At 40.3% G+C, this 72,089-nt stretch overlaps 1 protein-coding gene across 1 annotated transcript; it reads right to left on the reverse strand.

Moving 5' to 3' along the window:
* Nucleotides 1–13,371: 13,371 nt before the first annotated feature.
* On the reverse strand, nt 13,372–15,378 carry LOC107783924 (ethylene-responsive transcription factor CRF4). Its single transcript, XM_016604950.2, has one exon. It carries the CDS (start codon nt 14,787–14,789, stop codon nt 13,656–13,658), a length of 1,134 nt encoding a protein of 377 aa, XP_016460436.1. The 5' UTR covers nt 14,790–15,378; the 3' UTR covers nt 13,372–13,655.
* Between the last annotated feature and the right edge of the window lie 56,711 nt (nt 15,379–72,089).

A 72,089-nucleotide genomic window follows, 5' to 3' on the forward strand; every position in this document is an offset into this window, starting at 1 on the left:
CTACTTACCTCATCTCTCGCTTGGATCTATTGAAGTATATCTTCCAGAAGCCCATGCCCACGGGAAGGCTCGCAAAGTGGCAGATCTTGCTCACATAATTTGACATTATCTATGTGACTAGGACTGCAATGAAAGCACAAGCATTGGCCGACCATTTGGCTGAGAATCCTGTGGATGAAGAATACGAACCTTTGAAGACTTACTTCCCTGATGAAGAGGTAATGCACATTGATGAGTCGGAATAGATTGAAAGGCCAGGATGGAAGCTTTTCTTCGATGGTGTTGCTAACATAAAAGGCGTTGGAATAGGAGCGGTACTTGTTTCTGAAACAGGGCATCATTACCCTGTTATAGCACAGCTTTGGTTCTACTATACTAACAACATGGCGGAATAAGAGGCATGCATTTTGGGTTTGAGGATGGTTGTGGACATGGGTGTCCAAGAAGTCTTGGTCTTGGGTGACTCGAACCTTCTGGTACACCAGATTTAGGGAGAATGAGAAACACGGGATTTAAAACTCATACCGTACCGGCAATGTTTGCATGATCTTTGTCAACGCTTTCAATCAATAGAGTTCAGGCATATTCTGAGGATTCACAATGAGGTCGCCGATGCTTTGGCTACTCTGGTGTCAATGTTACATCATCCAAATAAGGCTTATGTAGACCCGTTGCATATTCAGGTCCGTGATCAACATGTTTATTGTAACATGGTGGAGGAAGAGCTCGATAGGGAGCCTTAGTTTCACGACATCAAGGAATACATCCGAAGGGGAGTATATCCGGTACAAGCCACAGGTGATAAAAAGAGAACAATTCGTCGCTTGGCAAGTGGATTTTTCTTCAGTGGAGGAGTTTTGTACAAAAGAACTCCAGATCTTGGGTTATTAAGATGTGTAGATGACAGACAGGCCGCAGCTATCATGACCGAAGTACATTCTGGAGTCTGTAAACCACACATGAGTGGGTATGTGCTGGCAAAGAAGATTCTTCGGGCAGGTTATTATTGGCTCACTATGGAGCGAGATTGTATCAGTTTCATGCGTAAATGTCATTAGTGCCAAGTGCATGGAGATTTGATTCATTCTCCACCATCTGAATTACATACAATGTCTGCACCATGGCCTTTTGTTGCTTGGGGAATGGATGTCATTGGACCAATCGAGCCAGCAGCGTCCAATGGGCACAGGTTTATTCTGGTGGCCATTGATTATTTCACCAAGTGGGTAGAGGCTAAAACATTCAAGTCTGTAACCAAGAAGGTGGTGGTTTATTTTGTGCATTCAAATATCATTTGCCAGTTTGGGATACCGAAGGTGATCATTACAAACAATGGAGCTAATCTCAATAGTCATTTGGTGAAAGAGGTATATCAGCAGTTCAAGATTACACATCGCAATTCTACCCCATACTGCCCGAAGGCAAATGGAGCAGTTGAGGCGGCCAACAAGAATATAAAGAAGATACTTCGAAAAATGGTGGAAGGTTCTAGGTAGTGGCATGAATAGTTGTCATTTGCACTGCTAGGTTATCGCACTACTATCCGTACTTCAGTAGGGGCGACTCCTTATTCGTTGGTGTATGGCACTGAAGCAGTGATACCCGCAGAAGTGGAAATTTCATCCCTTCGAATTGTCGCGGAGGCTGAGATCGATGATGAGGAGTGGGTCAAAACCCGCTTAGAACAATTGAGTTTGATCAATGAGAAGAGACTGGCAGCAGTGTTTCATGGCCAGTTGTATCAACAGAGAATGGCAAGAGCATACAACAAGAAGGTGCGTCCACGAAAGTTTGAAGTGGGGTAGTTAGTATTGAAACGCATTCTTCCTCATCAAGTTGAAGCAAAAGGAAAATTCTCCCCAAATTGGTAGGGGCCGTTCGTTGTGACTAGAGTGTTGTCCAATGGTGCATTGTATTTGACAGATGTAGGAGACAAATGTGTAGAAATGACTATCAATTCTGATGCAGTCAAGAGATATTATGTATGATTTTTTCTTTGATTGTACTTGTTTGTATTTGGCATATCTCGAATATTGAAATGACGAAGGCATTTTGTTCTGCTATCTAAACACTTTATCCCTCGTTACCCCTTCGAGCCTCATTTATTTTCTTTCATACCCCTCCTTCGAAATCGATAGCAAATATCGGGAACACAAGCGTAAAGATAAGTAAAGGAAGGAGAGAAAAGAGAAAGGAAAAAGAAAAAAGAAAGAAAGAATGAAAAGAGAAAGAAAAGAATGGAAAGAAAAAGAAAAGAATGAAAGGAAAAAGAAAAAGAGAAAAAAAAAGAAAACAACAAAAGAAGAACAAAAGAAGAAAAGAAGAGAAAGAAAAAGAGAAAGTCACAACAACAAAGTAATTCCTATGTCATGAACTATGTTCAACCTGATTCCTTTTAAGGATACGTAGGCAGCCTCACAGTTCGGTCCCATCAAAATAAAAATCCAAAAGTCCCCAAACAAGAAACTGGGGCAGAAGTTATGGTTGTTATCAGAAATCTGATTCCGAAGGTTGTAAATTTGAATCCAATCAAGCGATTTTGAGCTTTTTATACCCTTCCCTTCTAAACCCATCCAAAAGCCACATTACGGTCCAAGAAAAGACCTTCCGATCAGTCTACGGGAAATGCCAAGTCAAGCAGGTAGAGGTAATTCATGTCAGGGGCAACGCTTTGGTCCAAACAGGGAAAAGAACTCAAAATGAGAGAGTCTTACTGGTGAAAACCCTCACGGGCACCGTAAGGCGACGGGAGCTGAGAGAAGTCAAAATGAGAGAGTCTTATTGGTGAAAACCCTCACGGGCACCGTAAGGCAACGGGAGCCAAGAGAAATCAAAATGAGAGAGTCTTATGGGTGAAAACCCTCACGGGCACCGTAAGGCGAAAGTGAGTTGAGAGACGAAGGAATGAGAGAGGTCTGCTAGTGAAAACTTTTCAAGGCACCGTAGGATGAACAAGGTCGGGATGTGAGGTGAAGAAATCAGGTTATGGAAATTCTGGGGCAACAAAGTATGGCAACTGAAAGTTGATTGGTTGGATAGATTGGGCCGATTAATCCAAATTGCATGTCATGATCATTGGTGCCAGCTGTTCCGCTCAGATAAGTCTTTTTTCTTTTTCTTTTCAGATAGTTTTCCAGTTTTAGACTTCCTTATCCTTAACTCTGAAAGTCATTGCATTTCATTTCTTTGGGTTTATTTCTCTAAGATGTTCCCAATGTCAGTTCTGTTTAAGCAAATAAAAAGGAATTTCAAAGCTCACTACCAGCTTCAAGATTGCAAAGCACGGTGCGGCCAGAGCATACCAAAGATAGCATGATGTCAAAAGGGGATAAAATGCCAGCAAGAGTTCCATCAGCAAAATGATTTGGTAATTTCATGGGAGATGCAGAGGTTCAATTAAAGGGGTCAGATATGTGAAACAACGGTTCGGGGATAGAACACTCGGGTCATTCAAGTTATGAGTTTTTGAAAGTCAGTCGGAAAGTCAAGCGGTTCAGGGCCAGTTCGGGGAGGCCAGGCAAAACAAAACAATGCAGCAGAGAGACCTTCAGCAAGAATGCCATCAACTAACCACCACATTTTAAAACTGACAAAATTTTCTTTGATTAAAACAGGGGCAGGAAATTTCGATTGTTTCGGAGAAACCTTCCGTAAAGAAAGGTGGTCACCAAACAGGTTTGATTTTTGATTTCAGGACCCTCTTGGAAAATGGGGCCTAGTTTAAATGTTCAAAAATAGCATAATCTAGCATAAATGCATCCCAAAGGAATATAAGTTAGCTTAGAACTTTGCATGTTCGAGATAGGATTCAATTAGGAGTTTTCAGGACCCTCCTGGATAATGGGACTTAACTTTAAAATTTTGGTTAGATAGCAACATTTAGCGTAAATTCTGTTGTAGGGTAGTATAATTCAGCTATAAAAGTTGTCACTCTTAATATAAAATTTGACTTTTGATTTTCAGGACCCTCCTGGATAATGGGGAGTAGCTTAAGACCTTCTTAGATAACAAGATGTAGCTGAAGTCATGCCTTTAAAAGATATAGCGTAGATTTAAAATTGTCGTATAGTTAAGAGTTGTTAGGACCCCCCCCCCCCCGGATAAAGGGACCTAGCTTTCAAATTCTTAGTAATATTTAGTAATATGATTCAGTTTAACACTCACATATGTGCCCAGCTACCAAACTGGAGCAGAATGTTTTCTTTGTTTTGTCTATTTTGTTGAAATCAGGTACCCGCTTGGAGAACAGGGAGAAACATGTCAAGTTAGAAGTCAGGAGCCTACCTGAAAAGCAGGGAATACATTCAAGCGCAGCAATCAGGAGCCCGCCTGGAAAACAAGGGAGTACAATTTAAGTTTTAGCTTTCAAATTCATTGTTTTGTCTATTTTGAAGTCAGGAGCCCGCCTGGAGAGCAAGGAATACTTTCAAGTTGAAGTCAGGAGCCCGCCTGGAGATCAAGGAATACTTTCAAGTTGAAGTCAGGAGCTCGCCTGAAGAGCAGGGAATACTTTCAAGTTGAAGTCAGGAGCCCGCCTGGAAAGCAGGGAATACTTTCAAGTTGAAGTCAGGAGCTCACCTGGAGAGCAGGGAATACTTTCAAGTTAAAGTCAGGAGCCCGCCTGAAGAGTAGGGAATACTTTCAAGTTGAAGTCAGGAGCCCGCATGGAAAGCAGGGAATACTTTCAAGTTGAAATCAGGAACCCGCCTGGAGAGCAGGGAATACTTTCAAGTTGAAGTCAGGAGCCCGCCTGAAGAGCAGGGAATACTTTCAAGCTGAAGTTAGGAGCGCGCCTGGAAAGCAGGGAATACTTTCAAGTTTAGCAGTCAGGAGCCCGCCTGGAGAACAAGGGAGTACAATTCAAGTTTTGGTTTTCAAAATTCTTTGATATACGGCAATGTGATTCGTTTTACACTTACGCATGGGCCCACATACCCAAATCGGGGCAGAAAATTTTCTTTGTTTTTGTCTATTTTGCTGAAGTCAGGAGCTCGCCTGGATAGCATGGGAATACATTCACGTTTCGAAGTCAGGAGCCCGCCTAGATAGCATGGGAATACATTCACATTTTGAAGTCAGGAGCCCGCCTGGAGAGCATGGGAATACATATCAAGTTCAGCAGTCAGGCACCCACTTGAAGAAGGGAAAATCATCTCAGCTTACAATTCAAGGTGGCACAAATGGATGTCATCGAGAGAATAGAGGACAACAAGGCAACAAGAAACACAAAAGCAAGTTTGAAGATCTAGATAGGATTTTGTAAAGCATAGATCATAGTCTAGTCTAGCTTCTTTTATTTTTGACATGGTGTAATAAGGGGGTTCAGTAAGCAGTAGCACCAGCAGCAACAGCAGTGAAATCACAGCTTCATGGTAGTCCCAGATACCAAACATTCCTAAGCTACACTGACCTGATTCCTCTTTAGCCAAGGATATGTAGGCAACCTCGGAAGCAGGGTGCGGTCAAATCTTTCAAAAATACTTCCCACGGAGTATTCAAACGGGCAAAAATCGCTCGTATCTGCTCACTTTATCTTTGCACGAAAACTCTTAGTGTTTCCGGGCAAAGAGGGGCAGCTGTGAGCACGTGATTTTTGCCCTATATGAATTACTCCTAGAAATTCAAAACAAAATAATTTCTTTCGGTGTTTGCAATTTTGTGGATTTTCGTGGCATTTTATGTTAAAAGTTTGCATTTGTCTGTGCATATTTATTTTATTTAATTAACGAAAAATACAAAAATATGTTGCATTTGCATTTAGGATTTAATTCTACATTTTAGGATTAATTAGAAAATTAGTTTGTTTTATAAAAATGGAAAAATTACAAAATATATAGTTTATTTTGCACTTTTAATTTTTAATTTTGAATTTTGGTAGTTTTTCTTTGAATTTGGTTGTTAATTATTTGTCGTAAATGTTATTTAGAGTTAATTAATGTAATAGGATAATTAGATTAGTGATTAATTTAGGATTATTTTTAATTTTAATTTAAAAGGAAACTAAAAGAAAATTGAAAAAAAAGGAAAAAGAAAAAGAAAAGAAAAGAAAACAAATAAAGAGGCTGGCTTGGGCTGCAAACCCCAGGCGCAAACATTCTTGCCCTAAAAACCGCCCAATATTTTGGCCCAGACCCGCCCCAATCCGGTCCGCCCCCGTCTAGAGACCAAACGACACTGTTTCATTCATTTTGATCTGGACCGTTGATCTCAGTTGATCAAACGGTCCGGAACTGACTCAATTTTAATATTTAAGTGCCGGAAACCTACCCCCCCCCCCATCTCATTCGTCTCTCTCAACCCTTTACCTCTCAGAAACTAAACGAAACCCTAAATCGCCGCCTTAAAATCATCTCCCTTTCCGGTGGCGACGCCACCACCAAACCACCCCAAATCAACACCCCAAACTCCCCTTCCTCCCCTCATACCTAGTCCATCGTTGTTTCCCTTCGAATCTGCCCCGAGCTCCTCGAATCTTAAATCCAAGTTCAACCCCTAAAAGTTCAAAATCATTTTTCATCGAACCTGGTAGCATGCATGATCATGGGGGACTATTCTTTCGAGCTTTGAAGTTTCGATTCAACAAAACTTATGTCGTTCAGTTGTTCTTGACAAAGAACAAGGGATCGACATTAGTTTTATTAGGTCATTTGTCTCCAGTAGGTTTCGAGTCCTGATTTGGTAAGTTCCCTTCCCCTCTTTTGTCTGTTCTTTCTTCTCCTTCCCTTTTCTTTGGTTTAATTTTCTTCTACTAGTCTGGTTGAAACTTGACCAATCCGCCGGGTTTAAACTATCTTCTGTTCGTTGTTTTTTTTTTTGTTTTCCTTTGTGAAAGTTTGTTCTCTATTTCCTTAGTTGTGTTATCAGCCCGTTTAAAGTTCTGATTTCATATCTCGTTTAGTCACCTAGTTAATTTAATTAGGGTTATGTTAATAACTTGGTTACTTTCTTGCTTATTTGTGTGTAGTAATCAGTTGATTAGTGTAGGTTTTAATTCTCGAAATCATTCAAGTGTTTGCCCTTTGTTTGTTGACTGATTTGATTTAGTTTATCTTGTTGTTTGGGCTTTGAAGCCATTGTAGACCTCACCCCAAGGGGGTTGATTTAGGTCATCGGGTCAGAATTGAGCCCAAATTTTGGTTTAATTATCGGGTCAATTTGACCCACTTGGATTCCTAGAGTAAAAAATAGGGGTGTGAGGGGTAGTCTAGGAAATTGGCCTAGGGAATCTCATGGTAACTGAACTAGGAAGCTTCTAGGAAGCTGGGGTGGGGGGCTATCTTGAATTCTAAAAATTTAACTAAGGGCACCTAAGCTAAAACAAAAATTAGAAAAGGGGCAAAGTGCAAGCTGAGGTTGACCTACTTTCTTGCCTATAAAGGCATCATTTCTTGCCTTTCAAGGCAGAGAAAAAAGAGCTAAGAGGCGGAAGAAAGGAATTAAGAGATAACAAAATCCAAAAAAAACATCTGGAAATTTCAATGAAATCATTGTTTCATTGAACTTCTCCTGTGATTTTTGAAGTTTTCAATTTCTGAAACAAGTTCTGATTCATCTTGGGTGGAAATGGATTGAATCTGGGTTTGTAAAGGTTTGGTTTGATGTTTGATGGGTCACTGTTCGATTAAAATTATTTTTTTTGGACTGTTGCACATCATTTGTTGGTTTGAAATTGGTTTTGCTGGTTATTTCCTGCTGCTGGGTTCTGCTGTATTGTTGCTTGGCTTCTGACCCCACATTGCTTTATTTCTTTCATATTCCAGATATACTTTGGCCCTATGGACATCACTTAAGTGTAGTTTGAAGTGTAGATTTGTGAAGTTAATGAAATCTGATATTGTTGTTCAAGCTTCATCTCTTTTCCTTATGATTTCATTAACAACATGTAATATTTAGGTGGGGGATGTTCTGATTAGTATGCTTGTCAATAAGCATGATGTAGTCGAAATCTAGAATATGTTGGTTCATTAGGTGATGCTTCTTTACGTTTTGTCTTATCAAATTCTACATTCATTGTCAAATTTCGTTGCTCTGTGTGCTCATCTCTGTCTTTACCTTTGAACCTGGCTTGTACTGAGGGAATAATTTGTGAGTTTAGCTCTTTTAGTTTACACGAGTTTGAATCGAAATCATTTTTTTCATTCAAGTTGTAGTATTACGTATGTGCTAGTACAGTTGGAATCAGTGGATTGTTTGGTGTAGATTTCTGGTTGTTGTCCTGTCCAGTAAAGGCTGAGATATAACTTCTTGTTAGGAATATAGACTAGCAGATTTTTTTAATTATTTCTGTCACTTTGAGGATCTGTATGCTGACTAGTTAAAATGATGATGGATATGAATGTTGGATAACAGAAAGGATCGCTGTCCTATTGTACCTTCTGTATAGAAATCCATTGAGGTTAAATACGCCATAGTATTTGTGTAAAAGATGATCCATATTTGTTTTAAATTTCCATTCAACGATATGATTTGCAACTGTGGATGCGAGTGCCTCATGTTTTGTGACATGTGAAGGTTCGATCTCAGGACCCAAACCTGCCGGAGCTGGTTTGTCCTCCGATTTGGGTTTTCTTTCGGGCCCAGTGTAATGAAATTGGCAGTTTGGAGCAGCCTTGTGTCATGTAGGCTGTTGGGCTTCACGCTAAGCCCAAACAGTTGCTTTAAATAATCAACCTACCCTTATAACAGACATTTGTTTTTAGTTAGTCTGGACAGTAGCATAATCCCCGCTCCATTAATGATTAAGTAATTAATTTTTTTTTTTAAAAAAAAAGTTGAGGCAAGTTGTTAAATAGGACATGGTCGTGGCCCTCGAGAGTTTAACACGAATTCCCTTTAAAATTGGAGTCAAGAGGTGCCATGCCAAACAAAATGACAATTGCTCGGCCCTCACTTTAAGTAATCTTGTTTCGATCCTTAGAATTCGAGGCGTGCTGTTTAGCGAATTTTCCATGGCTCTCGCAAAGCTACAAATGCGATAGTTCCTTTAGGCGCGCATTTTAATAATAGTGTGCATTTTATGTGACCCAAATCAAATCTTAAAATGTTGAATAAAATATGTTTAGGATGACGGGTGCATTTCATGTGGCGCGATCCAAAGACGTGTTTTAAACGACGTTCAATCTTCTTTAAAAATTGAATAAAAACGGTTAAAGGTTAAAATCTATACATAGGTTCATAATTGTGTTAAATCAGATAATTAAGCCGAATGTAACAGTTGAGCGACCATGCTAGAACTACGGAACTCGGGAATGCCTAACACCTTCTCCCGGGTTAACAGAATTCCTTACCCGAATTTCTGGTTCGCGGACTGTTAAACAGAGTCAATCTTTTCCTCTATTCGGGATTTGAACCGGTGACTTGGGACACCATAAATCTCCCAAGTGGCGACTCTGAATATTTTAATAATAATCCCGTTTCGATTGTCCTTTAATTGGAAAAACTCCTTTATTACCTTCGGGTAGCTGAAAAAGGAGGTGTAACAATGTCGACCGTCCGGACCCGAATAAACCAGCTGGCCCACTCTCGATCAACGTCCTCTTCGTCATCAACTACAAAGGGCGCGGACGAACGACACCTCAGGGTCAGCAAGCCCTGGTGATGAAAGGGCCGGTATAGCCTGACGAGATGGTTAAGCATAAATTCAAGCCCAGCCTTCTCCGCAAAGAGCCTCATCATCAGCACCACTCGCCAAAACGACGGATGTATCTACGCCAAAGTAACCCGATACTTCAAGAAAAAATCAAGCACGACCCTATCAAGGGGACCAAATGCGAAAGGATATAGGTATACACTCAAGAATCCATTAGTAGAGTCCGTAACACTCTCGCCCGGTAAAGCACCTGCAGCGTTATCCCCTCGCTCCATCTACAGTACCTCCTCGCCATCTCCATATGTTCCCCTCTTATCAAAGACGCCGTCTTTAGAGCAAACTCCCGCAGTTCCTGAGCGCCGGGAGCAGCACTCCCTACTCCCTGCCGGACCGGCTCCGAAATGATTGCCATGATTATGGTAGAACTAACAGATTAGAGTAAGGGCATGTGCCAACACTTTTTGCGCCCGAAGAAATGAAGAACCCTATGTAAAGCGGAAGGGCAGCTATCTGAAAATAATGAGGTCTTGTGAAGATGCCAAAACCGCCCCACATATATGCAAGAAGCAGCGATGACGCGCCTACCTGGAGTGAGCCCCAGAAAGCCAACAGCCTCGATACAGATCGACGGAGTGATATCCGATTCAGAAAGCATCTTTCAAAGAGAAGCCAAGACTCGAGGAACCGTCCGTATTACCTCCAACCTCGAGACAGCATTCTACCTCAAGGATCCCCGCCCAAAAGAAGTCGGACTTCGGGAATCTTTCAACACCATCACTCGATGCAAGGCAAGTACCCGGTCTCGTGGTTCCCCCTTTCTAAAAAAGAGGAATAAGCACGGGAAGTTCCGATCACGAAAGCTCCATGAAGGTTCGAGGCAGTGCCTAAGTACAGGCAACTCCTCAGCAGAAGCCTATCCTATACGTTTTAAAAGGGCTATCTGCATCAAGATCAAAAGGGACCCCTTGGGGCCCAAAGCTGACCTTAATTCAGGATAACATCCTTGAAGGCCCCGAGATTCGGCTTATTATCTCCATACAACTCGGAGGGTCCCGACAACCCGGGCCTATCAAATCAATCTAGGATTGGTCCGAGGTACGACGATGGGTTTGAAAGAGAGCCATGTCGATCAATAGAGAATCGGAAGAACGCTCACGCCTAAGTCAGATTTCGGCGGTCGACAAATAAAAGAAGACATCCAAAATGCCTCGAAGGGCACGAAAACATGCAATTATAAAACAAGAATCAAAAGCAGAAGTCAATGGAATATATTCATTTTCATAAAGATCCATGTACAACAGCCCTCGAGGGGTCATTACATACAATTACAAAAGTCTATAGAAGTCTACACCTAAAGCGGAGGAACGGAGGGATGTGCATGTGATGAAACCTGGGATCCCGGTCCGCCCTCGAAGATCCATCTCCGGTATCAGCGTCCTCAAGCGTCGCCCCCTTGAGCACGCATCCTCGAGGGTGATTCCTTCGACCGCCACCTCCTCTAGGTTCCCAACTTAATCCCTCGAGGGATTCCCACTGGAAAAGATGAAGAAGAGGAAAAGGAGGGGACGCAGAGGTGGCAGAGAAAAGAGACATGATCTGCCGAAGCCAAAGGTTGAAGATTCGGCGGGCCTCAACCTCAACGGCCGGTGGTGCCACTTTATCCCTTGGGAAAGGAAAAAACCAAGGGATGAAGTGCCACACCAGGCCTGGGTAGGAGAGTGAGCAGCGGTGCATAGTCCGAATGACTATCTACATAAAGGGAAAACCGACTCCCCGTCCATCATCATCTCGGGCCAACAACAGCAACAAAGACAAGTATATCGACGACCACAGCAGTAACGGGATAGCGTGATTATGCTCGACAAGGGGAAGCGCCAGCAGAAGGCCGTAACACGATCTAAGAAAGCTCCGCCAAGTGGGCTTGAGGCCATGAGGCCTAAGCATGATGTTCAAGGATGAAGGAAGATGATAAGTAGGAATAGGCGAGCAGACCGACGAAGGCTGGGATGGGAATAACAATGCCGAAGCACACTCATTTATAGGGTTACGACACGTTCATCGAGGCTTTGAAAGATTGACCGACGGATGCAATTAACGCATCCTTGGAAAACCGAATCGGCGGCGGTACCATCACCTTGGAGAATGGGAATCGGGAGTGCATTAAATGAAGTCAAAAATACATAAGCCCATGGATGCCTCGGTTACCACAAAGCTCGCGCTAGGAGTCGCATCATCGGAATGACGTTGCCGTAAGGAGCTCGAGGAGTCAAGTGTCAAAATCGTTTACCATCACTTCGCTCTGGGAAAATGCGGAGACTATCTGTACCCGGCGAAATCAGAAGACTTGATTTCTCGCTCTCAAGTCATTTCGCAAGAAGTGCCTCGAGACCCAGAGGATAGGAGGCCGCAGCCAAGTTCCCGACCTCGGGGCTCGTCGAGGCCCGACTCAGAGAAAACGGAGGTCGAAGCCAGGATAGAGGGGGAAGCTTCCAAGGTACACGGCTAAGTCTGACAGGGTCGGCCTATCCAGAGCCTATGCTGAGGCATCGCGTCAAGCCATCCCATCTCCATACTTTGTAATTAATCTCCATGTACTTGTAGTCGAGTTCCCCTCCTATATAAAGGGGACTCACCCTACCTTGTAAATGACTGATGTTGCTCCATTTCTCCACAAGTGCAATAATATCTCTCTCTCTCCCTCTCCCTCTCTTTTCTTTCTAACTTGTTCGTTCTCACTGGCCCGAGGTCACCTTGATATCCATCGCTTTCTTACTTGTTCGTCATCATATAACTTAGTATCGGCCATAAAGAGCCTTGTTTAATTATATCTTCAACTATTATCCCATCCCCGATTATCCCCGATAGCTCGAATTCGACCCTGACGTTGACCCCGAGGTCCCCCATCGACCAGACCTATATTCGGGCAGCAGGCTCTTCGGTTCGATTACTCTCCCGTTTTAGCCTGCATTTCATCATTAAACTTCATATTATTAGTATCAACTGCTCTAACAACTAACTCGGAATAGTTCACGTATTTTTAGAATCTCATTTATAAATTCAATTGTTGTTACCATTTTCACGGTAAACAGTTTGCCCGTTGAGAAAATTGTTAAACAAAAGTAGTGGATGTATATTGAAAACTAAGGGGTTCATCTGAATCTGTCACTACAAATAATGTAAAAATAAAGATAGAAATAAATAGATTCAACAAATTAAAGCAAGCTTACTAATGCTAGCCATTCTTCATCAATTACTGGCTCGCCTACTGTTATCAACACTGGAATTATTGTCCTTTGATGTCCTCTGCTTTTTCATCACACTAGTGCATAACATCACGTTTCCTAAAATGACCCTAAACATATAAATATCCAACTACCACATAGCTCAAATCTTTTATTGGTATGGTATTTAAACTCAAGCTTGAAACCATTCACACCAGTAGAAACACACCGACTTTAACCCGGTCAAGTGAGCCACCGCAAATTGCGCCTGCTCGTGTTGGGCAAAGAGAATGCTACTATGGCAGTATTATTAGTAAATAAACAGTTTAAACATGATTTGCCTATTAATAAAACATTACATCACTAATATCATTAAGGACTGTAAATCTGTAATAGGATGGTTGGGTTCTTTTGACCTTAATCAAAAGTTTCAAGTTCGAACACCAACTAGTGAGCATTTTACCTCGTTCTTATGTGTATTTGGTAAGATTTAAATATTGATTGGTTCAACAAGAAAAAACACCAAATTCTGAAAATTGAATACACATGAGCGACTCAACATTCAGTAAACATTATTCATCTCATTTAGTCCAGGTACATCGCAGCTCTTGGAAGGGTTTCTCTACTTATTATCATAACATTTTTTATGAAATAAAACAAAGCTCCAATTGTTCACTCCGTTCACTTTCACGGAGATTCTAAAACAAGCAACTCTAATATACTCCTGAAAATAAACATCTAAAGTAATTTTTTTTTATTAAAAAAAAAGGCACTAGTCGATTTCTTATGCCGCCGGTAAACAAAATTTGCCCAATAGTTTCGGCAAGCCGGGGACAATGACAGTTTCATAAGGCCATTAAAGCATCAACACTGGAAAAATCTCCGATGTCTCTGAAATAGTTATCCACTTCTAATGCACCCAAATCTTGAAATGAATCCTCAAACTTGACAATCTCATGGTCTAATAATAAGTCATTCGCGAAATCCCAAGACGATACGTCATCGTACGATGTGCACAAATCATTGGCAAAACTTGTTGTATCGTCAAATAATGTCTGTTCTGCAGCTTCGAAGTTGAAGAAATCATCTAAGAAGGGAACATCTGTCGGCAAGTAGTCGTTTGAATAATCTGGTATTATAATGCTTGTCTCGCCTTGGCACTCAAGGTGTTCGACGGTTTGCTCGCTGTTGTCCATCGAATCAAGAACTGCTTCTTCTTCCACCAATGGACAACATACATCTCCTTTCGTTTCTTCGAGTATTGGTTCGGACCCACTTTGTTGTTCAGCTTCTTCACTGGATTGACTCGTTCTAAACCGCAAAACAGAGGTGGGAGAAGAAAGATTATGGGATTCATCGCCAGATTCATAGCCCGAATTTGAAGCCACATTGACCTCCTCTGGCTTCATTGGGGGAGTGATGAAATTGGTTAAAGCGTCTGGCCCACGGAGCTTAATGGCTGCATTGTCATAAACCATGGCAGCTTCTTCAGCTGTGTCATAAGTTCCCAACCAGAGCCTCACACGACGAGCTGGGTCTCTGATTTCAGCGGCCCATTTGCCCCACGGCCTTTGACGCACACCCCTGAACTTCCTAACAGTACCATCCGGCGGTGGCTGCACTACCTTCACCTTCAATGCCTTTTGCTTCGGTGTTGAAGCTTCAGCTGCTCGTTTCTTGATGGCCTTGCCACAATTCAGAGGTTTAACGTCATTGATTGGTGAGGTTTCAATACTGATTTCATTGATGTATCTTTTGACACGTTTTCGACCAAAAAGCTCGTCTTCGTCACTGGATGAGTCGGTTGCGTCCGGGTCAGTAACAGATATTCGAATAGTCCTTGGAATAGTGGGACTGTACTCGGAATATTTTCGTGTTTCAGTAATTTTCTTAGGCTTTATGAAGGATGGCTTAGTGACTTTTCTAATGGTTTTTTTGTGCTCGGTATATTTGATCGGACAGAGCATACTATGATCCATTTTGAGAGTGTTACGTACGTCGGGTTAGCTATTTTCGCTGTTTTAAAGTGATTACAGAGGAGGGAAAATAGAGAAATGCTCAATGAAGATAAAGGAAGAGTGCTTTGAGAGTGGCACGAGACTAGGATTAAAAAGAAGAGAAGAATGAAGGAATAGTCAAAGAGAAGCTTCAAGTTTAAGGAGAACCAAAGAAATCTGACAAAAAGAGGAGCAACGTCGTTAAAAGACGGAATAATCTTAAAGGGGGAAGAAAAAAGAAAGTAAACCACCACCCACACACAAACGGAGCACAAAGTTTTGAAGCTGATAACAAAGTGAGGTCCTTTAAACAAAGTGAACCTCAAAGGAAACAAGAAAGAAGGTAGAAAAAGATTTTGTGTAAGCGTGAGCCTTAAAAAGTTCAGTGGACAATAAAGGAAGAAGCCTTGTGGTTTTAAAAAAGAATAAGGAATCAAGTTTCTGTACAGTACTACTAGTAAGATAAGAACTCTCTTTGCGTGATGAATGGCGAAAGGTAAGATGATGAGAGAGAAAGTTTTGGCGGAGAGACAGAGTTGTGCTACTAAGTCCGTGAAACTAGAACACTTCCTTAGCTGCTTTATAGGATCCTACTGCAGCCGAAATTCTAAGCCCGTAATCATTTTTATTATTTTAATGTTCTTTTCTTTTATACTCCATTTATCTTCTGAAACAATTAAATGGTAATTGTTTCCTTTGTTTTAGCTTATGTGGATCTTTTTACTTTACAAGAGTCAATTCGACTAATCTTTGAATTTAAATTAAATTAGATTAATTTACTATTTTAAATTTTAAATTTAAATATTCAAAAATTATATGAAAAGTACTACAAATTACAATTTTTTTATGTCAATATGATGTAAAAATACATTTTAAAATATTGATCAAAATTTATATAGTTTTAATTTCAAAAACAAAAAATATTCACATAAACTGAAACGAATGGACTATAGATTATATATGTAAATACTTTATAAATATGTCAGTAGTATACTAGATTCTAAAAATATCTCCTCCGGTGCAAGAAAGAGAACAAAATGAATCCAATGATATAATACTCATCCATTTTGATTCATGTGGTTTAATTTAAGTGGACACCGAAATTTAGAAAGAAAGAAAACATTTTCAACTAGCATTTAAGGTATAAAAAAAATAAAAGTTAAATTATTTTTGAATATAAAATATGTTATTTTTTGCATGAGATTATAAAAAATAATGCCACATAAATGAGATAAGGAGTTTTCATGGTGAAGCAAAGTTTTCTATCGTGATAGTACATTTTAGTTGGCGACTTCCGGTCCGTCGGAGTAGTTGTTTGTTTAGCTATGAAAGTCCAAGGGGGGTAGTCACCTGCCGTCGGTGATATGGAGCCCAAAGATTCGGACTGAGAGAAACCCGACTCGCTGCATATATATATATATAAACCGCGAAATGATTTGACACGTACGTGTCGTTGGCCCTACAAATAACGTTGGTCCAATGAGTGAACTTCAAAGACAGCTGAGTCAGCAGGAATTTTTTAATCTCGAAGCCCGTGTGACTGGTCACGTGAGGCCCAGGATGCCCGGCTCAGTTAAATTATGTCGGTCAAATTCTTATGCAATTGGGCTACAACTCACTTTCTTTGACCAAGCTTTTTAAATGCTCCTTGCTGGTCGGTAATTAGGTCCTATTATTCTGGTAAATTTCCGGAATCGAAACTTTTCCATTTAACTGTTCCTGTAAATCAGCTCAATGAAACAAATATGATTTATCAAGAATATCACTAAGAAAGTTAATTAAATATTTCATCTATACGCACATTAAATTGTTTTGTAAACAATTGTTCAAACTTCGCGGACTGTATCTTCACTTCTACTTTCTCCGTTCACTTGTATTGCTCCATTATATTAAAAATATATTTTTATTTTTACTTGTTAATTTTAGCAAATTAAGATAAAGATAATTTTTTTGTTTTACCTTTATCAATAATTACTAATTCTCTAAATTATTTTTAAATTTTTTTGAAATACTATTATTGTTATTAGTAAAATTATAAAATATATTCTTTATTTATTGTAAGAAAAGTGAAAAGTAGACAATTAAAAATGAAAGGGGAGTAGAATTTATGGTATGGACAACTGAAATTTTGAATTTGTTATATATTATGATCAAAACTTATGATTCTTGGAGTTTCCTTTTGACAAGGAGTAAAACTGTTCAAAATTTGAAGTTTAATGAATTAAAATTTACTTTTACAGCTAGGAATAACGTGGTGGACAACCTTGAATTGGCCGCCATTAATAATTTGGTTTTGTACGGCTCTGGGTTTTACCTTCTTTTCTATTAACCTTTATCGAGGTGCCAACAGAATCCCACGCGATTATGGTCGAAGCAGACAGAACCATTGTTGTTTAATCCGAGCGTGTGCAGAAGACGCTCTATGATGCATCTGGTAGTTTACGACTACAACCTTTTCTTTTCTTTTTTTACCAGTAAAAACTGTGACCCAATTGTCGACACTTTTTTCAGTAAAAATGTTCCCAACAACAATCTTTCACCCCACGAAATGGCACATGACAACTGAAAGAAAGTTAAGTAGGATATAATGTGATGAGTAACACCTTGTGACTGTTTACGCTCCTCCAGCACGTTGCTGTATTTTCATCAGTTTATGTACTGTTTATGGAATTTTAACCCAATGATTAAATTCTTCATAGAAGGTCTTTCTCTTTTCCATTTAGTGTCATGTATGGCTTTGAAGTTCCGGCTAATTTAAATTTGCACTTGTAATATACTTATTAAAGAAAAAAAAGTGTATTTTACTAATATATAGGGTAAAATATGTTTATATTCAACGCTCGCATAATAAAGCGATACATGGAGCCGAATGCAGATAGAAAGCGAAGCAAATGACAATCAAGTCTGAGGGCAGCGATCTCGTTTGTTCCCGAAGGGAATGTTGTTTATAAAGATAAAATAAATGACTGTCATCCGGTAGTATTAAATGGAGAATATTCTATAGCATTAAGTGTGTAGTTCGTGACAGAGAATATAGCATTCACTGCCTATCGTTACTCATTCTTCAATGGCCCTCATAAATGTCATTTAAGAGGGGCTTGATCCTACGACATTGTTCCCTAGGTACAACTATAAATAGTGAGCTCAACAACCATTGTAAGGGAAGAATTTTCTCAAACTTATGCTATACACTATTCAAAGCTCAATAATATTTTATCTACTTGTTTATTAATATCGTTACTGCCACCTTCGGAAGCTCTGCTCCCGGGAACAGAATTTCTGCTGTATTATCTTAATTTCAACGTTAAATCTTACATTTTTGTTTAATTTATTTATCATTTTTGGGATCAAATCGATTCACTTGTCTATAAACGACGTCTAAATTCAATTATACCATTTTAATGATAAACAGTTTGGCACCCACCGTGGGGCTTAGACAGTTGTGTAATTGAGTTGATCCTTGCATCTATTACTAACACGTTCGATTCTTTGTTCTTTGCAAAAATCATAGAACATGTAACATATCAACATTACACACAACGTTGAGGCCCAAGGAAATCAACCTCAGCACGAAGATTCAATCAGTGATACTCGCAACGAGGGGGATGGGGCCACGCCAGTCCATAGTGGGCAATATCCACGACATCTTCGAGAGGCAAGCCCTGATGATGCTGAAGAAAAGCACGTCGCTGTAACAGTAAGGATCCTATGGGAGCAACAAAAAGCCATTATGGGCCACCTCTTAAGACAGGATCAGGTCATGACAGAGTTGAGGAATGCGTTGTCGGGTGCTTCCAACAACGCGAATGGAGGAGGTCCAATTCTTCCATGTGCTCGCGCCAACCAAACAACACAGAGGGTCGAAAACAACACCATCAAGGGGCAAAGTCGGCTTTAACAGGGCCAGGGGAAACAGTAGCGGATCTGGTAACAACAATAAGAATGATCCCTATAAAACTGAATTCATGTAGTTTATGAGGGAAATAAATGCTCAAATAGACTAAATTCTGGGTGCACCATCAGTGTTGAAAGGACCGGACTCAAAGAAATACACTCAGTTGTCGTTCAAAGCAAGTGCGACACTAGAATAGATCCCGAAGCGATTCAAAATTCTAGACGTGCCGAAGTATGATAGGACTTCAGATCTTTAGAAGCACATCACCACCTATACGATGGCGGTGAAGGAGAATGTTTTAGCTCAACAAGAGATTGAGTCAGTCCTATTGAAAAAATTCGAGGAGACCCTCACGAAGGTGGCCCTAACATGGTATTCGCTCTTGCTCGAGCACACGATAGACTCATTCAAAATGCTCACGGATTCTTTTATCAAGGCTCATGCCGGGCCCAGAAAGGTACATGCCCGAAAGACCGACATATTCATAATTGCACAAAGAGAGTATGAATTGTTGCGGGAGTTTGTGACCAAATTCCAAAAGTAAAGGATGCTGCTCTCGGCCATACCAGACGAATGGGCAGCTGAAGCATTTACTAAAGGGTTGAATTCAAGAAATTTTGACGCTTCCCGAATATTGAAAGAAACTCTGCTCAAGTTCCAGGAAACAATGTGGGAGGACGTTCACAACCGGTGCGATTCAAAGATAAGAATTGAGGATGATCAGCTCAATTTCCCGGCGTCACCCAAGGGTCGGAACCGGGAGAAGAATAAGAAGAAGTTAAACGATGATTTCAACACAGATCATTGGTTTTCTAGAGGTAGTTTTTTCCTTATAAAAGGGCCGAAGGACGCGGTAGAGGTTTTCGATCGACAAATAGATTCAGCATCGATAAGAGAGCTGATTACGTTGCAGGACAAGGAGATATCGGGTCTACGAGATTCTTCTTACCCCCAGGATTTCTAAATACAACTTCAATGTCAGCATAGTGAAGCTGGTATCAGCTATGAGGAACATTAAGCAAGCACACTTCCCGAAAACCAATGAGATTTGATCTCAGTCAAAGAGATCCTAATTTATGGTGCGAATACCATGGGACCAATAGTCAGCGGACTATGGAGTGGGGGCATTTGCGCGAGGAGGTGGCTACGTTGCTGAAAAATGTCCATCTCAGAGAACTCTTAACCGACCGGGCTAAATACAATTACGATCGCAATCGTGATAACACAAAACCTTTGAAAGTAGGAGAAGATCTTCCTCGTTTGACGATCAACGTGATTTTTGGGGGAACGAGATTAATGGAGTAACATTTTCGGTGGCAAAAAAGGCGAAGGTGTCAGTAACCCATTGTAAGAGACTCCGGGAAGTCACTGAGGATGACATAGATTTCATGGAGGAAGACACAGATGGACTATTGTTGCTGCACAACGATGCCTTAGTAATCTTTTTAAATGTCTTAGATTTTAAAATTGAATGCGTTTTGGTGGACCCATAAAGTTCGGCCAATATTATCCTGGGAGAGTGCTGAAGTAAGCCAAGCTCACCGAAAGCATCATTGCAGCCACAAATCTCCTTGCAGGGTTCAATTTGGCAAACGTGACAACCCGAGGGGAGATCCTGCTGCCCACAAATGGGGAGGAGTAATGAAGACGGCCCTTTTCGAGGTAGTAGACTACGATATAAACTAGGATATTATCATGGGGAGATCATGGTTGCATGAGATGAAGGTCATGCCATCAACATATCATCAATTACTGAAGTTCCTAAATCTTGAGGGACTTACAAAAAAGAAAAAGAGACCAACCGACGACAAGGGAGATGAACGCAATCTCAGTTTCCAGTAGAAAAGAGAAAGAGCATGCAATATAGCAATTACAGGAACTGGCGCCTGCTCCCGATCCGAGCAAAGTCAACTAGGGAGAGGATTCATCAGAATCCTATTAAGTATCAAGATATTTCCAGGTACCAGAAGAAACAGACACAACAAAGTCCACAGCAAAAGAACTTGAGCAAGTCGCGTTGTTTGAAAAATTCATGGAGAGGATGTTCCACTTGGGGATAGGACTAAACCCCGAGCTCAGGTCAGAATTCATAAAATTTCTTAAATTTAACGTTGACTATTTTGCGTGGTCGTATGCGGATATGACAAGTATCCCCTTGGAAGTGGTTGTGCACAAATTGAGCCTAGATCCTAACATCCCTTGTGATGCAGAAAAAATGCCGTATCACCGAGGTCAAAAACAAATTCATCAAAGAAGAGGTAACTCGTTTGCTTGATATCGGTTCAATCCGAGGGGTAAAGTATCTTGACCGATTGGCTAACGTAGTAGTAGTTCCAAAGAAGAAGAATAAATTTCACATGTGCGTAGACTATAAGGATCTAAATAAGGCGTGCCCCAAATACTCATTCATATTTCTAAACACTGATCAAATGATCAATGCGACAGACGGGCACTAGTTGATGAGTTTCCTCGATTCTTACTCTAGGTACAACCAAATCAAGATGAACACGGAAGACCAGGGAAAAACTTCGTTCATAATGAACGACGACACATATTGCTATAATGTGATTCCTTTTTGGCTAAACAATGTCGGAGCCACTTATCAGTGGCTCGTAAAAAAATGTTTGAAAAGCAAATAGGGAAAACAATGAAAGTTTATGTAGATGATATGCTGGTTAAGTCTTTGAATGCAGCTGATCATCTTAAACACTTGCAAGAAATATTTGGCATCCTAAGGAAGCATTACATTAAGCTTAACCCCGAGAAGTGTGCATTCAGAATCAGCTCCGGTAATTTCTTGGGATTCCTTCTGTTGCAAAGAGGGATCTCAAAGTTAATCCTGATAAAATTAAAGCTATCAAAGACATCCCTGACCAGCTATCAAGCATAAAAGAAGTTCAAAGGTTGACAGGAAGACTGGCCTTCTTAAGTAGGTTCATTTCCCGGTCTTCACAAAAATTTCATCACTTCTTTTCACTTCTCAAAAAGAAAAACAACTTCAAATGGAATCCGAACTACCAAAAGGATCTGAAGTATTTGAAAAGGTATTTATCGAGTCCTCCATTATTGTCAAAATCGGAGGAAGGCGAATGGTTGCTGATCTACTTAGCGGTCTCGGAGGTAGTGTTAAGTGTCGTTTTAGTTCGTGAGGACAAAGGTATGCAATCTCCTATCTATTATGTTAGTAAAACTTTAACGGGAGCAGAAACTCACTACCCACATCTGGAAAAATTGGCCTTAGCTTTCATAGTCTCCGCTCAAAAGCTTAGGCCTTACTTTCAATGTCATCTGATAGCCGTGATGACCACTTTTTCCTACGGAATATCCTTCATAAACCTGAACTTTCAAGTAGGCTGGCTAAGTGAACAGTCTAAATGAGTGCATTTGACACAAAGCATAAACCTAGGACTGCGATTAAGTCATAAGTTTTGGCTAATTTTGTGGTCGAATTCTATCCTAGATTGTTAACTTTGGCTACCAAAGAAGCATTGATGGTGTTAGAATCGATATAAAGAGTTTTTGACTTTATTCATGGAGGGAGCTTCCACTATGAAAGGGTTCAGGCCCAGCGTAATGCTAATGACGCCCTCGGGAGAAACCCTAAGGCAATCTATAAGAACTATTCCCCTGACTAATAATGAAGCAGAGTGTGAAGCTTTAATTGCAAGACTCGAGTTGTCCCGATGATTGGACTCCGAGGTCACAAAAATCAAATGTGACTCCCAATTAGTAGTAAATCAGATCTGCGAGATCTTCGAAGCATAAGAGGAACGTATGTAACAATATGTAGTGAAAATCCAGGCCTGCTCGCATGGTTTAGGGAATGGTCAATTACTCATATCCCAAGAGAAGAAAACGCGGAGGCGGACGTACTAGCTAATCTGGAATTGACCACGAAAATGAAGGGGTAAGATTCTGGTGCAAACGTGCAACTTATGCATTTGGTATTGGACAGGTACGACTATTACAAAGTAAACATGACCAATTTGGTCTGGTACTAGAGAAATAAGATCATAGACTATATCGAGCATAGAAAATTGCCCGAAAATCCCATGACATCTCGGGCCCTGCACACTAAAGCAGCTCGATACAGCTTCAGAGAAGGTCAATTGTATAGAAGATCTTTCCAAGGTCCGTTGGCCCGGGTTTTGGGGGCTTCCAAAGCTAATTATGTCATGAGAGAATTCCACGAATAGATATGGGGAAACAACTCAAGCACGGATTCCTAAGTGTTAAAGTTAATTAGGGCAAGATACTGTTGGCTCCAGATGGAATAAGACTCCAAGGCTTGTGTTCAAAAATTGATAAATGTCAGCGCCACATGCTATTGATACATTAACCGGTAGAGCTAGTACACTCGGTTTTGCTTCCCTGGTCATTCATGAAGTGGGGGATGGAAATAGTCGGTCTGCTACCCCTGACCTCCATAAGTTAAGATTTTATTTTAACTGACTATTATTCTAAGTAGGTTAAAATAGGTCGTTACCATAAAATCAGCGAGCGCGAAGTGGTAGATTTCTTGTGGGAGAATATAATTTGCAGATTCAGGATACCAAAAGAGATAGCCTGCGACATCGGGCCATAATTTATAGGCACAAAGGTCACAAAATTCCTTAAAGACTTGAAAATCAAAAGAATCACATCATTACCCTATCACCCAAGCGCAAACGGTCAAGCAGAATCAACAAACAACGTGATTATCCAAAATCTCAAAAGGATATTAGAAGCAGCCAAAGGCAAATATCCCAAAGAGCTACTAGGAGTGTTGTGGGTGTATCGAACAACAACTAACTTGAGCACAGGGGATACTCCTTTTTCTCTTGTATATGGAGCAGAAGCCTTGATCCCGGTGGAAGTAGGAGAACCTAACTTGAGATACTTTTAGGCAGATGAAGAAACAAACAACGAAGAATTAATGGTCAAATTGAAGCTGCTCGATGAACGCTGAGACTTGGAGCATATAAGGGTGGCAGCCCAAAAATAGAAAATGGAAATATATCAATATCAAAGTGTCAACCTCCATTATTTCAATGTAGGAGACTTGGTTTTAAGGAAAGTAACTTAGAACACCAGGGAACTCAATGAAGGAAAGCTAGGTCCGACATGGGAAGGCTCATACCGGGTTTCAACTATCACCGGGAAAGGGGTCATATGAATTGGAAAATCAAGACGGAGTAAAGTTTCTGAGCAACTAGAATGTGGCACACCTCAAAAGATACATTGCTGATGAGCATCGTCTATACTAAAAGTATGTGATGCACTTTTTTTTTCCTTCACCCAGTTTTTGTCCCAATTGGGTATATGTGGCAAGGTTTTTAATGAAGGCAGCAACGAAAATCATACTACGAAGGAAGCTTCGTCAGTAGAAATAAGACCTTTGAATGACAAGGCATACAAGCAACGGGTCACTATAGAGTTGTTACATAGTCTTTTGCTTGGTAGCAAAGTTCCTCCTGGGAAGTAAAGTTTGTTATCGGTCCAAAGGTCACTCGACCATTCATGAGTGCAAGCCACTAAGGGGTTATTAGATAATCTTTGGCTTAATAGAAAAGTTCCTAAGGAGAAGTGAAGCTTGCTAACGAACTAAAGATTATCCAACCATTCACTAGTGGAATCTTCAAAAGAGCAAGACTTCTAGTCTTCAAATTCGCATTCTTCGCATTTGAACACTGGGGGTGGGGGTGGGGGTGGGGGTGGGGTGGGGGATGATATGAGAATACGACAACAATGACCCACATCGATCGGGGATAACGAAATTCAGAAACAAAGTTGTATCATTGGGACGGGGGACTGCCCGGCCAATCCCATAGAAACAAATTATACAAGTTAGCCACAAGTAATGACAATTTCTTTTTGGCACAACAAACGCTTATGTACTTTTGAAAATGGAAGAGATAAAGTAAATATTTTAGTTTTATCTTGTTTCTTGTCCGAATGATAAATTAATTTTACCGTTTGAAATTAAACAAGTACTTCAAATGCTAGTGCCGTAATGAATAAGAGACGTCCTCTTCAAGATTACTATAACTATAAGAGGGTCCTCTCTTATGAAACCCTTACGGTAAAGGGTTGGTTTCGGAAGAGCTTATGCTCGGAATCCATATGTTATCGGGGAAAAATACACCTGAAGCATCGCCTAACTCGACACAAAAAGTAAAGCTTGCGCAATACTTAAACGAAAAGTATGCAAAGAAAAAACTTGCGCAATACTTAAACAAAAAATACTTCTATATACAAAAAATATGCCAAGCAACACGAATATAAAAGTATGGAAAAGAAAAGAAAAGTGAAAAGAAAGCAAAAGCTAAGCTACTGCATCCTCAGAATCCGGAGGAAGAGAAGCATCTGCACCCTGAGGAGAAGTAGGTGGATCCGCCGCCGGCTCAAGATCTTGGCCTTCACCATCTTGACCTTCACCATCATCCCCTTCAGTTTCTTCTTCAGTTCCCGACAACTCGGAATCGAAACCAAAAGAGTCAATAGCATCAGGTTGGACTAGGAGACCCCTTCGGGTAGTTAACTCCAGCTCATGGGCCTTGGCGATTTCAGCATCAATGTCAATGACGCTCGCTTTGGCCTCTTCCAAGGTTTTTCTCCTCATGATTTACATATAATATGTTTTTCCAACAATGAGGGAAGCTGCTTGGCACTGAAGTTCTACCTTAAGACGGTCAACCTTGGTCATAGACATTGGAGTTAAAAACTTTATTGTGATCCATGACCATCTTATGCCTCTCTTCATACCGCGCATACTTCTCCTCGGCAACAACAACTTCTACAACTTTGGAGTTAAAGGCCGCATCAAAATTATTCAATCTTTCAGTAGAGGCAACCTTGCTATCGGATGCAGCAAGAACGACACTCTGGACCTCGACCCACTTTGCCTTATCTTCTTCAAATTTTGCCCTTAACAGGGTGGCTTCTTGCCCGAGGGTGACTACCTCTTGCTCGCTTTGCTGCAACCGAGCCTCACCATCAGTGGCCTCAACAACTTGTGCTTCCAGTATCGGGAGGCAAGCAACAATTTGATCCCCCTCGGCCAACTATTGATCCCGTACGGAGGTGAGTTTCTCCTTATCAAGGATCTACCTCTGAAGGCCCTCGGAAGCAAGGAAGTTGGCCTGCAAAATAGAAGTACAAACAAAAAACCCTACCATAACAAAGATAAAAGAAACGACAAAGGAAACAAAGATTTTACCGACATTGTATTGTGTATGCCGGGCCAATAGATGACATCCGGTAGAAATTGAGAGGGAAACACTCCTCCTCCTCTGAGGATATTTGGAGGGGGCGGAATAAATATTTCCTAAATTCCCATAAACTGGGGACTGGGGAAGTGGGACATCCTCCTTTCAGAGGATTACGGTTGGTGGAGATGATGTAGCAGTTACTGGTGGTGAAGGCAAAGTTGGAAAAGAATGAGATGAAATTGATGGAGTTGTAGGTTGAGAAGCAGCTGCGACAAAAGCAGTACTAGTTGTTGGTTGCCCATCAACCGAAGGCGGGAAATACCAATACCCAGCCTCACGGTATCAAGAAAAGCGACTGGTGCTCGGAAGTGAGAGTTAGCATCTTCCACTACATCATATTCCCCCAGAGCGCCGTGACGTCATCCTCGGTTGGCATTACTAGCTCAACAGATTGAATGTTCTATTGAGTTGATGAAGGTCGTCGTCTTCTATGCAGAGAAGCCCCCTCATCACTGGCTCCTCCATCATCACCGATCACCATGGTATCTATGGTTGGCTTGGGCACTACGCTCATCACCAAAGTGTCCGCTAATGGCTTGGGCACGACGGTATTTGCCTTTATATTTTTGCCCTTGGTTGCCGAGGAACGTTGCCTTTTTGTTGCTTGTTCTTCTGCCGGGGACTCCGAAAAAAAACACTTGCACCTGAAGCAATCCCGATGACACCCGTTCAGTGGAAAGCCTCCTGTAACAACCTCATCGCATCAGTAGGATTAGCCAAAACATCCTATCCAGGGACGGTAATAGAGCCCTGCAGAAGACCTGAATTCAATAGGAATGAAAGGTTAACCAATTTTCCTATACGAAAGGTAAAAACAAGATGAGTTCAACCTACCATGATTTTTGGCCTTCCACCCGTATTTTAGGGCCAATTCTTTCCACTTGCGTTTCTCGGGCGTAGTGACTTCCAAGATCTTCTAGACCCATTAGTCCAAGCCTTAAACCCTTGGTGGTATCCACGAGTTGCTAAAATAGTGAAAGAAGAAGGATCAGTAATAGTATGGGACAATCTTTAACTAGATAGAAACTGACAATGAACTTACGAGTGGGGTTCCATGATTCAAGTTGTGGCTGGGATGATGTCCCTGGTGGCAACTGCAACAAACTGCTCCATCCTACCATGGTCGTTGTCATCATCCATGCTGGTTAGCAAAGCATGTTGACCACATTTATTTAAGTTTATCATTCCCCCATGAAAAATCTTAGGGGAAGAAAGGTTCATCAATAGAGCCAGGAATAACTCTCCTCCCGTCTCCTGGCACAGATGCCGAAGTCAAGAGACCGTCTTCCACATAGAAGGGCTCACCTGTGCCAAGCAAACTTGATAATGGATGCACAATTCCAAGATAGCAGAGTCGAAGCCCCAAATCAATGAGAACGGGCCCAAAGTAAAGGGGTACGTATAAACATACGTAAAACTCTTCTTGAAGAAGGTTACCCGCTCTGCCGGGTCAGGAGCAATGATGTTCAAATCTTGATAGCCACAGTCTTCCTTCACAACAGGAATGCTAGAAGGATGGATGGATGAAGGATACACGCCAACACCCCATGTGCGGGGGTTAGCAGAAGGGTACTTCTCTTCGAAGTCCTTCGTTGTAGTAATTTTTGTGGGAATTATGGTGTTCACCGTGGGAAGATCAACATCATCAGTACTTTCTTTATTCTTTGAAGCACTGGAATTTCTTGAAGAAGAGGCCATTTTTATCAAAAGGAAGTAAGGTTTTTTTCTTGGAAAAAGAAGACTAAAGGAAGTTGAAAATAAATGTAAGTTGAGTAAAGCGAGTTTGAGAGAATTTAGAAAATTATGAAGTGTAAAATGAGAAGGTTGATGCATATAAGTAAAAAAAATATGCGGTTAAAATTGTGGCCATAATTACCTCAATAACTGGCAAAAGTATTGTTAAATCATGGATGACGCGTGTTCGGGGCATTAAATACGGAGAGACGTGTGTCTAATCAACCGTTAGAAACTTTTCAGAGGTGGTCAAAGAAGTTTCCGCCAAGAAAGGTATTTCACCAACTTCCCGGTGACACAAGGATGTGCCACCGAAAAGCAGGGGGACTATGTATAGAGTAAACTATGTTCATATTAAATGCTCGCATAATAAAGCGACACTTGGAGTCGAAGGCAGATGGGAAGCGTGGCAAATGGAAATCAAGTCCAAGGGAAGCGATCTCGTTTGTTCCGGAAGGGAATGTTGTTCATAAAGACAAAATAAATGTCGGCCACCTGATAGCATTAAATAGAGAATATTTTATAACATTAAATGCGTAGTTCGTTACAGAAAATATGGCATTCACTGTCTACCGTTACACATTCTTCAATGGCCCCTTAATTTTTATTTAAGTGGGGTTTGATCCTAGGAACTTGTTTCCTACGTACAACTATAAATAGTGACCTCAACAACTATTATAAGAGGAGAATTTTCTGACAAACTTATGTTATACACTGTTCAAAGCTCAATAATATTTTATCTTCTTGCTTATTAATGTCGTTACTGTTGCCTATGGAAGCTTTGCTCCCGGAAATAGGATTTATGTTGTCTTATCTTGATTTCAACGTTAAATCTTATGTTCTTGTTTATATTTATTTATCAGTTTTGGGATCAAATCGATTCACTAGTCTATAAATCACGTCTAAATTCAATTATACCGTTTTACGGGTAAACAACTAAGACTTTTTCATTCTCATAGTTCGAATCCAAAACCTCTATTTAAAGGTATAGTACTTATATTCATCTCACCACAATCTCCAATGGTCTTAATGCAAAGGTCTACCTTTTCTCTAGGAAAGAGCTTTAAAACATAATAAATTATTTAATTTGTATAGGTTAACAATGATTATTGTATGTTATCATATTAGTAAAAAAATAGTAATACATTGCTATTCCTAACATAAGGTCGATAACTTGAAAATAATAGTAAGCGACGCAAAAGAGTCGATTAAATTTTTCTACAATATCGGTGTATAAGATTTAGATTCAAAGAAATAATGCGAGTAAAAGTGAAGAGGAAAACTTGACTAACAAATGTTAACATAACCATGAAATAAAATTAAAGAACATTAATATAAGACGTTATTAGAATGTTTCTTAAGAAAATTGCATTTTCTCCTTTTTTTCCTAGCCTTTAGTTTTTGAGTCATAATTTTTCCAATTAACTTCTTGGCAGAAAATGTACGATACAAACATTCGTACGCTGGTGCATAATATTGCTTCTTTTGCAGTTGTAAAATTTTTCCACCTGCAAAGAAGTGGAGACTGGAGTTCAGGAAAGGTGCAAGTGGGAGAGACGTACTTTGTGTCTGCAGCCTAACTTCTCTGTTTTCATTTATGGAATTGTGGCGCTACACTTAATGACCTTGAACAACCTTGTTCATTTCTTCTTCTTTTTTTAGTTTCCCTTTGGGTATAAACTAATTCGAATTTGCCTTGTGTAAAATTCATTAAAGGGGAAAATACTTAATCATAGAATGATATAATTCAATTCCACCACAATCCTTAATGGTAATCTAATTTATTTCTTTGGTATTTTTCTTTTCCTCTTTTCCAAACTATTCATAGTTAAGAGTAGAATGACAGAAAATGACAATACAAATTTGGGACTGGAAAATTACTTTCCTGAAGAGGTTTTGACGTTATACCGAAGGAGTATCCACACCGCCAAAGAATGTGGTGCAGTGGATGAGACTGCTCCACCCTTAACCAGAGGTCTCGGGTTCCAGCCCTGGGTATGGAAAAATCCTTGGTAGGGAGTGCTTCCCTTCGAATGGGGTCTTACACGGCGCGAATCCAGATATAGTCGGGCTCCAATACGGGTACCGGACACCGGGTGGGAAATTAAAAAAAAAAGGAGTATCCACAAATCTTTTGGGGCTAAAATAAAACCTAGCTATTTTTATACTGTCAATTTTTAGCCACTTTTCTGGTCTAGGCTATTTATATTATTTCATATATACATAGAGCATCCGTTTTACTCGAAATTTAGATTTAACTCAAGCTAATATTTTTGTTATATGAAGTGGTAAATGGTGAAAAATGCATATTTTTGGGTGTACTTTTATCTCATAACTGTGTGGTTGCGGGAGGTTACATGGGTTTTATATTGTATTAGTTAATTACGTGAATTCTTATGCGTATGAGCAAATTAGACGAAAGACGAGCAAAAAAAGTTGATTTGGGGCCAAGAAACAGAGAAAGAGCAAAGTTGTGTGCTCGTTCACATCCATGCTTCACGCGAAAGTGAGAGCTAATTGTGGGGAGCTTGAATAAAATAGTGGATTAAGGAAAAAAGGCAAGGAGGTGCACGAGAGAACTGGAAGGAAAAAGAGAGAAGAATTGCCCTCATTCACTCTCGTGTGCATATAAGAGAGTGAACGACCTAACTTGTAACAGCTTGTCCGACTTTGGCTTGCCAAAGGAGATCTCATGTGAACCCTACACTGAATAAATACATTCTCAAACAGTTTTTGAGGGTTAGACAATACCTGAGAAGACAGACACACTACTTGTAGATGAAGGAGACGCTAGGAGAGAATTCGACAACGAGTTTTTTCTTTCTTCTTCCTATTTTCCGCTGTTAGTTATAACTTCTAGTATTATATCTTTTCATACTATTATAAATAGTTAAGTTTCTTATCTAGGATTTGATAGAACTAATTGTTGGATAAATTCTTGACCATGCTTATCTATAATTGAGCCTTTTTTATTATCTATTTGTTCTACTACAATTTTCTTGTTGTTAATTCAATGGTCGTCGATTAACTGTGCCTATTTATTATGTGTTGTTTGAGAGAGAATACATATTTAGGTAGTTGTTGAATAATGTTACTCTCTAGGCATAGGGTTAAAAGCGGGATTAGAGATAATAAAGTTTTGGCATAGTCGTAGTGAGCTAATGAGAAATTGCCAGCTAGAGTAGTTCGAGAGAATATGTCTAGTAAATTATTGTTATTGCTCGAAAGATAATTACAATAAGTTCAGAGCTCACGATCAGTATCGGCGAGATTGTAGATAACATATGGAGAAGAATTGTGACAATTGGAAAAATCATAACTTTAAGCTCCCAATCTTGTCTCCATCCCTTAATCTCTTTTTGATAATTTTTAGTGCTTTTAATTGGTTGTTAGTTAATTAATTTAAAATAAAAACAATAATATTTATCACTCAAAAATTGACCAAACTTATTTTTTTAGTGATATTGAATAGTTACAACTAAGCCTTATTCTCTGTGGGATTCGACTCCGGATTCTAAAATCGGATTATATTTTCAATGACCGCTTATCCTTTTTAGGACATTGCCTGGGAACTAAAGGTGTAGTTGTAGCTATAAATATTGCTTGATTTCAAGTTTGAATTTCTTTTAACTTGAGAATCATGACATCTTGAAATTATGAGAGTTTAGGTGTTGATAATTCTACTTTTGATCCTTATATATACTGTAAAGATAACCACCCGTGGTAAAATTATCAAATATTTCCGGGAGCGAGTTATGCATACCAAAGCATTCTTATATCCGAAATATTTGTGATAATTATGGTGGTCAAGATGGTCACTTTTATGCTTGTGCTTATATCTCTTATCCTTCGTGAACCCCTTATTATGACAGTTCTACTTTTTCTTGTGACGCTAATTGGCACAAAGAATCTGGGGATGCTGACCTAAAGGAGATAAATGAAATGTTAAAATACCTTGTGGAACGAAATGATGAGAAAATATTGCAGATACTAAGGCAAGAGGCGACTATTCACAACCTGGAGGCTCAAGTGAGTCAATTGGTTAAGGCTTTAAATACTTAACAAGTTAATATTGTGGATAGTAGGCCAAAAGAGTGTGAATTAGAGGCAAAATTGATGTGTTAATGGAGGAGTTCCGAGTATAACACCAACCACCTAACCAACTAGAATTTGATGATGCCGATGTTGTAGAAGTGATACTAGAGTCAATAAAGGATAGAGAGGATACATATTTAGTTGACTCTATTATCATTGGTATTAAGGATGTTAAAAATTCTGAAGTTCATGTATTTGACCATATTGGTCCTCACTCCAAGTATTTTTCCATATTGTATTTGGATGATGATATAAAAATAGTGTCATCTGAGCCAATTGAGGATCGAGGAATGAGGAACAAGATGCCTCCATTTTGAAATTTTTCGGATCAGAAAGACAAGATTATATACCTCATCTAAAGGCCAAGAAGTGTAGAATACTTTATTGGTTGCTTGGCCCAGTTAGATTTATTTCATCTCCCTTATAGCATAGCCGAAAACTTGAAGCCAAACAAGGGATCCAATTCATAAGCTCTAGGTGGAGGCAAAAATGGTTCAAGTCATGCTGCGATTATAAAATCAGGTGCTTGTTGCGAGACAATCCAACTTTACTGATTTTCAATATTATTATTGTGTTATTTTTATGTTGTCATTTTTTATTTTATAAGAGCATGGGAAACAAAGACATTGGAAGGATGCAACAACAAGTCAAATAGTTAGAATTAAGTGTGAGTTACCCGCATAAAGGACTAAGCCCGGAAAAAGTCTGAGTATTTAATGAGCTGCTAATGCTTTGGCCTTTAGGCCACCAGAGAGTTTCTTTCACTCTCTTATTATTTATAGTTTGTATTGGAGATAATGCACAATTTTGAGTGCGGGGTGGGGAGATTGTCTAGATGATTTTGTGCTTATTTAATTTTCTAGTTTATTTGAAAATCAAAAATTAAAAATTGAAAAACAATTAGGTACAAATAATCCCCCTTGACATAGTTCTTTTCCAAGGGGATGACTCTATGAACCAGTAGTAGTTTTTTTTTTCAAATTCTTAAATGGCTTTTCATAATGATAGATCTCTTAGACAGATTTTTTAAATGATTAAAGTCTAGCAAAAATAAAAAGAGATTTTATTTCTTTTGTAGAACTGAGAGTGAAATGGGAGGATCTTGAGGATCTGTGCTTTTTTACATGTCTTATATCGGGTTTTAAATTTGAAGCATTTATGATGAGTAATTTCTTCTTGATTCTTGTGACAATATGTCTTGAGAGTGTATGTGACTTTCATTTGAAGTTTGGTCTCATCTTTTGACTCATGTTATTACTTCCTATGAGATTGAACTATATATAATGATGATTGTGCTTAGTTACTTTAACTTGAGAGTGGGTCATGAGCTATCCTGAGTGAGTCATGTGCATTGTGTGTTGTGAGATCTTAGTTGTATTATGTGTTATCCTTTGCTAGTTTAGAACTTGCCTCGTGTGTGATTTGAAGCAAAATAAGTAAGTCTTATGAGTCTGAGAATTAATATAGGTGTTTTCTATGATTGATCTTTGAGCTACTTGCTTATAAATGGTAAACTTATCCCTTGTTAGTCCATTTTGAGCTTGTAAACCTTTTCTTTGATACCTATATTATAAGTCGAATTCTCTTTGTTCTTAATACAATCTTGTTTAACCTTTACCTTCGAAAACACATAAGTCACTAGAAGAGTAATGGAAGAGATGGGGTAACCTTTAAGCGGAACTATAAAAGGCCAAAAGATGCACATATGCATTGAGAGAGCCACAAGTCGAAAATACCAACTTATGGAAGGTGTTCAAAATAACTTTTTTTAAAATAAAAAAAAAATAGAAAATACAAAAAAATTAATAATAAAGAAAAAAATATACCCCTCCAATTCATTTTGATCTAGGCTAGTAATTAAGTAGATGTGCTTAAAGACAATGGGCCAAGTTATGTATGGTTTCATAGAAAAAAATTTATCACGAATAGTATGTGCTTAGAAGCTAAAGCATAATGTATTAAAGAGCTTAGGAGGATGAGTTACTATTTTTCCAAATATATCCTTCAGGTCCCACAACCTCCATTACAACCCTTAAAGTTCTCATTGCGCGCATAATATTAGTAGAGATTTACACTATGGTTAAGCCTATGGTACGAACTTAGATGGCATATGAGTTTCTTTGTGAGAGTGAACGAATTCTTTCAATATGCATGTCCTTAAAGTATACTTAATTTCATTCTTTTGAGTGGGTGGACACGTCATTCTATGTGTTTTGATTGTGCGGACAGATGATTTGCAATGGAGTGGTAAAGCCTCCGATTCTTTGAGTTGGCATATGAAGTGAGTCATAGTAGGAAACGCACTGGAGTCAACTTTTGAGGCTAGGATGTTCGACGAAGTCACACAAATATTTTAAATAGTCTTGACATGAGTCTATTTTTGAGGAAAGATTTCAATAGTTCTTAAAAGTTGGTATAAACTATAATCATTAGTGTGATGCATGAGTATGTCTTAAATGTGTTACTTTCCCATTATGCTTAATTTTAAAAGTTGCTCGAGGACGAGCAAGATTTTTAGTGGGGGGCGTTGATAAACGGTAAAATATGCAGAATTTTTGGTGTACTTTTATCTCATAACTTTTTTGATTGATGGAGGTTACATGAGTTATGCTCATTACATGCATTCTTACATATAGGAGTGAGTTGAACAAAAGGTGAGCAAAAGAAGTTGATTTGGGACCAAGAAATAGAGAATGGGCAAAGTTATGTGCTCGCTCACATTCATGCTTCATACGAAATAGAACGAGCTAGCTAAGGGGTACTTGAACAAAATAATGGATAAAGGAAAAAAGGCGAGGAAGTTCACGAGAGAGCTGGAAGAAAAAAAAACTTCCCTCGTTCACTTTCGCATGCGTACAAGAGGGAAGGAGCTAACCTGTAATAACTTGTTCGACTTCGGCTTGCCAAAAGAGATATCATGCGAACCCTACACTGTATAAATACATTCTCAAATAGTTTTTGAGAATTAGGAAATACTTAAGTAGGAAGACACACTACTTGTGGAGGAAGGAGACGCTAGAAGAGAAGATGAAAGATTCGACAACAAGTTTTTTCTTTCTTCTTCCTATTTTTCATTTTTGGTTATGACTTCTAGTATCGTATCTTTTCATATATGAATAAATAAACTTATCATATAGGGTTTTGATAGAATTAATTGTTGGATGAATTCTTAACCGTGTTTATCTATAATTGACCCTTTTTTAAATATCTATTTGTTCAACTACAATTTACTTGTTGTTATAACTAAATGGTCAGCGATTAACTATGTCTATTCATTATGTGTTGCTTGAGAGAGATTATGTATTTAGGTAGTTGTTGAATAACGCCACTCCCTAGGTATATGAGAGATCAATACAGTGTGAGTTTAAAAGCGGGACTAGAGATAACAAAGCTTTAGTATGATTGTACTGAGCTATGAGAAATTTTCAAGTAGAGTAGTTCGAGAGAGTACGTCTAATAAATTAATGTGATTGCTCGACAGAGAATTATGGTAAGTTGAGTGTTCACCATCAGTAGAGAAAAAATCGACAAGATTATCGATAACATAGAGAAAAGGATTCCGAGCATTGGGAAATCATAACTCTAGGAATTCCTAATCTTTAGTTGATAATTTTTACTGCTTTTATTAATTGTTAGTTAAATAGTTTAAAATAGAAATCATAGTCTTTATAACTCGAAAATTATTCGAAATTATCTTCTTAGTGATATTGAATAGTACAGCTAAGCCTGATTTCCCTTTGATATTCGACTAAAGACTCTAATAACAAATTATATTTCCAACGACCGCTTATCCTTTTTAGGACTAGAGTTGGGCGTAATCATAAATTTAAAAGATTAACCTTCATTTATAGGTCATATACACATAGATACATTCTTTAATTATGAATTTTCTTGGAGATATTCTATATATAAAGTCTTCAATAGGCTTTTTGGCTGCCGATTTGTTACTCCATCCACTGATATTTCAAACTACTTGTGTACGGGTAAAATCAGATGTAACGTCTACCTCGATTTTGCTGTGAGAAAACTGAGGAAGGGCACGGACACACGAGATTGTAGTCGAGGCTAAATACCCTTCATATAGAGATCCTGGGAGAATGAACGATGTGTTTGACCTCGGGTTATAGTAAAGCGACGTGCCCCGAGCTCAGAATGAGTTCTAAGATTTCTGGAAACACAGTGAACGGTTATGTATAGAGGGCTGTAATATTCGCACCTAATCGGATATCACGGTACGGATATCACTCGATGTCGATTATGGATCAATAATTACTAGGAAGGGAAGATTTTTACCTTGTTTAGACTTATATTAGGGATGAAAGTCCCCTACTATATTAAGGCGAAGTTTTTCTTTTGTAAGACACATTGTAACACACTAATAAAAGCAATACAAGTTTATTTTCCGCCTTTTAGCTATTGTAAAAGTTTTGCTCATTTGTTTTCTTTTTCATTCACGGTCGGACTTTAACAAAGGGTCTGACCGAGGGCGAGTTCATTAATCATCCTAAGCTCAAGCTCGATCATAGCATTGCAACTGGTTTGAACAATTATTTCACTCCTAACTCATTTATTTGATATTCTTAATTTTTCATTTTAGATTAAATCACATGTCCATAAAACTTCATACAAATTTAATTATAACCCAATTTGGGGTAAACAATTTGATGCCCACTGTGGGAGTAAGGTTATTTTACGGTTGTTCTTTGAAGTCTTGATTTCAAGTCAACCCAAAAATGTCAAACTCTCAATCTACTCACTTAAACGTTGATGCTGAGTCAAGCTATCAAGGCAAAAATAATAATTTGGTGCCCACTAACAAAGTGCCCCTACTGATCCCAATGGTGGCCAAATTGTCGATCCGATCGATGCTAACTCGTGGGTGGACATCAACGTCAATTTGCTAACTAACCCTAAAAATAGTATTCGGGGAGAGAGGGGGCAATTAACAGCTCGAGAAACACCCAAAGGTGAAGGCAATGGGGTAAACCTGCGGCTAATCTTCGAAATATTGTTGGCTCAACAAGAGGCGATAGCATAGCTGCAGAACCAATGCCACGCCCGGGATACTGGATGAAGCTGAGCCCGGGATAAATCCCGAGGTGAGGAAGATGCTCAAAGAATTAACGAAATGAGTAGAGTCAAGTGAGAAAAAGATTGAGGCTAGTGACAAGAAGGTGGAAAAATACAACTCCAAGGTCGATCAGATGCCCGAGGCACCCCCGTTACTGAAAGGATCGGACTCCAAACAATTTATTCCGAAGCCTATTCCTCTAAGTGAGGCACCAAAGCCGATCCCAAAGAGGTTTTGCATGCTCGACATCCCCAAATACAATGGGACCACGAATCCAAATGAACATGTGACTTCCTACATGTTCACGAGCAAGGGGAATGATCTGGAGGATGATGAGATTGAGTCGGTGTTACTGAAGAAGTTCGGGGAAACTCTATCCAAGGGAGCAATGATATGGTATCATAACTTACCCCAAAATTCCATTGACTCATTTGCTATGCTTGCAGATGCTTTCGTGAAGGCCCACGCCGGGGCCATCAAGGTCGAGACCAGAAAGTTAGATCTCTTCAAGGTCAAATAAAGGGATAACGAGATGCTCAAGGAGCTTGTGTCGAGACTCCAGATGGAATGGATAGATCTACCACCGGTCGTAGATGATTGGTCCGTTTAGGAATTTACTCGGAGGCTTAACCCTCGAAGTTCCTTGGCTACTCAATAGTTAACACAAAATTTGGTGGAGTACCCGGTGGTAACTTTGACCGACATCCAAGAGCACAATCAACTCGAGGCTCGTTCTGGATCTGTTTACCCTATCAAATCCAATAATAGATATAAGAGAGCCATTGATCAAGAGCCAAGACCGGTCCGAGATTGGTATGAACCATACGGCGTGGACCAAAGTGAAAATGGATCCGGGCGTCCCTCCGCAATGAACGAAAAGAGGAACGAATGAGGACCTGATGACCGAGGGTTGATTAGCAAAAATGGGTTCGACAGGCCGCTCGGGAGCAAGAAAGCACTGAGGTTACCGAAGTATAACTTCAACGTGGACGGCGCCAACATCGTGTTAGCCATAGGGTGCATAAAAAGGACCAAGTGGCCCCATCACTGCAGTCTGACCCTTCCTAAAAGGATCCTAAATTGATGTGTAAATATCACAACACTCATGGTCATAGGACCGAGGATTGCCGACAGTTGAGAGAAGAAGTTTCTAGGCTATTCAACAGCGGGCACCTCCAAGAATTCCTGAGTGATCGAGCCAAAAACCACTTCTAAAAGAGGGATGCCAACAAACAGGTTGAACAAGAGGAGCCTTATCACGTGATCACCATGATCATCGGAGGAGTCGATGTCACCCAATGACCAATGATTAAACGCACTAAAGTATCTATCACAAGGGAAAACTTCACCCGGGATTATGTTTCTCAGGGAACCATTTCGTTCAGCGACGAAGATGCCAAGGGCATCACACAACCTCACAATGATGCGCTGGTAATATCCGTATTTATCAATAAATCTCGAGTTAAACATGCGTTGATTGATCCAAGTAGCTCGGCCGACATCATCAGATCAAGGGTTGTAGAGCAATTGGGGTTACAAGACCAAATCGTGCCAGCAGTCTGGGTTTCGAACGGATTTAACATGGCATGTGAGACCACTAAAGGGGAAATAACCTTGCCAGTAAACACCACCTGGATGATCCAAAAAACAAAGTTTTATGTGATCGACTAGGACATAAGGTACAATGCTTTATTGGGAAGGCCGTGAGTTCATAACATGAGGGTGGTATCCTCGACCTTGCACCAGGCATTGATATTCCCCATACCAGGGGGAGTCAAGACGGTCTACAGAGAATAGCTAGCCGCGAAAAAGATGTTTATTCTCGAAGAGGTAATCCCGGTGCCCGTGGTTTCGACACCAAGGAACGCTGAGCTGACCAGAATGGAAGAAATTAAATAGCAATCACTAATGCTGGCCTCGGCCAAATCGAAGGAACAAGGAGAAAACAAGGAGGACGATTATGGTGTCTTGATATCATTCATAGCTCCTATTGACACTGATGCCACCAAATCGATGGTTAAAGAACTGGAGCAAGTCATATTAGTCGAATACTTACCAGATCAAAATGTATACCTGGGCACGGGTTTAAACCCCAAGCTCAGGACAAAACTTGTTAATTTCCTTAAAGCTAACATAGATTGTTTTTCTTTGTCCCATCTTGACATGATAGGGATCCCACTACAGGTAATCACTCATAAGTTGAATTTGGATCCAAAGTTCCATCCGGTTAAGCAGAAGAGGAGGCCACAATCCAAGGTCAAACATGTTTTCATCAAGGATGAGGTATCCAAACTTCTTAAAATAGAATCCATCCGAAAAGTTAAATATCCGGACTGGTTAGCTAATGTAGTGGTAGTACCTAAAAAAGGGAATAAACTAAGAATGTGTGTAGATTACAAAGACCTAAATAAAGCATGCCCTAAGGATTCTTTCCCTTTGCCTAACATTGATCAAACGATCGACGCGAAGGCCGGACACGAGATACTCAGCTTCCTCGATGCCTACTTCGGGTAACATTCAAATTCGAATGGACCCGAACAATTAAAAAAAGACTTCTTTCGTCATTAAATTCGGTACCTACTATTATAACGTAATGCTATTTGGATTAAAGAATGTCGGTGCCACCTACAACTGCCTAGTAAATCGGATGTTCAAAGAACAAATAGGGAAATCAATGGAAGTTTATAGACAATATGTTGGTCAAGTCCCTACGAGGAGATGAGAATTTGAAGCATTTGCAGGAGACCTTCGACATACTAAAGAAATATAACATGAAGCTAAACCTGGAGAAGTGTGCATTCAGAGAAATGTACATTTGGAGAAGTGCGCATTTGGTGTATCCAATCGGGGAATCGAAATCAACCCCGACAAAATAAGGTCCATTGAGGACATCACCATGGCGGACAACATCAAGGCCGTTCAAAGACTGATTAGGCGTATAGCCACCTTGGGCCGGTTCATTTCGAGGTCCTCAGAAAAGAGCCATCGATTCTTCTCACTATTAAAGAAGAAGAATAACTTTTCCTGGACTCTGGAATGCCATCGAGCTTTGGAAGAACTCAAACGATACATGTCGAACCCACTTCTGTTACACACTCCGAAGACAGACGAACAGTTGGACCTCTACTTGGTGGTAAGTGGTGTCTTAGTCCCGGAGGAAGAAGGTACGTAGTTTACTATTTATTATGTCGGTAGAACTATAGGCAATGCTGAATCAAGGTATCCTCACCTGGAAAAGTTAGCACTCGCTTTGCTAAGCTCTTCTAGGAAGCTAAAGCTATACTTTTAATGCCACCCTATATGTGTTGTAATCTCTTACTCGCTGAGGAATATCATGCATAAGCTCGAGCTCTTAGGCCAGTTGGCAAAATGGGCTGTGGAGATTAGCGAGAACGATATGAGCATCGACCCTGAACCGCCATAAAATATCAGATTTTGGCAGACTTCGTGGCAGACTTTACGCCGGCCTTAATACTCGAAGTCGAAAGGGAACTACTACTCACCTTGGGGACTACTTCGGGAATCTTGGCCCTCTTCACGGATGCTGCCTCCAATGCGAAGGGGTCCGGGCTCGGCATCATATTGAAGCCACCTAAGGGGAGTATAATTAGGCAATCTATTAGAACTATGAAATTGACTAACAATGAGGCTAAATATGAGGCCATGATTGCAGGTCTAGAATTAGCTAAGAGCCTTGGGGCCGAAGTGATCAAAGCCGAGAGAGACTCCCTCCTCATGATGAATCAAGTCAACGAAACGTTCGAAGTAAAAGAAGAACGGATGCGGTGGTACTTGGACAAATTGTAGGTAACCCTACACCAATTAAGGGAATGGACCCTGCAGCATGTACCTAGAGATCAAAATAGTGAGGTCGATGCACTAGCTAACTTGGGGTCGTCAGTTGATTCTGATGAAGTCAACTCAGGAGCAGTAGTGCAACTAATGAATATGGTGGTAGAAGAAGGTCATGCCGAAGTGAACTAAACGAGTTTAACTTTTGATTGAAGAAACAAATACATAGACTACTTGAAGACAGGAAAATTGCCTTCGGATCCCAAATAATCGAGAACCCTACGCACCAAAGCTGCCAAATTTAGCTTGGTCAAAGGGGCATTGTTCAGGAGATCTTTCTTTGGCCCATTACCTAGATGCTTGGGTTCAGGAGAGACAGAATATGCCATGAGATAAGTTCACAGAGGCACTTGCAGATACCACTCGGGGCAGAATCCTTGATCCGGAAGCTGATCAGAGCCGACTACTACTGGTCCAAAATGGAGAAGGACGCGAAAGACTTCGTACGAAAATGCAACAAGTGTCAAAGACACGCCCTGATGATCCATAAACCGGGAGAAATGCTCCACTCGGTCCTGTCTCTGTGGCTATTTATGAAGTGGGGAATGGACATCGTCGGTCCCCTAACATGGGTACCCGGTAAAGCTTAATTCATATTATTCATGACCGATTATATTTCTAAATGGTTTGAGGCCTAGGCGTTCGAGAAAGTGAGAGAAAATAAGTCATTAACTTTATCTGGGATCAAATAATATGTCGATTTGGGATACTAGCCGAAAACGTGCGACAACGGGAAATAATTCGTCGGCAGAAAGGTGAGTAAGTTTTTAGAAGATCACAAGATCAAGAAAATACTAGTTTTTTGAAGATCACAAGATCAAGAAAATACTATCGACACTTTATCACCCTAGTGGGAACGGGCAGGCAGAATCAACGAACAAAACTATGCTCCAAAACCTGAAAAAGAGGTTGACCGATTTAAAAGGGAAATGGAAGGAAATCTTGCCTGAATTCTTATGGGCATACTGTACGACTTCGAAAATCGAGCATCCGAGCCACCCTATTTTCGTTGGTCTATGGAGCCAAAGCCTAAATATTAGTCGAGGTGGGGGAACCGAGCCTCAGTTTCTAGTATGCTACGGAAGTGTCAAAGGGAGAGGCTATGATTACGAGCCTAGAACTATTAGATGAAAGACAGAAGACTGCCTTGGTCCAGTTGGCCGCCTAGAAGCAGCGATTAGAAAGGTATTACAATCGAAGAGCCAATCTCCAGCATTTTCAAGTTGGGGACTTGGTATTGAGATGGGTAACACTACACACCAGGAACCCGAACGAAGGGATATTGGGCCTGAATTGGGAAGAGTCGTATCGAGTTGTCCAAATAACCGGTAAAGGCTCATATAAACTAGATGCAGGAAACAACATACAACTGCCAAAAAACTAGAACATGACACATTTAAAGCGATACTACTGCTAAGGTATGAACTCAATTCCCTTTTTATTGTGTTATAAATCGGATTAACATATGGAGGTAATCAGCCAAGGACAGATGCGGCTATTAGGTATGAAAGCAGGTGATACACTTTTTTTCCCTTGATCCGATTTTAACCCGAAGTGGATTTTTCGGCAATATTTTTAACGAGACAACAATAAAACGTGCTACCTTAGATTTCAAGACCGATATTAAACCAGAATCGATGATCGTTTGCATCAGATAAACAGTATTTGAGCCCTCACGAGTTTGACCTCGAATACTAGGGGCCATTACCCCCGGATTAAGATCTTTAGCAAGGGAAAAGAAATTTTTATGTGCTAAAAGCTAAGTCTTGGTGGTTAGGATTCATTATAAGGGTCAAATGGTCATATGAACCGTGCCCATATAGCCCACTCTAGCCACGACACATGTTTTATGCACCTTCGATCATGTACCTTGCACATTAAGTAATGAAAGAAATTTCTACTTCCTTTACACTTTGTTACTGCACATTTTGCTTCTTCGATCTTGGATCCTAAAAGCCCATGGGATACCCCTACTCGGGGACTATCGCCTGATGAAAATTCGGACAGCCCGAGATACCAAATCTTGAAGGCACCAAACCCATTAGGCGGTGCCCGAATACGAAATGACATAGCCACCCTAAAAAAGACTCATAGACGTCCGAAGTCTATAACCAGAAGGTAAGGCCCTTACGAAAAATCAAAAACCTATTAGACAAAAGGTTACCCTCGGCAAAAACATCGTCTAAAAGACCAGTGGTTCTACTAAGGATTTGAAGCCACAGGTAACCCAAAGTTGCATCAAAGTTGGGCTCCATTTGGACTTCCAAAAAATGGATGCTCTAGAACTGCATTTGATTTTATCCTATAGCATCAAAAATAATACGCAAATAGAAAATTGCTAGTAGATGATGGAAAAGTAAAGACACGATATTGCCAAAAAAGGGAAAAATTTATATACTCCAAAATATATTTACAAAGGCAAGATAGAATGACCTCAAAATAAAAAAATAAAAATACATTGAAAAAATTGAAAAAGAACTAAGGCATCTATGCTTGGTCTTCATCTGCGCCTAACTCGTCGCGAGAACCGTCGGAGCCCTTAGAACCCTCGTAGCCTTCGGGGTCCTCAGGCTCGTAGAGCTCCTTTACCTTGGCCTCGAGTCTCCTAGAGTCCTCAATCTCGGCTAATTGGTTAAAACCTCGGGCATAGATCTCCTCAAGGGTCTCTCTCTGGGCTAGCCACTTTACGTACTCGGTCTTCATCTTTAAGCAGGCGTCAACTACCTCCACATCAACCTTATACTGGGCTAAAATATCCTCGATATCAGAAGAGGATGCATACAGTTTGGACCTTAGCGCGTCATATTCTTGTCCAAGGCATCCTGTTCCCAGATGGACGAGCTTAGCTATGCCCGAAAATCATCATTTAGCCGAGATCACTTATCAGCTTTATCCTTTGCCACTCGAATTTGGTTCTCGGCCGATGCCAAATCTGCTTTTGCAGTCTCATTCTTCGAAGCCAGCAGGTCCATCCTACCCTTCCACACCTCGATCGTGGTCTTGACCTCATCCATCTCAACTCGAAGTTGGTCGATCAGGCCAATCTTCTCTTGGACCTGCGAAGTTGTGTTTTTAGTCACCACAACTAGCTGCTCGTTTTTGTCCTCAAAGATCTTTACCTTCTCAACCAGGTCGGCGTGTTCTCATTTTAGGCTCGAGACCTAATTCTAGGCCTTTTTCAGCTCGACCTAGAGGATTATGAGGTCCTTGAGGGCCTCGTCCTGCTGCTCACTAAGAGCTTGTACATGTCCTTCTTCTGGATCTGCTCTTTGATCTTGAACTCGAGCTATCTGATTTCTAAGCAAGATCGGAGGAAGCTTTCGTGATAAAGAACTAAAATTTGAAAAAACAATGAAGTTATTAGAACAAATCTAAAACTAAAGAAGGTTTACAAAGTTGTACGAAAGGTAAATGCCTTACCCGGTTTAGCGCCTATTGTACCTCATTAAAGAGGCTCGACGTGCCCACCTCGTTCATCCTTTGCTTGGTCCTCCTCGGTCACCAAGCATCGAAGGTAGCTGGCTACGCCTACCAGGATGGATAGGACCCGGACATCTATCGTAACTATAAGAACGACCGTCCTTTTGCATTTCGGGTCCATGCTCGGAGCAAGGAATTGCTTCACTAGTTTTGGGCTTGAACTCAGATCACCCGCTCCCGATGGAACATACTTTTTGGGAACCTTCAGGTGACCAAGCCCGGAAAAGTCCTCTAGTGTGGCCATATCCATGCAATTAAAAAACGTGTTGAGAGTATCGCCTGATCCTTATGCCATCTTGCTTGACTTCTCTTTGACCGCTTGGGCCCCTTCGAGCATGGACTCGGTGTAGGAGGGTGTTTCCACAATGTCAATGACACCAGCTACCTCCTTCAGGATAGGAGCGGCTTCTCGAGATGCTGCAGCCTTCGTCTCTCCCTTTGTTTCTTGAGCTAGAGGGGGATCTACCTCATGGTCCTCTTTGCCGAGTGCTACCTGCTCACCCTCGGTAATGGTCGACCCATGAGAAATAAAAAGGTCATTGTCCTCGGGCTTGTCCCTAAGCCGGTAGAGGGAATCGGAGTCTGGTACTCTAGAATTGGTGTTCTTTTTGATTTTCCGGACCCGGATGGTCACTTTATTCTTCCTCACCTCAGCATACGGGGAACTCGAGGGCTTTCTTTTCTTTTTCTTCTTCTCCTCCTTCGTGGCAGCCCCGGGCTGTCCTGAAGCGGAGGGTTCGGCAAGAAAGGACGGATCCTCATCCTCACCCAACGATGCCTAAGTTCGGTGGTCTTGTGCAAGCCTGTAATAAAAAAGGAGACTTAGAAATGCGTAAGCCAAAAATACAAGAGTAACGATTCGGAAAAAGGGCCTCACCATGGAACAGGCCTCCCATTTTCCCTTTAAGAGCTTGCGACATGCTCGGAATATGGCATTTGTTTGCAAATCCCCTCAATACACTCCTTGAAGCGTGGAAATACATTAGGAAATTGGAGAATAGCTGCACGACAGCAGACATATGCAATGAGAGAAAGAGTGCAAAAAAAACAAATACTCAAGAAGGAAAATACTTACGGGATACGTTCCACTTTTTCGGGAACGGTAGATATTCGGAGGTGATGAGGTCTTTGGTTTTCACCAAAATGAACCTCCCCATCTAACCTCAATCTTGGTCCTCATTGATACTCGAGAACAGAGCCTTGCTCGCTCGATGAACGAGCTTGATCAGTCACCCTCGGAAGATTGAGGGACTGTATAGGCGAAGTAGGTGGTCGAGGGTGAACCGAGGGGCTTCAATATTGTTCACGAAATGTCATAAGAGGATCACGATCCTCCAAAAGTACATGTTCATATCAGCAAGGCATACCTCGTACCTTTTACAAAAGGCAAGGACGATGGGTTCCACCGAGCCAAGCGTGAAGGGGTAAGTATAAACACTTAAGTACCCCTCCACATGGGTAGTGATGTTGTCATTGGGCTTGGGGATGACCACTTTCTTACCCTCCCAGTTACAGTTCACTAGGAATATGGGTAGTGTTTCCTCAGTATTTGAGCATACATATCTCCATGCTACCTTGCCTCGGTCCTGTTGACTAGAGGCCTTATCGAAGAGGAAGTCGTTCCCGATACAGCAGCCCCTAGGTACGAAGCTCTTCATGAGGGGCTCTCGAGCTACCTCGGGGACAACCACTTTGGCACCCATGGTCGGGTTGGAAGATGAAGGAGCATCTTGCCGAGGTACCGACTTGGAGGTTTTTGCCATCGTAATCTGAAAAATATGAAGGTTCGAAGAAAAATATGAAGGTCAGAAGAAAAATATGAAGATTTGAAGATTGTATGAAGGTTTGGGTTGAAGATCCAAAGAAAATGTATGAGGATTGAAGATGGAGATATAAAGGTTCAAGGAGAAATATGTGATGATTTGGAGGAGTTAAAAGTAGTTAGACAGTTCAAGGGTAAATTCTAGAATCAGAAAGTGAAAGAAGTGAAAATAGGTCGAAGCTTTTATAGAGGGAAAACAATCAGTGTGCGATGTTTCACATTCGACGACAATCAACTGCCAACTAACACGTGTTCGAAGTCAAAATGACGTGACTGATGGGACATTTCGATTTACCTATCATCTCGATTATAACGTACGAAGAAAGGAATGGGGGTTCATCTATCGCTTTCCATTGTTTCGGTAAACCTATTCTCTTAAAAATGAGGGAACTATCTGTGTACGGATAAAATCGGGAGTAACATCTACCCTGATTTCCCGGTGAGCAAACGAAGGAAGGGCACGGTCGCACGAGATTGTAGTCGAGGTTAAAGACCATTCATATCGAGATCCAAGGAGAATGAACGATGTGTTTGACCTTGGTTATGGTAAAGCGACGTTCCCCAAGCCAAAAATGAGTTCTAAGACTTCGGGAAACACAGTGAACGGTTACGTATACAGGGTTGTGATATTCGCACCCAACCGGATATCACTACGCGGATCTTACTCGATGTCGATTATGGATCAGTAATTACTGTGAATGGAAGATTTTCACCTTTTTAAGACTTATACTAGGGATGAAATTCCCCTACTATATAAAGGAAAAGTTTTTCTTTTATAAGACACATTTTAACACACGAATCAAAGCAATACAAGTTTAGATTTTGCATTTTAGCTATTATTAAAGTTTTGCTCATTTGTTCTGTTCTTCATTCACGACCGGACTTGAACCGAGGGTCTGACCGTGGGCGAGGCCCTTTATCATCCTAAGGTCATGCTTGATCATAGTATTGCAATTAGTTTGAATGTTTATTTCACTCCTAACTCATATATTTGGTATTCTTAATTGTTCATTTTAGATCAAATCACATATCCTACAACTTGCATATAAATTCAATTGTTACCCAATTTTGGGGTAAACACTACTCAACCCTCATAAGAGTAACACTAAGTAGATAAAATCAGAAAATACAGTCATTCTCTTTTATAGAGAAAAAAAAGAAAGACAACTTGTTTGACCAATAGATGTCAAAACCTTTTTGATTAAAACAATTAATGGTAATGATGAGGTAAATCTTAGCCAAGCATAATAAACTCCAAATCTAAAAATGAATCGAAAAATAATGAATAAAATAAAACAATTAATGGTAATGATGAGGTAAATCTTAGCCAAGCATAATAAACTCCAGATTTGAATCGGAGCATTGTTCGATTTGAACGTCGTTTGTGGCTACTGCCATTATGACACACGTTTCCTAGGGATTGAACCGTTTCATGCCCTATCAGTTTTGATTGGCGACTCATGAGTTTCCCGCTTGGGAAATTTATGTCCCTATAAATAGAAGAAAAGCACCATTCAATTGGCACACTTTCTTGCCTTTGTTGAAAGAGTTTTGTAGATTTTCCCCTTTTCGATACTTCAAATTTTCTATTCTCTCCGGTTAGCCAGATATTTTCCCCCAATCTCTTCTTTTTTTCTTAATCCCTTCGTCTTATCAAATCGATATAAATGGCTGGTAGTTCTTCCCGCGCTGACAATCTTTCCACAACTACGGCATCGAAAAGTGATGTTCCTGTTCCCGAAGGAGTGGATGTGATAGATGATGAAGGGGTTCCGACGGCGGCCGAAATATTGCCTCGCCCTGGAAAGCTGTGGAATGATTTCCACAGTCCTACCGGGGAAGAGCCGGAACCTGCTTCCTCTGTTATGACTGAGGCGGGGATTGCGGAGCTGAAGGCCAAATGGGGGATCCCTCACCATGTCGAAATGCTGCCGGTGGTTGGATATGATTTCATATATTTCGATTGCCCAAAATATTGCGCGTTCTATGCCTATCCCTTTATCGTCGGGTATACGCTTCCTCTCCCCTTCTTGGTGGTAGATTTCTGCCATTTCTATGAGGTGTGTCCGACTCAATTTTCGTCGTACTTGTATAAATTGTTCCTTATGCTGCTCAAGTTTGCGGAGCTTGCTGGTCGGGAGATCACTCTGAGGCACATGCTCAATATCTTTGCCCCTCAACTCATCCGAGGCATGATGATCCACATGCGCTGTGATGATCCAAAAGATCATCATTTGATTTACAAGTAAATTTTGTGTTCCGAGGTCTTAAAATCCTCCTGTTATCTCACCTCGATTTACGTGCGTGGTCTGGGCATATATCGGGAATGCTTTTATGTGAAAATTCGATGAAAATGCTAATCTGGCATTTAAAATTAAATTTAAGCTGACTTCGGTCAACATTTTGGGTAAACGGATCCAGAACTATGATTTGACTGTCCCGGAGGGTCCGTAGAAAAATATGTGACTTGGGCGTATGCTCGGAATTGAATTCTCAGGTCCCAAGCCCGAGAAGAAGAATTTTTGAAGAAAATTGTTTAACTGAAATTTTAAGAGTTTTTTGAAATTTAAATGTATTTGAAATTGATGGTATCGGGCCTGTATTTTGGTTCCGGATCCCGGTACATGTATTATATAGTATTTAGGTTGAGCCTATAAAATTTGGTAAGAAACAGACTTGATATGACGTGAATCGGACCCTTGGTTGTTAAAATTTAAACTTAAGAGTTCTTGAGATTTTTCTTTGATTTTGATGCTAAATTCATTGTTAACGATGCTAATTTGGTGATTTAATCGCACGAGTAAGTCCATATGATGTTTTTAGGTTATTTTTCATGTATGGTTTAGAGCCCCAAGGGCTCGGGTGAGTTTTGGATAGGCCACTGGATGTTTTTTCACTTAGGAAAAATTGCAGGTTTGTTGTTTCTGGTGTGCTGATGTTTTGTTCTTCGCGTTCGCAAAGGGACTCTCACGAACACGAAGGGTATGTTAGCCTGAAGGAAAAATTCTTTCTACGCGAACGCGAAACACAGGTCGCGAACGCGAAGCCTTGGGGGTGTTACCCTTCGCGAACACAGACTTGCTATCGCGAATGCGAAGCCCTTTTGGCCGGGGACTGGGGGAAAGGGATTTTTGTTCTACGAGAACGCGACCACTTGACCGCGAACGCAAAGGCCTGAGGATCTAAAGCTCTACGAATGCGAAGGCCATCTAGGCCTGACCCATCGCGAACGCGATAGGCCCATCGCGAACGCAATGAAGGCCTGCCCAGTCATTTTAAAACAGATTCCAAAACGGGCAGAACTCATTTTCTTCATATTTTCGAACTCCCAAGACCTAGAGGCGATTTGATTCACACAAATTCATCCCCAAAGTGTTGGTAATCAATTCTAAACTTTACTCTTTCAATTACCCAATGTTTTTCATCATTTTTTAATCAAAAATCAAGAGTTTTCATGGTAGAAATTAGGAATTTGGGTAGAGTTGGGGCTTTTTGAATAATTGGAATTTAGACCTTGTTTGGGGTCGGATTTCGAAACTAATTGCATATTTGGGGCTCATGGTCTCATGGGTGATCGTGTTTTGGTCCGAACCTCGAGTTTTGACCAAGCAGGTCCGGGGTCAGTTTTTAACTTTTTGGGAAAAATGATAGAAAACCTATAATTAAGTATTGGGTATGAATTATTTAGCATTTATTGATGTTGTTAAATTAATTTGGGCTAGATACAATTGAATTGGAGGCGAATTCTAAAGGAAAAGCGGTGTTTGAGGCTTGAGTTGGCCGTGGAAGTTCGAGGTAAGTGTTTGGTCTAACCTTAGCTTGAGGGAATATGTATTGTGCTTTATTTTCTATGTGCTAGTGTAGGGTACGATGTATAGGTGTGGTGACAAGTATCTATACGTCGTTGTCAAGCATGCCCATGAGTCTTAAATTGTAATCGTTGTTTTTTTAATAAGTACTACAAATGCCTAAGTTGTTGATTCTCCGTGTTGGGCAAGAATTATGATTACTCTCGTGGTAATTGTTTATTGTTGAGTATTGGTTCCAGTTGTGGTTTAATTTGTGAAGTTAAATGTTGTTACAAGATGGGTTATAGCTGATTCCCTTGCCGGGACATATTTAATTCTTACTGTTGATTCCCTTGCAGGGATGTGTTTATTCTTATTATTGATTCCCTTGCCAGGGTATTGTTGCTTCCTTATTGTTCCCTGCCGGGATTCTTTTGTGATTGATGTTAATTTGTATATTGGGATCGGGTTGCACGTCGCAACATTATTATATGGGATCGGGTTGCATGCTGCAATAATATTATATGGGATCGGGTTGCACGCCGCAACATGGAGTAATAAGGGAGAACATGACAGGTCGGGTTGCACGTTGCAATAGTGATATATGCTTCGGATCGGGTTGCGCACCGCAACATTGTTATATGATTTGGATCGGGTTGCGCGCCGCAACAATAATGAATAAAAGTGGATATTGATACGTTACTATTTCCTTATTCTTACTGATGCGAACTATAAGATGTTCTTTATGCATTTCTCCTGAGTTACTGTTTGTACTTGATATTCCCCGCAGCATGTTCCCCTTTCCATCTTTTACTGCTAGTTTCCATTATTATTACTTGCTGTATATGCTTTAACTGCACAGGTTTATTTGGTAGTCTCTTCCTAGCCTCGCCACTACTTCGCCGAGGTTAGGCTCGACACTTACCAGCACATGGGGTCGGTTGTGCTGATACTACACTCTGCACTGTGTGCAGATCTCGGTACCAGAGCTTTTGGACCTTAGCGAGGTTGCTGCCTTCAGTCCAACAGAGACCCAAAGTAGCCCTACAAACGTCTACAGGCCTTGGCATCACCTTCTATCCTTATATTCTGTTTTCATTTACTTCAGAGACAGATTGTATCTTTCTTTCCAGACAACTGTTTGTAGTATTCGTAGATGGTCCGTGATATTGTGACACCAGTTCTTGGTAGAGATGTATTTTGCATTTTTCGTACTAGTATTTGGCTAAGTTATCAGATTTTATCTTCCCTATTTCTTTAATTATTCATGTTGATTTAAAATTGTTAAAAGGTTAAGAAAAAGGGTAATAAGATATATAATACTAGGCTTGCCTAGCTTTCACGAGTAGGCACCACGACTCCCAAGGGTGGGAAGTCCGGGTCGTGACAAGTTAGTATCAGAGCTCTAGGTTGCTTAGGTCTCACAATTCACGGACAAGCTTGGTAGAGTGTGAGGGATCGGTATGGAGACATATGTGCTTATCCCCCAGACGCTGTAGAGTTAGGAACGGTTTCACTTCTATTCATCTATGTCGTGCGGTTTGGCATAGCTCACACGCTGAAGATTTGGAGGCATTATTTATATGGCATGTTGTATGAGGTGTTTACGTATCACAAGAGTTTGCAATACTTGTTCAAGTAGAAGGAGCTAAATTTGAGGCAGAGGAGGTGGTTGGAGCTGTTGAATGACTATGATATCACCATCTTGTATCATCCGGGAAAGGTCAATATAGTGGCTGATGCATTGAGTAGGAAGTCAGCCAGTATGGGCAGCCTTGCGTATATTCCAGTCGGTGAGAGACCTCTTGCTTTGGATGTTAAGGCTTTGGCCAATCGATTCGTGAGGTTGGATGTTTCTGAGTCCAACTGTGTTCTAGCTTGCGCAGTCGTTCGTTCTTCATTATTTGAGTGTATCCAAGATTGGGAGTATGATGATCCTCATTTTCTTGTCCTTAGAGACAAAGTGCGGCACGGAGGTGCCAAGCAGGTTACAGTTGGAGATGGTGGAGTTCTGAGGATGCAGGGTCGTATTTGTGTGCCTAATGTGGATGGACTTTATGAGTTTATTCTAGAGGAGACCCATACTTCCCGGTATTCTATTCACCCGGGTGCCGCTAAGATGTATCAGGACTTGCAGCAGCATTATTAGTGGAGGCGGATGAAGAAGGATATTGTTGTGTATGTGGCACGGTGTTTGAACTATCAGCAGGTTAAGTACAAGCATCAGAGACCTGGTGGTTTGCTTCAGCAGATAGAGATTCCTGAGTGGAAGTGGGAGCGTATCACTATGGTCTTTGTTGTTGGACTCCCACGGATTTAGAGGAAGTTCGACGCCGTATGGGTTATTGTGGATAGGCTGACTAAGTCAGCGCACTTCATTCCTGTGGCAGTCTCCTATTTTTCCGAGAGGTTAGCGGAGATCTATATCCGGTAGATTGTTCATCTTCATGGTGTGCCCGTGTCTATCATTTATGACTGAGGTACGCAGTTTACCTCACACTTTGGAGAGCAGTACAGCATGATCTAGGCACACGGGTCGAGTTGAGCACAACATTTCATCCCTAGACTAATGGATAGTCCGAGCGTACTATTTAGATTTTGAAGGATATGCTCCGAGCTTGTGTTATGGACTTTGGAGGTTTGTGGGATCAGTTCTTTCCTTTAGCAGAGTTTGCTTACAACAGCAACAACCAGTCAAGCATTTAGATGGCTCCCTATGAGGCACTATATGGTAGGCGGTGTCGGTCGCCAGTTGGATGGTTTGAGTCGGGAGAGGCTCGGTTGTTGGGTACATATTTAGTCCAGGATGTCTTGGATAAGGTGAAGATTATTCAGGACAAGCTTCGTACAGCTCAGTCTAGGAAGAAGAATTATGCCGACCGCAAGGTTCATGATGTGGCATTAATGGTCGGAGAGAGGGTGTTACTCCAGGTGTCGCCCATGAACGGCGTGATGAGATTTGAGAAGAAGGGCAAGCTAGCCCTAGGTTTATTGGTCCTTTAGAGATTCTTGATCGAGTGGGAAAGGTGGCTTACAGACTTATGTTGCTGCTAGGTTTATCAGCTAGGCACCCAGTGTTTCATGTGTCCATGCTTCGGAAGTATCACGGCGATACATGGAATGGATATCCCCATCTTTTCCCCGACTCAGGTACTTCTTTTCTATGTTCATTCGAGGACGAACAATTGTTTTAGAGGTGGAGGATGTGATGACCCAAAAGGTCATCACTTGATTTACAAGTAAATTTTGTGTTTTGAGGCCTTAGAAGCCTCCTTTTATCTCATCTCAATTTGCATGCATGGTCCGGACATATATCCGGAACGCTTTTATGTGAAAATTCGATGAAAATGCTAATTTGGCCTTTAAAATTAAATTTAAGGTGACTTCGGTCAATAATTTGGGTAAACGGATCCGGACCCGTGATTTGACGATCCCGGAGGGTCCACAAAAAAATATGGGACTTGAGCATATGCTCGGAATTGAATTCCGAGGTCCCAAGCCCGAGAAAAGAATTTTTGAAGAAAATTATTTAACTGAAATTTTAAGAGTTTTGGAAATTTAAAGGTATTTGAAATTGATGGTATCAGGCCTGTATTTTGGTTCCAGAGCCTGGTACAGGTCTTATATCGTATTTAGGTTGAGCCTGTAAAATTTGGTAAGAAACAGACTTGATATGACGTGAATCGGACTCTCAGTTGTTAAAATTTGAACTTAAGAGTTCTTGAGATTTTTCTTTGATTTTGATGCTAAATTCAATGTTAACGATGTTAATTTAGCGATTTGATCACACGAGTAAGTCCATATGATATTTTTAGGTTAGTGTGCATGTTTTGTTTGGGGCCCCGAGGGCACGGCTGAGTTTTGGATAGGCCACGAGATGTTTTTTCACTTAGGAAAAATTGCAGGTTTGCTGTTTCTGGGGTGCTGATGTTTTGTTCTTCGCGTTCGTGAAGGGAATCTTGCAAACGCGAAGGGTAAGTTAGTCTGAAGGAAAAATTCCTTCTACGCGAATGCAAAATGCAGGTCGCGAACACGAAGCCTTGGGGGTGTTACCCTTTGCGAACGCAGACCTGCTATCGCGAATGCGAAGCCCTTTGGCCGGGGACTGGGGGAAAGGGATTTTTGTTCTACGCGAACGCAGCCACTTGACCACGAACGTGAAGGCCTGAGGAGATAAAGCTCTGCAAACGTGAGCCATTCAACGCGAACGCGAAGGCCATCTGGGCCTAACCCATCGCGAACGCGACAGGCCAATCACGATCGCGATGAAGGCCTACTCAGTCATTTGAAAACAGACTTCAAAACGGGCAGAGCTCATTTTCTTCATATTTTCGAACTCCCAAGACCTAGAGGTTATTTTCTTCACATAAATTCATCCCCAAAGTGTTGGTAATCAATTCTAAACTTTACTCTTTCAATTACCCAATGTTTTTCATCATTTTTTAATCAAAAATCAAGATTTTTCATGGTAGAAATTAGGAATTTGGGTAGAGTTAGGGCTTTTTTAATAATTAAAATTTAGATCTTGTTTTGGGGTCGGATTTCCAAACTAATTGCATATTTGGGCTCATGGGTGAATGGGTGATCGGATTTTGGTCTGAACCTCGATTTTTGGCCAAGCTGACCCAGGGTCGATTTTTTACTTTTTGGAGAAAATGATAGAAAACCTATAATTAAGCATTGGGTATGAATTCTTTAGCATTTATTTATGTTGTTAAATTAATTTGGGCTAGATACAATTGAATTGGAGGCGAATTCTAAAGGAAAAGCGGTGTTTGAGACTTGAGTTGGCCTTGGAAATTCGAGGTAAGTGTTTGGTCTAACCTTAGGTTGAGGGAATAGGTTTTGTGCTTTATTTGCTATGTGCTAGTGTAGGGTATGACAGATAGGTGTGGTGACGAGTATCTATACGTTGTTTTCAAGCATGCCCGTGAGTCTTAATTTTAATCGTTGTGTTTCTTAATAAGTACTACAAATGCCTAAGTTGTTGATTCTTCGTGTTGGGCAAGAATTATGATTACTCTCATGGTAATTGTTTATTGTTAAGTATTGGTTCCAGTTGAGGTTTCATTTGTGTAGTTAAATATTGGTACAAGATGGGTTATAGCTTATTCCTTTGCCGGGACGTATTTAATTCTGATTGTTGGTTCCCTTGTCGGGATGTGTTTATTCTTATTGTTGATTCCCTTGCCGGAATACTGTTGCTTCCTTATTGTTCCCTTGTTGGGATTCTTTTGAGATTGGTGTTGATTTGTGTATTGGGATCGGGTTATACGCCACAACAATATTATATGGGATAGGGTTGCATGCCGCAACAATATTATATGGGATCGGGCTGCACGCTACAACATGGAGTAATAAGTGCGAATAGGAGGGGTCGGGTTGCACGCCGCAACAGTGTTATATGATTTGGATCGGGTTGCGCGCCGCAACAATAATGAATAAAAGTGGATATTAATTTGTTACTATTTCCTTATTCTTACTGATGTGAACTATAAGATGTTCTTTATGTATTTCTCCTGAGTTACTATTGGTAACTGATATTCCTCGCAGAATGTTCCCCTTCCCATCTTTAACTGCTAGTTTCCATTATTATTACTTGCCATATATGCTTTAACTACATATGTTTATTTGGTAGTCTCGTCCTAGCCTCGTCACTACTTCGCCGAGGTTAGGCTCGACACTTACCATCACATGGGATCGGTTGTGCTAATACTACCCTCTGCACTATGTGTAGATCTCGGTACCGGAGCTTTTGGACCTTAGTGAGGTTGCTGCCTTTAGTCCAGTGGAGATTCGAGGTAGCCCTGCAGACGTCCGCAGGCCTTGGCGTCACCTTATATCCTTATATTCTGTTTTCATTTACTTCAGAGACAGATTGTATCTTTCTTTCCAAACGAATATTTGTAGTATTCATTGATGGTCCGTGATATTGTGCCACCAGTTCTGGGTAGAGATGTGTTTTGCATTTTTCGTACTAGTATTTGGCTAAGTTATCAGATTTCGTCTTTCACATTTCTTTAATTATTACTATATTTCGCTGTTGATTGCATTTTGATTTAAAATTGTTAAAAGGTTAAGAAAAAAGGTAATAAGATATATAATACTCGGCTTGCCTAGCTTTCATGAGTAGGCGCCATCATGACTCCCAAGGGTGGGAAGTCCGGGTCGTGACATGCGTCATAGAGTGATGAAGAGTTTGGTGGTAAAGATGGATGACGGGGCCAACCGTCGCTTTTATGAGAACTATTTCTATGTGTGGACCGAGCACCTTTTGGCGGATCCTACGAGATTCCCTGAGAGATGGAACTTCGAACGTAAGTTTATCTTTGGTCGAAATGATAGTCGACCGCTTTCCTTTGAGCGTTATTGTACTATTTTTACTTTTGCAGCCGCAAAACTACCTCAAGAACCTATTGACGATATCCGCGAATGGGTGAATGCCATTCTTCCTCATACGGTAGGAGTTCACGAATGGTCGTCGTTTTATGAGAAATGTGGACGTAAGCCCCTTACTGGTAAGTAGTTTTACCGCAATCTCTGTTTTCCACTTTGCAATTTGGCTTTGTTGCTTATATGGCATTTATTGTTAGCAGGGAGAGTGCAAAAGGGGAGGGCTCCTTTTCTTGCATTTCCTCAGCCGACATCCTCTGCTCAGCCTGTACCGAGGCCTTTTGCCCGACCTACGGCAAATGCTGCTCAAGTTGAATCTGCGGCCGAAGCGGCGTGCATGGAAACTGTTCCTCAATATGGGGCTCCAACTTCCACTATCTGCCTAACGGGGGAGTCTTCCCGTGTTGAGGATGATGAGGGGCCGTCAAAGAGACGACAAATGGAGTCCGAAACGGCTCCATCAACCGTGATATATTTTAGGGCGACATCCCGTTGACGGAGTCTGAGACGGGGAATGACGCTAACTTGTCTATAGAGGTAGAGTCGGTCTCCATGATTAACCCATCGATAGAGACTCCGGCCATTATAAGTGACCACCAGACTACTGCGACGGGTAGTCGGAGTCCCGAGGCCGCTTTTGTTACTTTGGGCGGGCCTTCATCTTCTGGACCGGGTTGTGTTTCTTCTTCGGCTGTAGAGAGTGAAAAAGGCGTTGTGGTCGATGACTACGAATCTGAGTCTGATCTTGATCCTGATGACGTCAGGATGTTTGAAGAGGGCCTTACTCGTACAGTGGTACATGCGGGGGGCCCATCCCGTATACTTGAAATCTCATCGGATATTAACCTCCTAAGGGATACGAAAGACCTGGTACCGCAGTTTGACCTTTTGTGTTCTGCCGCTGAGAGCAAGGCTCTCCGGGACGTCCGTGATTTTGATTTGATACATGAAGTGGCCGCTATGGGTCTGAGGGTAAGCTTCTTTCTTTCTTTTATGTTCTTTTCATCTTTGGCGACCTTGGCCTTAACCAATCTTTTCGTCTTTCAGACGTACATGGTGGAGATTGAGAGTGCTCGTAGGGCCGACACTCGGTCCAAAATTTTCATGATGATGTTGGAGAAGTATCGGTGCTACCGTAACAAGTCTCGTGAGATGCACGAGCGGCTGAGGTCGAACATCGGTGATCGATCCCTTGGTAAGGAACTGGAGAAGAGGTATCAGGAGTTGATGCAGGCTATTCGCAGGAGTAGCGAGCTCGAGGAGCAACTTCGTGTAAAGGATGAAGAACTTGAATTGGGTAAAGGGGTTGTCGCAGAGTGTGAGCATCTTCAAGCAAAGGTGTGGTTGATGCAATTCGATATAGATCAGAATGCCATCAAGGTTGAGGTGATGAATGCGGAATGGATGGGAAAGTTAGCCGAGTTAGAGAGAAAGGTTTCCGAGTTGTAGAATATCGAGAGTGCTTGGGAGTCGGCCTCAGTGAGGGCAGTGGATTTAGAGGACACTATCCTCGTCCTTCAATCCGAGAGGGAATCTGAAAGGGCGACGACGACACTTAAGGAGGCGAGGCTCGAAGAGTGTATTGGTGACATCGACTGGGAAGCTTCGACTTTGGGGGACCAAGTTGCTTCCCTCGAGGACGAAAAGGCACAATTATTGGCCCAAGTCGAATCTGCCTCCGCCAATGTTTCCTGTCATCTACACGAGCTCTGGTTACATGTCGAAGCCTAGCGGGACATATATAAGAGATTGTGGGAAGCAGGCACTATTTTTGAGGCCCATATGAAGGAGCGAAGGCGAAGGCACAAGAAGCTTGTGTTAATTGTGGATATGATCCTGCGACGACGGAGGCTGACAAGGATGTTGATGCTGAAAAGGGACTTCCTGGAGACGGTGATGATGCAGAATGAGAGAATTGTTCATCTTTGTTTGTGTTGTTCTCTTTTTTTTTTTGGTTTGTCATCTTTGTGTTGTTATATTTTCCTTTGGACCTGCCCGGTTTTAGCCGTGTGTAATTTGCAACTATTGGTGCAACCACTTTAAATAAAAAGAAGTTTTCATTAGTATATGTCTTTTGCACTTCTTTTCCTTTTGCTTCACACAATTTTGGTGTGAAATTTCAGATTTTCGTATGGAGAATTCCTGATTTTCAAGGGATTTAATCTCAGCCGGACTGAGTAGGACTTCGTCATGTGAGTCCGAATGGAGTCTTGTTTGATCTGCCTATTTGGGCGAGGTCGACTGGTGACTTATTTATTTAGAATAATGTATTCGTTATTTTGGACAAAGCCAGTCATGACTTGGGTCGTCCGGGTGGGACCAAACTATCGTTCGTTCGGGCGAAGTCGCTTCTCTTTGTGGCGATGGCTATTGTCCGTAGGGGTGTTATTTCGAACTTTCGTCGAAATGTTAAACCATCATTGTTCGATTGAGGTCGAACTCTTCTATTTGGCAATGGCCCTTGGCCTTGAGGGTGTTATTTCAAACTTTTCATCGAAATGTTAACCCGTCGTTGTTCGATCGAGGTCGAACTCTTCTCTTTGGCGATGGCCCTTGGCCTTAAGGGTGTTATTTCAAACTTTCGTCGAAATGTTAACCCGTCGTTGTTCGATCGAGGTCGAACTCTTCTCTTTGGCGATGGCCCTAGGCATTAAGGGTGTTATTTCGAACTTTCATCAAAATGTTAACCCGTCGTTGTTCGATCGAGGTCAAACTCTTCTCTTTGGCTATGGCCCTTGGCCTTAAGGGTGTTATTTCAAACTTTTGTTGATATGTTAACCTGTCGTTGTTCGATCGAGGTCGAACTCTTCTCTTTGGTGATGGCCCTTGGCCTTAAGGGTGTTATTTCAAACTTTCGTCGAAATGTTAACCCGTCATTGTTCGATCAAGTTCGAACTCTTCTCTTTGATGATGGCCCTTGGCCTTAAGGGTGTTACTAAACTTTCGTCGAAATGTTAACCCGTCGTTGTTCGATCGAGGTCAAACTCTTTTCTTTGGTGATGGACCTAGGCCTTAAGGGTGTTATTTTGAACTTTCATCGAAATGTTAACCCGTCGTTGTTCGATCGAGGTCGAACTCTTCTCTTTGGCGATGGCCCTTGGACTTAAGGGTGTTATTTCAAACTTTTGTTGAAATGTTAACCCGTCATTGTTCAATCGAGGTCAAGCTCTTCTCTTTGGCGATGGCCTTTGCCCTTAAGGGTGTCATTTCGAACTTTCACTGAAATGTTAACCCGTCGTTTTTCGATCGAGGTCGAACTCTTCTCTTTGGCGATGGCCCTTGGTCTTAAGGGTGTTATTTTGAACTTTCGTCGAAATGTTAATTTGTCGTTGTTCGATCGAGGTCGAACTCTTCTCTTTGGCGATGGCCCTTGGCCTTAAGGGTGTTATTTCGAACTTTTATCGAAATGTTAACCCGTCGTTGTTCGATCGAGGTTTAACTCTTCCCTTTGGCGATGGCCAGTGGCCTTAAGGGTATGAGTCCCGGTTTTTTTTGAAAGTTTCGGGTATCTTCTGAAGGAGTCCCAGTTTTTTTTTTTGGCAAGTTCTGGGTATCCTCTTGAGGAGTCCTAGTTTTTCTCAACCTCTGTGTTTTCTGGGTGAGTCCCAGTTCGCTTGATTTTGTTTGCATTGGGGAGTGTAATGTCGGAGGGTATAAAATGTTGCTATTTTGCTCACGTTCGTTTCATGCATATATTGGAGTTTCCCTGTCTAGTCCTTTCTCTTTCCGGTCTGGAGGTGTCATTGGCAGGCGGGACGACGAATTGTACTTTGAACTCGGTGACGTCTCCCTCATCGACTCAGTCCAAACCTCCCCGGGAGAACCCTATTGGGACAACCCCTAGGTGAGGGAGAAAGAGTATGACTTAAGGGGCGTCATTTTCTAGAAGTTGAAGTGTCAGGTGGGCGATATTTCGGTTATTTTGTAGAAGTTTCACATTCTCTAGTTGAGATGTTCCTTTGCTCGCTTGCTCGTGCGACATTTGTGTTCCTGTTTGAGCAAACAACAGAAGGTGAGACAAAATGATATTTTCCTTACCCCGATCCGATGAGTTGGTGAATGAGGGTAGATCTATCGCGTTGCTTGCTTTGCCTGGTGTTTAAATGGTTGATGGAGTGGCAGTTTCTAAATTCAATGGCCATATTCAGCTCTCTTTCCCCCTCTTTATTTTTTTGTGCTCTAGCACCGCGTGGGTTGGGCTCACCCTAGCTTGTTCATGGACCGCCTAGTGTGTAGGGGAGGATGCTGGTTGTAACTTCTGCTTATATGTAGAATCATGATATAGTTTAGCACGTGAGATTTACTTAACACTCTTTTTGGTGGGTGATTATGTTTTCGGTTTTTGATCTGGAAGAGACTAGGAAATTTGACTAAGAAATCCCCACAGACGGCGCCAAATTGTTTGACCAACAGATGTCAAAACCTTTTTGATTAAAACAATTAATGGTAATGATGAGGTAAATCTTAGCCAAGCATAATAAACTCCAGATCTGAAAATGAATCGGAAAATAATGAGTAAAATAAAACAAATACGTAATAATGAGGTAAATCTTAGCCAAGCATAATAAACTCCAGATCTGAAAATGAATTGGAAAATAATGAGTAAAATAAAACAAGAGAGATCAATCTTTATTGATGTTTGTCATTTCTTCTTTCATGAGACAGAGAGGATAATCCATTTTGCATCCTTTTCGGAAAGAAATTGAAGGAAAAAACCAAGAGAAATTGAAGGAGAAAGCCAAGATATCAATCCCCCCTATATATAGTTCTGGGACCCTTGCTATACTCTTTGACCGATGTGCCTTCACGCTGCGACCTTTTTTGTTGTTACTTGAGTATTATTTTTAACTTAGCATACGTTGTAGGTGCTTGGACTAAAGTAGGTCGTAATGTCTCTTGCTATTATATTGGAAAAAAACTGAGTTTATATTAAAAGATGATGTGGCATGACACGTGGATTAGTTAAATGGTCAAAGCGCAACAATTGACTAAGAGGCACGGATGGAAACAGCCACGGGAAGAAGAATTTAAATAGGCACGAGACGACGTATAGATAGGAGTCTCGTACCAATTTAAATTATTTATAGCCAACGGATAGAAGGCATTGAAAGCAAAGACCTGGTGACAGAAAGGAGTCCAAATTCATTATTAAATACTTGATACGTTACGAAATTGGTATTTAATAGGAATGATTGTATAACAGCTTATTTAATATCATTTATTACTCATGATTATATCATTAAAGCTGAGGCTTCATTCCTTTACCTAGAATTATCTATAAAAGGAAGAAGTATCATCATTTGTAAGGACACAGAATACTATTGAGAATTTATTGAAATATACATCTATTTGCTTCTTTACCATCATTCTCAAAAGTATTTTATTTTTGTCTCCTGATTATCAGTAACCCGAATTTCTTTTTAGCTTTGACCAAAGACTCAGATTTTTGGTTAAACAAATTGGTTCCGTTACCGGGAATCTGATAATCTTTCCTTTTAAGCTATATCTTATCTATTGGCATCACCATGTCAAACAACAACGCCGACAACAATAGTAATAACACATTGGGAAACCATGAGAATCAAATACATCAAAATCAAGATAACGTGGTTCCCTCTCCTCTAAATTCACCACGTCAATCTCGTGAAGGCACTCCTGTTACTGAATCCCGTGCTGATCAACAAGAGCAATCTGAACATTTTGAAGGAGTTACAACTGAAGCTTTGCAAAAGCTAATTGATGCACAGGTCGGCAAAGCTCTTCAGGCACTTGTTAGTCGATTGCCTGCTGCGCCACCTACACCAACTCCTAATAATAATACATTGGAGAACCCCCGTTCTGGTCTTGATAATTTTGGAAACGGAGCAACCCCCAGTGAACCACAAGAAGGGGGACTAGGTAATTTAAATAATTCGTATTTGCAAAATTTAGTACTAACCTTGCAGAAACAGCTTAAGGAACAAAATGAGCGTATTGAACAAATCCCTGAAGTTCCACCTGTAATAAAAGGAGTAGACATGGACAAATACTCACAACAACCATGGAAGCCTAGTGATGCTCCCCTTCCAATTCCGAAAAAGTTCAAAATGCCTGACATCCCGAAATATGATGGTACTACAGACCCACGTGACCACGTGACTGTATTTACAACCGGCGTAAAAGGCAACGACTTGACCAAACAAGAAATTGAATCAGTATTGGTCAAGAAATTTGGAGAAACACTCACCAAGGGTGCATTAACCTGGTATTCTCTTTTATCTGAAAATTCTATTAATTCTTTTGCTGAGCTTGCAGATTCTTTTATTAAAGCACATTCGGGAGCATAAAAGGTTGAAAAAAGGATGGAAGATATTTTCAAAATCAAACAAGGGGATTCAGAGTTGCTTAGAAACTTCGTTGATAGATTCCAGCGTGAAAGAATGACTCTACCTCGTGTGCCTGACAATTGGGCTGCTATAGCTTTTGCAAGTAATTTAAATGACAAAAGTTCTGAAGCCACGAGACGACTTAAAGAAAGTCTTCGAGAATTTCCTGCAACCACATGGAATGATGTTTACAACAGGTATAACACGAAGCTGCGAATCGAAGAAGATACCGTACCTAAGCTCCCCAAAGGTCAGAAACCGAAAAAAGATCAGGTAAAAACAGGTACGATCCATATATGGGACCCGCAGGAAAGGACCCACGGTCGAAACAAGATAGCCAGCAATATGATCAAAAATCAAGGAACCGGGATTCTGGCTCTTCTTCAAAGTTTAGGAATGATCGGAACAGACAAGAATCACGAGATGATGACAGGAGTTTAAAGGCACGATTCGGTGGATATAATTTTAATGTCTCTACCTCCGAGCTCGTAGCTGTTTTAAAAAGCATGGGAGATAAGGTATGGTGGCCAAAAGAGATGCGGTCAAATCCAAGTAGACGCAATCCGGATCATTGGTGTGAATTTCACAACGATCACGGGCACAAAACTTCAGAATGCAGATTCCTGCAGAGTGAAGTGGATAATTTATTGAAGCAAGGGTACCTCACTGAGTTATTTAGTGAGAAAGGAAAACAAACTTATATGAAAAACAGACAAGAGCCACCACAACCTCCTTCACCCAAGAGGACAGTGAATGTCATAAGCGGGGGAGAGGACATTCACGGCGTAACCTACACAGCCTCCAACAAGGTTTCTAAGGTAACAATTACACACGGGAAACGGGTGCGGCAGGTCCTTGAAAATGAAAGTATTTCGTTCGATGATGCAGATACCGAAGGAGTGACAACTCCACATAATGACGCACTGGTAATATCTTTACTTGTACATGATACTAATGTAAAACGAGTTTTGATTGATCCAGGGAGTTCTGTAAATATTATATTACTAAGGGTACTACGAGAAATGCAAGCTGAAGACAAAATGATACCCAAGGCACACACCTTGTCAGGCTTTGACAATTCAAGTGTAGTAACAAAAGGTGACGTATTTCTAACAACTTTTGCTATGGGTGTTGTGAAGGAAACTAAATTTCAGGTAGTTGATATGGAAATGGCCTACAATATGATCATGGGGAGACCATGGATACACGATATGGACGTTGTCCCATCAACTCTACATCAGGTTATTAAATTCCCATCACCATGGGGAATTTGCCAAATTCGTGGGGATCAACAGATGGCTAAAAGTGTCAATGCTGTAACAAGTACGAGCGTCGAAAATAAAGAAAAGTAGCAATTACAGGAAACAGTTGAAGGTAAAAAAGATCAAACTTCAACTGAACAGGAAAAGACGGATTTGGACTCAAGACCTGACACAATTCAAGAACCTGAAGAAAATGAAAGCATCAAAACGACAATTGAAGAGCTTGAGGCAGTGATGTTATTTTATCAATGGCCTGAACGGAAGGTTTATGTCGGGGCCAATTTAAGTACGAACATGCGAGGTATGATAATCGAATTTTTAAAAGCTAACTTAGACTGCTTTGCTTGGTCCCACGCTGATATGATAGGTATTCCACCAAATGTGTTGACTCACAAACTCAATAAGGACCCTTCTTTCACACCAATAAAGCAAAAGAAACGGAAACAAGGTGCTTTCAAGAACCAGGTGATTCAGGAGGAAGTCCAAAAATTATTAAAAATCGGATCAATCCGTGAGGTAAGTTTTTGGGTTTTCTTGTTTCTAATCCTGGTATTGAAGTGAATCTTTCTCAGATCAAAGCAATAGAAGAAATCTCGGATATACTTACTAATAAAAAGGAAGTACAAAGATTAACGGGAAGAATTGCAACTTTGGGGAGATTTATTTCCAAATCCTCGGAAAGGTGTTTTAAGTTTTTCTCTGCACTTAAAAAGCAAGATCATTTTGAATGGAATAAAGATTGTCAACAATCCCTTAGAACTTTGAAAGCTTATTTATCTGGCCGTTGTTGGCAAAATCGAAGGTGGGGGAAAAACTTCTCATTTATCTGGCCGTATCTGAAGTCGCAGTAAGTGCTGTTTTAGTCCGCGAGGACCAAGGTAAACAATCTCCTATTTATTATGTAAGTAAGTCCTTATTGGAAGCTGAGACACGATACCCACAGCTAGAAAAATTAGCATTAGCTTTGATCATGGCATCTAGAAAGTTAAGACCTTATTTTCAATGTCATCCCATTGTAGTAGTTACTGCTTTTCCACTTCGAAATATTTTGCATAAACACGAACTTTCAGGAAGATTAGCAAAATGGGCTATAGAACTAAGTGAATATGAAGTTATTTATCAACCTAGGACCGCTATAAAGTCTCAAGTACTAGCTGATTTCGTGGCTGATTTTAGCCAGGGGATGCATTTAGAAGCAGAAAAAGAATTATTAGTTTTTAATGGTGCGAACCCGGGGACTTGGGTTTTATACACTGACGGTTCATCTAATGTAAAAGGAGCATACCAGTTGGAAACAATGGATGGTAAAGTTTTACCCTCACATTGGAATGCTGTCCACTTAAAAAGATATTACTTTTAAGAAAGTACCTACGGTCAGGTATCATCATGTTAAAATTTCTCTCTTGGTTTATTAATATTTTACTAACGATTTTAGATGCTAGGCAAAATATCCTAACTCGTGCCAAATGATGAGTCACAACCTGCAAGGCAAAATGGAGTATTCTTAAATTCTTAGCCCAGGGTTACAATTAATCTGATGGAAATACACACGAGTTAGGCAGTCTTCATCTATAATCGCACCGTCGAGTCCCGTATATCTTTCTGTTTCAGGAAAAGGGCCAAAGTAAAAGAAATAAACAAGTGCTCGAGGCTTCATACTTCACCGCTCAAACAATTGGGGGACTACATATTATACACAGATATGTGTAGAGAAACAGATACGAGTATCGAACAAAAATTGGCCACAAAGAAGCAAGTGTTGAGAAAAAGTTATGAAGTCTTCAGCATTTATAAGAACAACAGAGTCATCTCTCAAACTCATAAACAAAGTCACCTCTCAAACCCTTCTTAACATGTAAAGATAGGGTCATGACTATGTACTGAAACAGGTTATGAAGAAAAACCTTGTTTATTTTATGTTATTTACAAATCTGTTACAAGAAAAACAGTTACGAGAAAGTTGTAGATGTATTGTAATACATGTAACAGTCAAACACTTGTTAAAAGTTTATGAATAAAAACTTGCCAAAGTTGTTTCATACAAAACATATGTTTTCCTATTACTTTCATCGTATTATAACACCATTATGAAGTTGAGACGTCTTCTTCATTAAGTGTTGATAAAATAAAAGGGCCCTCTTTTATAAGCCTCATGTTAATAAGTCATGAGTAGAATCATAAAGCATTTTCAAAGGATAAAAATGCTAAACTATTCTATAAGTCCTAAATAAGTAAGGAAAAGGCAAGAATAGAACATATTGAAGTACTAACAAAACTTCTTAATATAATTAAAAAGACTAAGTAGAAACTTAGTCAATAAAAGTTTATACAAGTGCCCCATTATGATAACTGGGGACTTTCACCAAAAAATCCCTTAAAAACTAAGGGATAAAACCATCATCCAATTGAAGGGGTTAGCACATCAGAAGTTGCAATATTTATTTCACTTTCAGCCACAGGCACGGTGGCAACTTCTGAAGAAGCTGCAATAGGAACGATTTCAGCAGAGCTTGAAATGTTAGGATCAGTGAGGGAAACAAGAGTCACGGAAGCTTCAACTTCCACAGACTGGGTCATAGAAGTTTCACCCTCTGAAGCTGGAATTGCAACATTTTCAGCTGAAGCAGGAATTGTAATCCCAATTGCTGCAGTATTCACTTCTTCATTTAAAAGTTCTTCTGTTCCAGGAACTTCAAGTGCAGGAGAAGGAGTATCAGTAGACTGTTGGCTTTTCTCGATGGTATCTATGACTTTGGCCAGTTCAGACTGCAAGTCAAAACCTTCTTGAGCAGCTTCCGTCAAAGCATCACGACGAGATTTCAGGAAAGCCCAACTCACTTCTATGTTAAAATTTTCCTCTAGAAGTCCATATTCCTTTTCCCACATAGCAAGATCGTTTTTTAAGATTTGATATTCAGCTAAATGGGAATCAAGGGAAGCTTCAAGAGAAGCATGAGAACTCTTCAAGGCATGAATCTCGTCAGAAGAAGTCTGTAAGTCAGCCTGAGCTTGAGTCAAGCTTTGCACTAACTCTCCTGCATATTCTTCCTTCCTAGCCAAAAGTGCCTTCAGCTCCCTAACTTCTTTACTAGCCCTGGATAATTGTTCTGACAAAGAGCATTCCAAAAGCTCTTTGTCTCTTTTCAATTGGCTTGAAGAGGCTTTGACAGTTGCCAGTTCAGAAGTTAAACCACGGTTTTGCTGCTCCAGGAGATTTTTATCTTCTTGCAACTCCTCTATGGTCCCTTGAGCATTCTCGAACTGCTCCTTCCAATTGGTTGCTTCAAGCTGAGCTCCCCTAGCTATTTCATCGGCCTCGTGGACAGTCTTTTCAGACTCACGAGCTTTTCTTTCTAGTAGGGAAATTCTTCCCATTAATTCTGTGCCAATAAGGTTAGCCTACAGAGGAAAGTCATGGAAATGAGAGATTGAAGATAATTAAAAAAAAACTTGTTTGTAAAAATACCTTCAAAGTAGAATGAACTACGACATTCATCAGAGTTAAGCAGCTATGACTCTCCATCTTCTTCTTCTCGATATCTCCAATTAGAGGTTCGAGCCAAACATCGGCTCTGCCGGTCTTCCTCAAGAGGTTATGATTGGCAGGAACCTCCAAAGTAACACTTCTCATAGTCATACTTCCACTGCTAGAACCTGTCTCTGTATGATGAACAGAGGGAAGAGGAGCAGTGGAAGGAATGGAAGGAAAAGATGTAGAAACAAACACAGGAGCGGAAGCAGGTGCGGTAGAAACAGCCAAGGGAACGGATATAGGAGCGGTAGAAACTGGCAAAAGAACGGAAGTCGTCAAAACTGGTAAAGAAATACTTACGACTGGCAGAGGAATGGAGGAAATAGGAACAAATGAGGAAAGAGGAGCTTCATCAAAAACAGGGCCGAGCTCGCCACTCCCGAAACCACTGTCAAAAAGATGCTGAATTGACTCATTATTATCTCTTGGTTCGGCGTCCTCATCAGATTGAATCAAAACAGGCTCGGTGGCGGAGGTACGAGCAGGAGTGTTTTCAATTTCATCATCAATGATTATTCGTCTCCTGACCCTTGGCCTGGTAATTAGGGAGGTACCCTCCTCTTCTTCTTCAGAACTTTCCTTTGTAGCTTTCCTTTTAGGCAGCAAGGCTCGAGCCTTATCCAAATCAAGAGCAGCATTCGCAGACATGCGAATGGCCATAGCTACTTCAGCCGTCATTCCTCTAATGCCAAATCCTGATTAAAGGATGGATATACATGATTAAAGTTGAGGAAAAAGTGCTTAACATGTAAAAAAATCATATAAAAGGGGGGATACCATGTGTTTTGACTTTCCAGCCATGTAAGGAAGAAATTGATTTCCATGTTCTCTGCTCCCTAGAAGCAATCTTCAAAAGTGAGTCTACCCAACCACGAAAGTTGGGAATAGGTTCCACATCTCCCATGGTTGCTACAAAAAACCAAGAAGGGACGAGGTTAAAAACAACTTTCTTTTGAAATTCTCAAAAGTAGGTACGGTAAATAAAAGGAAACCTACGTTCAAAATTCCACTTCTCAGGGAAGGGAATATTTGTTTCGCCAATCAAGTCCACTGTACGGACAGCAACGTAACGGATATACCATCCACGATCTTTGTCATCCTCAGGATTTACCAAAACTTTTTTGCTCCTTGCAGTTAAGGTAAAAACCTCATGGCGTATTAAGTTAGGATGGTATAGATGAATGAGGTGAGAAAAGGTGAAATTGACATTGGCCTTGGAGGATAAATATCTCAAACAAGCCACTGTTCTCCACACCAATGGACCGATTTGGGCCAAACAAATTGTAAAGAAACGACAAAAATCGAGAATAATTGGGTCAATCGGAGGATTAAAACCTAAAGTGAAGGGGTAAGTGTAAACAGAAGAATACCCACTTCTAAAAGAGGAAATTCTTTGATTTGGGGAAGGAATTGACATTCGGAGACTATCCTTCCAGTTACAATCTCTTCTTATGGTGGGGATTGTAAGCTCGGTTACTATTGTTGGGTAAGCATCAGCTCTTTCTAAATTTTTAATTTGTTTTTGAAGAGACGTTTTGTCACTTTCAAAAGACAAATCGCCGGGAACTATATAATCAACTGAGGGTTCTTGAGAAGGATCAAGAATTTCCCTACTTTTAGAAGAAGGGGCTTTTGGGATAGAACTCCTTGAAGAAGAACCAGAGGAGCCGCCTCGCGTATATTCTAACCCTGTTCGAAGCCTACCTCCTCCGCCTCTTCTGTGTCTAACAGGGGCGTTGGGGAATTGATCTAGAATTGGAACTTTTTTACGGTTAGGGTTTGAAGAAGACATTGTTAAGAAGGAAGTATGTGCTGAAGATTTGTGAAGAAGACAAAGGAAGACAAAGTTATGTGTAAAATGGGAACCGTCAACTTTTTAAGTGTAATGATGAAAAGCCTATAATAAAGGCAGCTATCACTTCGTAAATAGTGAGAATGAAGAAGTCTCGAAAAAGGGTATGAATAGCGGAATCAATTAGAAAATGACACATGGGCAGAACATTAAATGGAAAAGACTGCTGAGACGTTAGTACTGTCATGAGCATTAATTGTGGCAAAAATTCCTTTTACATGAAGATCCACTTCCCAATTATTTAATTGATAAAAAAATGGAAAGTGGGGGGACTATCTGTATTGGAAAAAAACTGAGTTTATATTAAAAGATGATGTGGCATGACACGTGGATTAGTTAAATGGTAAAAGTGCAGCAATTGACTAAGAGGCACGGATGGAAACAGCCACGGGAAGAAGAATTTAAATAGGCACGAGACGACGTATAGATAGGAGTCTCGTACCAATTTAAATTATTTACAGCCAACGGATAGAAAGCATTGAAAGCAAAGATCTGGTGACAGAAAGTAGTCCAAATTCATTATTAAATACTTGATACGTTACGAAATTGGTATTTAATAGGAATGATTGTATAACGACTTATTTAATATCATTTATTACTCATGATTATATCATTAAAGCTGAAGCTTCATTCCTTTACCTAAAATTATCTATAAAAGGAAGAAGTATCATCATTTGTAAGGACACGGAATACTATTGAGAATTTATTGAAATATACATCTATTTGCTTCTTTACCATCGTTCTCAAAAATATTTTATTTTTGTCTCCTGATTATCAGTAACCCGAATTTCTTTTTAGCTTTGACCAAAGACTCAGATTTTTGGTTAAACAGCTATCCCGCCACTTAGGCGAGATGCCAACTGGATCGACTACTGTGATCAGTTTTTGACCTATGCACAACTGGAGTTCAATCAGATGCCGCACTTGCTTAATTACGAGCAAAGGGAAAAATATGAGATGGAAGTGGTCATAATTTTTTGTGAAGCACACTAAAAAATATTGAATCAGTTTATAAATAAACGACGAAGTAGCTAGATATTACAAGCACTAAATGTAATTAATTCCCTACATACGCATCGTCCATAAGATTTGGCTATCTCGGAGTTTGGCCCTCATTGAGCCAAGTGAAACTACAAATATATAACAAAAGAAGCAAAGGAGGGAAGCAGACTAATAGGAAAATACACTAAATATTGGACAACACGTACCACCCCACACCTCGGAAAATACATACTAATATATACCACTTTGTTTTGATTGCTTGATTATTTTCTTCTCAAAGAAATAACATATTTGTTTTTGTTTTGATGTAATTACGTAGATGGAGTTATGCTAAAACCAGTTTTAGAAATAAGTCAATACTCATCAACTCCAATGTCTTTCTTAGAATTTTTTACTCATATAAATCATAAATGTGTCCCTTGATCATCAAATAACTTAATGGTCATCAGACCCTAGATGTTCTTGATTACAGTGTTTACCAGATTATCATACTCCTATCGTATCTTTAGGTTCTTTCGTATGAATGTATCTTGTGGTTCATGCATACACGCAATTAATTACATAAATAGATTTTTACCTTTATTCTGATTTGTATGTATTAAGTTGAAAGTAATACAAGTCTGCTAGTTTGCACTTGGCCTACGTTTAGGGTGGAGCTACACTCGATGAAGGATGATTAGTTGAACATCTTCCGCATAAAATTATATTGTTTAGATAGATCAAAGATTACTCTTTATATATATACTAGTCTTAGGGTAAACGCTTTTTACGTGTTCCCATGTCAATAAATAAATAATTTTTCAAATATCACATTAAATAGGAGTATTAAACAATGTCTTTGAGTTATAATAAAAATAAAATAAAATATATAAATTTCTAAAAATATATATATGTTGATCCCAAATCTAGCCCAATGAAAGTCATCAGAGCGTAAAAAAAATATATCACCAAAGGATGTGATGCGGTGGATGAGACTGCTCTTCCTTTACCAGAGGTCTCGAGTTCGAGCTCTAGGTATGGAAAAATCCTTGGTAGGGAGTGCTTCCCCCCGAATGGGGCCCTACACAGCGCGAATTCGAATATAGTCGGGCTCCAATACGAGTACCGAATACCGGGTGGAAAATAAAAAATAAAAAAAAGTCATCAGAGCTTTGTAAGAATATCTTATGAAAATTGTTGTTATTTTTATGCCATAATACTAAACAAACAAGTAAAGAAATTACTTTTATCACGATGAAGTTAGCCTGTAGGTCCTAAAAAAATAATAATAAGTGAAAAATATAAACTTTAAAAATGACTAATGATGAGTCAATAATCTACAATAATAAATTAATATAGAAAAAATACAGGGAGTTGTCATTTCTTAGAATATTTGCAAAAAAAATAAAAAAAATAATTAATAGTAACTCATTTAGAATACATTTTATCTTCTATGGTTTCATCCTTATTGTTTTATGTTTGCATACATTAGTAGAAAAATAATTAGTGACGGTATGTTATTTTATAAATATTGAGTAAATTCTACACTAGAATAGAAGTTTAGCAAATAAAATTTTAATTAATTTCAAAGTTTCGAATGTTAGAAAAATTAACATGAAAGGTATTATAGTTATGGTACACACTTCAAATAAGTAATGGATTATTTAAGGTAAAATCTTAATTGATTTAACATTTTAAATATTATAATTTCCTACATAATTCAAATAAGGTTGATAACTAAAACTTCAGTTGATTTAAAAGTTTTAAATATTAAATAAATAATTAAATTTTAATTTTGTTCATTGAATAAGTTAAGAGTATTGTACCTTATTTTCTAACTACAATGAGATGTATATTTATCGTCATTATTTTTTTTTTTATATAGTTGTCCCGCATTAATTCAAATCTTG

This window comes from Nicotiana tabacum, chromosome 8 (assembly GCF_000715075.1).
Source record: "Nicotiana tabacum cultivar K326 chromosome 8, ASM71507v2, whole genome shotgun sequence".
Classification (NCBI taxonomy): Eukaryota; Viridiplantae; Streptophyta; class Magnoliopsida; order Solanales; family Solanaceae; genus Nicotiana; species Nicotiana tabacum.

Coding starts and splice junctions, on each gene's coding strand:
- LOC107783924 (XM_016604950.2), bottom strand. CDS start 14,789: ATGGATCATAGTATGCTCTGTCCGATCAAATATACCGAGCACAAAAAA.